The following is a 72,089-nucleotide window of genomic DNA, read 5'->3' as shown; positions in this document are numbered from 1 at the left end:
CGCAAAACACATACGGACGTCTGAATGGAGCCTTACAGGGGGGTGATCAATGACAGGCGGGTGATCACCCATATAGATTCTGTGATCACCCCCTGTCATTGATCACCCCCCTGTCATTGATCACCCCCCTGTAAGGCTCCATTCAGATGTCCGTATGATTTTTATGGATCCACGGATACATGGATCGGATCCACAAAACACATACGGACGTCTGAATGGAGCCTTACAGGGGGTTGACCAATGATAGGCGGGTGATCACCCATATAGATTCCCTGATCACCCCCTGTCATTGATCACCCCCCTGTCAGGCTCCGTTCAGACGTCCGTATGATTTTTACGGATCCACGGATACATGGATCGGATCCGCAAAACACATAAGGATGTCTGAATGGAGCCTTACAGGGGGGTGATCACCCATATAGATTCCCTGATCACCCCCTGTCATTGATCACCCCCCTGTAAGGCTCCATTCAGATGTCCGTATGATTTTTACGGATCCACGGATACATGGATCGGATCCGCAAAACACATACGGACGTCTGAATGGAGCCTTACAGGCGGGTGATCAATGACAAGGAGGTGATCACGCATATAGATTCCCTGATCACCCCCTGTCATTGATCACCCCCCTGTAAGGCTCCATTCAGATGTCCGTATGATTTTTACAGATCCACGGATACATGATCGGATCCGCAAAACACATACGGACGTCTGAATGGAGCCTTACAGGGGGGTGATCAATGACAAGGAGGTGATCACGCATATAGACTCCCTGATCACCCCCCCCTGTCATTGATCACCCCCCTGTAAGGCTCCATTCAGACATTTTTTTGGGCCCAAGTTGGCGGAAATTATTATTTTTTTTTTTTTTTTCTTACTAAGTCTCATATTCCACTAACTTGTGTCAAAAAATAAAATCTCACATGAACTCACCATACCCCTCACGGAATCCAAATGCGTAAAATTTTTTAGACATTTATATTCCAGACTTTTTCTCACGCTTTAGGGCCCCTAAAATGCCAGGGCAGTATAAATACCCCACATGTGACCCCATTTCGGAAAGAAGACACCCCAAGGTATTCCGTGAGGGGCATATTGAGTCCATGAAAGATTGAAATTTTTGAGAAAAAAAAATAATAATCAATTTCCGCTAACTTGTGCCAAAAAAAAAAATAATTCTATGAACTCGCCATGCCCCTCATTGAATACCTTGGGGTGTCTTCTTTCCAAAATGGGGTCACATGTGGGGTATTTATACTGCCCTGGCTTTTTAGGGGCCCGAAAGTGTGAGAACAAGTCTGGGATCCAAATGTCTAAAAATGCCCTCCTAAAAGGAATTTGGGCCGCTTTGCGCATCTACAGGTCCTTCTCAAAAAATTAGCATATTGTGATAAAGTTCATTATTTTCTGTAATGTACTGATAAACATTAGACTTTCATATATTTTAGATTCATTACACACCAACTGAAGTAGTTCAAGCCTTTTATTGTTTTAATATTGATGATTTGGGCATACAGCTCATGAAAACCCAAATTTCCTATCTCAAAAAATTAGCATATTTCATCCGACCAATATTAGAAAAGTGTTTTTAATACAAAAAAAGTCAACCTTCAAATAATTATGTTCAGTTATGCCCTCAATACTTGGTCGGGAATCCTTTTGCAGAAATGACTGCTTCAATGCGGCGTGGCATGGGGCAATCAGCCTGTGACACTGCTGAGGTGTTATGGAGGCCCAGGATGCTTCGATAGCGGCCTTAAGCTCATCCAGAGTGTTGGGTCTTGCGTCTCTCAACTTTCTCTTCCCAATATCCCACAGATTCTCTATGGGGTTCAGCTCAGGAGAGTTGGCAGGCCAATTGAGCACAGTAATACCATGGTCAGTAAACCATTTACCAGTGGTTTTGGCACTGTGAGCAGGTGCCAGGTCGTGCTGAAAAATGAAATCTTCATCTCCATAAAGCTTTTCAGCAGATGGAAGCATGAAGTGCTCCAAAATCTCCTGATAGCTAGCTGCATTGACCCTGCCCTTGATAAAACACAGTGGACCAACACCAGCAGCTGACGTGGCACCCCAGACCATCACTGACTGTGGGTACTTGACACTGGACTTCAGGCATTTTGGCATTTCCCTCTCCCCAGTCTTCCTCCAGACTCTGGCACCTTGATTTCCGAATGACATGCAACAGTCCAGTGCTGCTTCTCTGTAGCCCAGGTCAGGCTCTTCTGCCGCTGTTTCTGGTTCAAAAGTGGCTTGACCTGGGGAATGCGGCACCTGTAGCCCATTTCCTGCACACGCCTGTACACGGTGGCTCTGGATGTTTCTACTCCAGACTCAGTCCACTGCTTCCGCAGGTCCCCCAAGGTCTGGAATCGGTCCTTCTCCACAATCTTCCTCAGGGTCCGGTCACCTCTTCTCGTTGTGCAGCGTTTTCTGCCACACTTTTTCCTTCCCACAGACTTCCCACTGAGGTGCCTTGATACAGCACTCTGGGAACAGCCTATTCGTTCTGAAATTTCTTTCTGTGTCTTACCCTCTTGCTTGAGGGTGTCAATGATGGCCTTCTGGACAGCAGTCAGGTCGGCAGTCTTACCCATGATTACGGTTTTGAGTAATGAACCAGGCTGGGAGTTTTTAAAAGCCTCAGGAATCTTTTGCAGGTGTTTAGAGTTAATTAGTTGATTCAGATGATTAGGTTAATAGCTCGTTTAGAGAACCTTTTCATGATATGCTAATTTTTAGAGATAGGAATTTTGGGTTTTCATGAGCTGTATGCCAAAATCATCAATATTAAAACAATAAAAGGCTTAAACTACTTCAGTTGGTGTGTAATGAATCTAAAATATGTGAAAGTCTAATGTTTATCAGTACATTACAGAAAATAATGAACTTTATCACAATATGCTAATTTTTTTAGAATGACCTGTAGACTGCAAAAAAGTGTCACACATCTGGTATCGCCGTACTCAGGAGAAGTTGGGCAATGTGTTTTGGGGTGTCATTTTACATATACCCATGCTGGGTGAGATAAATATCTTGGTCAAATGCCAACTTTGTATAAAAAAATGGGAAAAGTTGTCTTTTGCCAAGATATTTCTCTCACCCAGCATGGGTATATGTAAAATGACACCCCAAAACACATTCCCCAACTTCTCCTGAGTACGGCGATACCACATGTGTGACACTTTTTTGCCGCCTAGGTGGGCAAAGGGGCACACATTCCAAAGAGCCCCTTTAGGATTTCACAGGTAATTTTTTTACACATTTTGATTTCAAACTACTTACCACACATTAGGGCCCGTAGAATGCCAGGGCAGTATAACTACCCCACAAGTGACCCCATTTTGGAAAGAAGACACCCCAAGGTATTCCGTGAGGGGCATGGCGAGTTCCTAGAATTTTTTATTTTCTGTCACAAGTTAGCGGAAAATTATGATTTTTTTTTTTTTCTTACAAAGTCTCATATTCCACTAACTTGTGACAAAAAAATAAAAAATTCTAGGAACTCCCCATGCCCCTCACGGAATACCTTGGGGTGTCTTCTTTCCAAAATGGGGTCATTTGTGGCGTAGTTATACTACCCTGGCAATTTACGGGCCCAAATGTGTGAGAAGTACTTTGCAATCAAAATGTGTAAAAAATGGCCTGCAAAATCCGAAAGGTGCACTTTGGAATATGTGCCCCTTTGCCCACCTTGGCTGCAAAAAAGTGTCACACATCTGGTATCACTGTACTCAGGAAAAGGTGGGGAATGTGTTTTGGGGTGTCATTTTACATATACCCATGACAGGTGCTCAGAAAGTCAGAGCTGCTTCAAAAAGCGGAAATTCACATTTTTGTACCATAGTTTGTAAACGCTATAACTTTTACCCAAACCATTTTTTTTTTTGCCCAAACATTTTTTTTTATCAAAGACATGTAGAACAATAAATTTAGCGAAAAATTTATATATGGATGTCGTTTTTTTTTGCCAAATTTTACAGCTGAAAGTGAAAAATGTAATTTTTTTGCAAAAAAAATCGTTACATTTCGATTAATAACAAAAAAAGTAAAAATGTCAGCAACAATGAAATACCACCAAATGAAAGCTCTATTAGTGAGAAGAAAAGGAGGTAAAATTCATTTGGGTGGTAAGTTGCATGACCGAGCGATAAACGGTGAAAGTAGTGTAGTGCAGAAGTGTAAAAAGTGGCCTGGTCATTAAGGGGGTTTTAGCTAGCGGGGTTTAAGTGGTTAAAGGGGTTGTCTCACCTCTGTAATCACCATTTAATTACTTCCTTGTAGTCCTGGGATGCTTTCTGTAATATAGATCAATTTTCCAATTTGCCTCTGTCACCTCTTATTCCTCTTTATAGTGCCCCGAATTCCATGCTCGTTTCTAGGGGTTACGGCCACCGCTGCAATGTTATTAGTGGTGCACAGAAACCCTATCGGCCGGCTGACCTGGTAGCCGGGTTTCACGGGAGTGAGCGCACACATATTGTTGAGCATGTGTAGTCACTCCCGGTCCGGCCACCTTGTCTGAGCTTTATTACAAGCTCATAGGAATTACAAGGTGCGCGCACGCACAAGCAAGGGTCAGGGTTACATCCTACCTGCCCTGCTCGCTGTGCATTCAGCTCCGCCCCCAAGCAAGCAGGGAACCGAGGCCTCGAGAGAGCCTGCAAATAAGGAGGTGAGACAACCCCTTTAAGCAGGGGGGACACATCTGGCACTGCAGGATTTGAGTCCCTAGCGGCGTAGTGTGTTACTGATGACCATACTTTGGTCCCAGCTCTATGCAGGTCATTCACTAGGTCCCCCGTGTGGTTCTGGGATTTTTGCTCACTGTTCTTGTGATCATTTTGACCCCAAGGGGTGAGATCTTGCTTGGAGCCCTAGATCGAAGGAGATTATCACTGGTCTTGTATGTCTTTCACAGGTCTGCGACTAAAAAGCTGATTATTTTCATCTACTTTCCATGTATTTTGGTGTGCTGCAAACAAATCAAATATTGAAAAAACTCATAGATGTCATGATTTGCCACAAAATGCAAAATTGTCCTCAAATGTATCAATTATTTTTATTTTTGGTATTTTTTTATATTGTTGGTTTTTAACCAAATTTAAAGTCCAAATTACTATAAATTAATTCACATAAATGCATTTTATCAAGATACAATGAAAAAAAAAAGTCTTAAAAGGGTTGTCTGAGTTATGTTTATGCAAAAAAATAAAAATAAAAAAATATATAGCACTGTAAATCTGATGGTCAGCAATATATACATAAGCTAAGCAAGTTTTAGGGAAAAAAAATATATTTCCTCGTTTCCCTAGTTCTCTTCTTGGCCCTTTGTTGTTATTTGCAGGTAAACAATCTCTGCCCCCCCCCCCCCCCTTGCAAAGGGGGTGAATACAAGTGCTGCTCTGAGTGACATGTCTGACTTCTGGGATACTCAGCAGCATGCTGTATGTGTAAGCCTCAGCACTGAGTCTGTGCTTCTAATGGTAGAAGGGATAATTCTTTCCTGAAGAAACTGACTTTGAAGATGATACAAGACCAAAATTGTTTTCTTAGGAGGAGATGAATGATTTGGTAAGAGACTTGAATCTTCCCAAAGATGCCGCTGAGTTACTTGGATCAAGGCTGAAAAGCAGTAATTTATTGTTGTCTGGAGTGTCATCTTCATGGTTCAGACATCGTGAAAAGGAGTTTGTTCTTTACTTCGCCAAGGAAGACAAGTTGGTTTATTCCATCGATGTCGAAGGTCTGATTGGTCAATTTAAAATCCAATAGGATTCAGAGCAATGGCGTCTTTTTATAGAATCTTCAAAAAGAAGTCTCAAAGCAGTTTTACTCCACAACAGTGGTTTTTACGCTTCCATACCTGTAGGTCATTCCGTACACATGAAGGAAACCTACGAGAACTTGGAATTGGTTCTTCGTAAACTTAATAATGAAGACCATGGTTGGCAAGTGTGTGGGAACTTGAAGCCTTGTGCATGCTGCTCGGGCAACAAGCTGAGTATACCAAATACCCTTGTTTTCTGTGTCTATGGGACAGTCGAGACACTGGACCAAGAAGAGTTTGCAGCCAAGGGTGCTAACAGTCGGTAAAAAAAAAAGTCCTCCGAGAAACTTTGGTACCTTCCCATAAAGTTCTTCTACCACCTCTCCACATAAAATTGGGATTGATGAAGCAATTTGTAAAATCACTTCCAAGAGATGGAGAATGCTTCAAATACTTGGTCACCAAGTTTTCAGGCCTGTCGGAGGCAAAATTGAAGGAAGGTGTGTTCGTCGGACCAGACATTAGAAGGCTTATAGTTGATTAAGAGTTTGCCATGATGAATCCTCAAAAAGAAGGGTGGATTGCATTTAAAGAAGTCGTACAGAAATTTTTAGGCAATAACAAAGATCCTCACTACAAAAAGATCGTCGGACGAATGCTGAAAGCATTTCAAGCTTTAGGTTGCCTAATGAGTTTGAAAGTGCTTTTCCTCCAGTCCCACCTTGACTACTTTCCTGAAAATGTGGGAGCTGTGAGGAAAAAGTATATAACCAAAAAGCTCAGCGGCTCAACCTCTCACCGTATGATATAAGGTGCTCACCTACAGGTCCCACCCTAAGGACCAAAGTGAAACATGGATGTGTATAGACAATGAAGGGGCACACTCAAAAGGGCTCACTTGAATAAGTAATGATAGACAATTTATTAAAAATATCCCCTAAAAATGTACATAAAATATAGTCTGAATACAAATATATAACCTCTATACTTATGCTGGCTATATATCACTCCAATGTGGCACACGTGCGTCAATATGCCACAACCAAATGTAACTCAATGGACGTGCAGCACCTGTATAGGTGTAATGATGATCGTTCTGTCGGGCATATTTATATCTGCACATTAAGGTCTGACAATATTAGAACCAAAATGGAGATTCACATTACCTTTAAGAGGCCAAACTCTCTGTTGGAATAAGCCAGAGGAATTCATGATGGCCACTGGCCTACAATGTATGTTGTTTTTAAAGTTATTGCCAACAGATGTGATATCTTAGAGAATGTGATGGGTCTCACATAAACTGTCTCAACTACTGGGGTCAAGAGAGGTTATTGTTTAAAACACTGGTTTCTCTAAACATGTCTGTCTGAGGAACAATGGGTGTTTCACGGATAAACCATGATCTGATAAGAGACGTCCATAAAACACATCTGGTGTGGAATAGATATCTATTCATATATATATATATATAAATATATATATATATATATATATATATATATATATTTTCCTGTGTGCATTTATTTAGCGTTTGAACTTGTTAATGATTCATATGTTTCATAAGCTGATTTTCTACTAAGAGGATTTTGTTTTAGAGAAGAACTTCTTTATCTTAGATGGCAATTAATCAGTCATTTGGATGGCTAAGATACACAAGCCAGGAGAAAACTTTCTAAAACCCATTCTGCTCTTATCTGCCCCATAAATTCAAGGATTAGAGAAACTTCTAATACCGCCAGTCAGTCTGAGCAAAGTGTCAGAAAGAGTCCCTCCTAATTGATTTAGGGTGGACAAGGTCAAAGTTTAAGAGGTATAATAAAGCCATATATATATGTTAATTCTTAAAATTGCTATATGATACAACAGTGCCATCAAGTGGTAGATGGGCGGAAGTTTTTCAGGAATGCCAATAATATGACATCATCCCCATGATTACCATACGTCACACCCACCTTATCTAATTGGAAATCCCTAATCCAAGAGGGGATGGGCATAGATAAGGATTAGGATATCTGATCTAGTTTTGGGGAAAAGAGGGATCACTTGAGAAACACTTCAGAGAACACTTGGGAATTCATTCATCAGCATTACTTCACGCATCAGGAACGTACCACAGGACGGGATAGATCTGAATCTTGGAAAGCTGGGTCCCTTCTAAAAGCTCTTTATCCCAAAGCCAGGGGTAATGTATAATCTATTTTATTTGCAGTAATTATAATCGCTCCAATTGGCATATAGTTGAGACCCCATTATTAGTGGGTCAATAGTGTTAACAATAATTTTATGGGAAATTTTAATGAACATGCACATCATTAGAATTCCTGTAATATTGCTATCAGAGTGGAATCTCTGATCGGATTTTATTATTCGTAGTTAGGTCAACGGGCGTATTTATAAGGTGTCTCTTACTGCCATATTCTCTGATTGAGCATAAGGGATTTTCCACAGATTCATTTCTATAGTTTTTTTTGCTGTTGCATTATAATATTTTGATTACCAGTATATTAATCGGTAATAATTTGATAAAAGGAAAAAGTAGTATTGTATTGTACTAAAGTCAGCCTGTAAACGGTGGAGCACCATCTTATGGTCAATTTTGATATTATCTTTGTATTCATTTGTATGCCATTTTTACTGATTGTATTTATAATAAATTATATTTTGTATAATTAATTGCACCCTGTTTCATTAGCTGCACAAATTAACTTTAGATCTCATCAATAAAAGAACTGGCGTTTATATGTCCGCCAATTTTTTTTTTTTATATATATTTCATAAAAATATGAAATAATTTTTATGATTTCATATCTTATATGAAATAAATACCCGACAGTTCTCAGTCCAAGTCCAATTGGTATAGGCGGCAACACTCACAAAATGGAGGTTATTTTTGGATTCAGCGCACCAAAAAACATAAAGATTACATGGAATAACCAAAACAGCTGATCTTGAAAAAAAAATGTTTTGCTGACCTGTTTATATTATATTATAATTAATATATGAATTATAATTCCTCCTACAGTTGATTTCTTCACACCAAGCTGCTTGCCTATTGCAGATTCAGTCTTCTTAGCCTGGTGCAGGTCTACAATTTAGTTTCTGGTGTCCTTCAACAGCTCTTTGGTCTTGGCCATAGTGGAGTTTGGAGTGTGAATGTTTGAGGTTGTGGACAGGTGTCTTTTATACTGATAACAAGTTCAAACAGGTGCCATTAATACAGGTAACGAGAGGAGGACAGAGGAGCCTCTTAAGGAAGAAGTTACAGGTCTGTGAGAGACAGAAATCTTGCTTGTTTGTAGGTGACCAAATACTTATTTTACCAAGGAATTTGCCAATTAATTCATTAGAAATCCTACAATGTGATTTCCTGTATTCTTTCCCCCCATTCTATCTCTCATAGTTGAAGTGTACCTATGATGAAAATTACAGGCCTCTCATCTTTTTAAGTGGGAGAACTTGCACAATTGGTGGCTGACTAAATACCTTTTTGCCCCACTGTACCTACTTTTGTTGGTTTAGGTTGTTCCTTTGTTAATAATTAGTTAATATTAACAAAAAAGCGGTTCAAGATAAAATAGACAAAAGATTTCTGAGAACAGAGTGGCTGGCCCCTTTTCACACACCCCTTTCTATAACGTTAGATTATCTCCTCTAGGTTTAGTCCCAAAAAGGGAAGTTAATAGTTTATGCCTTAACATAATTTATCATGCCCAAAAGACAATTCACTGAATGATTTAATCGATAAAAATTCTTCATCGGTACATTATGCTTCTTTTGATTTAGTGCTATCCTTACTTAACAAAGCAGAAAAAAAATGCATTGATGGCGAAAACGGACATTAAATCTGCCTTTAGGCTGTTACCGATTAACCCAGACGGATATAACTCACTGGGTTTTCAATTTGAGGAAAAATTCTACTACGATAAAGCTCTTCCCATGGAATTTTCACTATCCTGCTATTATTTTGAGGCATTTCTCAACATTCTTACAATGGATGGTAGAAAATCATACTAGTGGAGGTTACGTAATCCATTACTTAGATGATTTTCTGTTCATCGGTAACTTACTCAATACATTCAAAAATATTTCAAATTACTTTCAAATTCCAATAGTTGAAGAAAAAAAACTGTACACCCCAAATAAATATAAAATTGTTAGGTATAAACATAGAAAAGAAATGGAATTTACTAAGGTCCAAGAAAACTACTTTAAAACGCTTACAATCCGCTTTGGGATCTTTGAATTTTATATCCAGAGTGATACCAATGGGAAGAATATAAAACACATGTATTCTTCCACGGCAGGAAAGACACATCCTTTTGATCGTATTTGCCTAACTAAACAAATAAAAAATGATATTCAAATATGGCTGCGTTTCTTGCAGGAATTTAACGGTAGATCTATTTGGCAACATGGATTTATTGATTCTGACTCACTTCATGCTGCAGCATCAGTGGGTTATAGAGCGATTTTTAAACCATTTTTAAAAATCAATGGTCAGCTGAGAAATGGCCAGATGATTGGTTAGGTAAACAATTTATAAAAAACATACATTTTTTAGAACTTTTTACAGTACTGGTATCGTTAACAATTTGGAAAAGTAATTCATAAAAAAAAAGAACTTTTTATTGTTCTCTGACAATAAGGGAGTGTTTTTTTTAAAATAAAATGTTTATCAGCAAAATTGAGGTAGTAGTTAAAGGGAACCTGTCACCGGGATTTTGGGTATAGAGCTGAGGACATGGGACAGGACTCATCTCAGGTTAATTTGCATATGTATTAAATCGTTTTTTTTTACACAATAAAAGCACGCAGAGCTATAGGGACTGGGTATTGCGGATGTGCTAGCGGCCATCTAGCAACCCATGTCCTCAGCTCTATACACAAAATCCCGGTGACAGGTTCCCTTTAACGTTTTAAGACAAATTGTCTTAATATGTTTAAAAAATAATATATGGATTTAAGACAAATATTTAGAAGGCAGATCTAATATAATTGCAGATTCTTTGTCTCAGCAGAATTTCTCCCAATTCAGGCAGCTCGTACCAAAAGCAGAGAAAAAAGGAATGCCATGCCCTCCAAATCTATGAAAGTCAATTTAAATTTATCAACGGTTTAGTTAGCAACACACTAGCCCCGTCTACATGGACTGCTTATACAGCAGCATGGAATAAGTGGAGAACATTCTGTTCAGTCTATAATTTTATGGAATGGGACGATACTACATTGCAAGTTATCCTTTTTATTGAGAATCTTTTCAAAACGTGAAAAATGGAGACTATATTCAAACATTTTTATCTGGCATCTCTTATTTCCAAAAAATCCTTAATACCCCCCCCCCCCTTTTATGTCTAAATTTCTGTTAAAACAAATAATCAAAGGATCAAAAAGAATGAATCCCCCAAAACATTAGAACCAGACCTTTATCTTTAGAATTATTACAAAAATTTGTTGAATACTTAACATTCATTTGCTCTTCTTCTTACGAGTCATGCCTATTTAAAGTGGCCTTCCTGCTTTCCTTTTTCAGTGCACTTCGCATCAGTGAATTCACAGCTGCGAATAGAACAACAGAAGCACCATTACTAATTAACGATATGCTTATATATCCAAAAAGAATCAAAATCTTCATAAAAAGATCAAAAACCGATCAACAAGGTAATGGAATATGGTTTAGTCTGAATAAACTTCAATCCCCTACACTTTGTCCTGTTCAGGCATTAAGAGATTGGTCAATTACCATATCTAAATTACCAGGCCCACTTCTTATGCATATAGATAGATGTCCCTTAACTAAGGTCCAATTCCAATTTATTCTTTCAAAATGTAACAAAACACTTCGGTTTACATAAAGAAAAAATTTCAGTCCATTCATTTCGAATTGGAGCTGCTACTCATTCTTACAAACTAGGACTCAGAGAAAACACTATAAAAAAGATTGGTAGACGGAATTCTAACAGATATAATTTGTACATTAGACCTGAATTGTTGTTTTAATAGAAAATAAATTAATTGCTTCAGCCAGCAATCGTTCTATAATAAATTCAAATCAGATAATTTAGGTTTAGGAAGTAATGTTATTGTATTTTGGAAAAGTATAGTTGACCTTCGTTTAAAAAACATTTATTCTGTTTGTTTATTAGCATCAAAAACTTGGCCAGTACCCAATTTGGTAATTTTACATGTTGGTTCCAATGACTTGGGCAGAATTAGTACACATTAATAAATGAATAAAAAATACATTATTCAAAATTCTAATTCTTTACCCACAATCCAAATTGTCCTTTTCTGAAATAATACCCAGATGGGATTGGAATAAAAAAAAAAACTTGTGCTTTATGGAAAAAATTTGAATCCGTCTAAATAAGAAACTGGAAAAATTCATGGCCACCATTAATGAATTGTCTTACAGACATTCAGAGTTAGAGGGATTTGTGTAAGGTTTATACGATAATTCAAAGAAAACATTATCTGATGTTGGTTTGGACATCTTCAACAATGGATTACAAAATTTGATTGAAAAAGGCTGCGGAGTTGGTTAGCCATGTAGCTTTAGTATAGGGCGGTTGGGGGTAATAGTCACTCTCTGAGTGGACTAGGTAGTTATTTAATTAATTGGTACTGTATAAAGTTGGTACTAGAGTATTGTGGTTTACTGTTCTTGAATTTTGGGTAACATTAAGGCACCGTGGCCGATTATAATCCAGATAATAAAATATAATTAATAAGTTACGAGTGGTTGCTTATTTCCGAGTTGATTACAATTAAGGTAATAAAACATGGAGTATATGACACCATGATCAACCATGGATAACCATGACTCTTCTCAGGTAGAGTTGACTCTTTTCAAGGCTTGGGCTGCAATGATTATGATGTTGGATCTCAGCAATCACTTACTTTTAGCTGATGTGTGACACACCGCTGAAATCAGCATTTCTGTCACTACTTTATACTGCCCTCAGTACAGTCAGCATAAAGTTGATGACAGGTTCCCTTTAAGGACCAGTGCAGTACATGTATGGCACTGTGATCATCTCCTGCACCCGCCCGATCCGCGGCAGGGGTCTGGCAGTCACTGAAAGCCGGACCCCTGCTGCATGCACCGGCATCGGTGAAATTACCGATACCGGTGCATTAACCCTTGATGTGCCGCTGTCTGTGCTGACCGCGGCACATGCAATGTCCTCACGGGTATTGGAGCTGCCATCGGGTCCCTGTGCTGCTGTGATGGGGACCTGATGGCACGGAAGGCAGAGCGATGCCTTCCTTAAGCATCTGGGCTAGCTGACGGGGGAGAGCCTGTGAGATCCAGCCCCCTGGATCTCACAGGCAGGAAGCTGTATATGCAATACACACTATATTACACTTACAGCCAATGCATTCCAATACAGAAGTATTGGAAAGCATTGCAAAGGGGATCTGACCCCTAAAAGTTGAAGTCCCAGAGTAGGACAAAAAAATAAAGTGGAAAAAAGTTTTTAAAAAAAATTACATTTTCCCCCCCAAAAAGTAAAGTTTCAAGTTAAAAAAATAAATAAATTAACCTTTTGCCCCAAAAAGTTTTTTTTTTTTTTTTTTTAACAAATAGGGAAAAAAGAAAAGTACACATATTAGGTATCGCCACATTTGCATCGACCGGCTCTATAAAACTAACACATGACCTAACCCCTCAGGTGAATACCGTCAAAAAATAAATAATAAAAAAAGTGCTAATAAAAAATTTTTGGGTTACCCTACATCACTAAAAGTGCAACACCAAGCGATCAAAAAGGCGTATACCCCCAAAATAGTACCAATCTAACCGTCACCTCATCCAGCAAAAAATGAGGCCCTACCTTAGACAATCGCCCAATAAATAAAAAAACTATGGCTCAGAATATGGAGACACTAAAACATAATTTTTTTTGTTTCAAAAATTGCGCTATTGTGTAAAACTTAGGTAAATAAAAAAAAGTATACATATTAGGCATTTCCACGTCCGTAACAACCTGCTCTATAAAAATATGACCTAACCCCTCAGATAACCACCGTAAAAAAAAAAAAAAAAAAATTGGGTCACCTTACATCACAAAAAGTGCAATAGAAAGCGATCAAAAAGTCATATGCACCCCAAAATAGTGCCAAACCGTCATCTCATCCTGAAAAAATCATACCCTACCTAAGACAATCGCCCAAAAACTGAAAAAACTATGGAGACACTAAAACATGATTTTTTTTGTTTAAAAAATGAAATCATTATGTAAAACTTACATAAATAAATAAATAAATAAAAAGTTGACATATTAGGTATTGCCGCGTCTGTAATAACCTTCTCTATAAAAATATTACATGACCTAACCCCGGTGAATACCGTAAAAAAACAAAACTGAAAAACTGTGTAAAAAAGCCATTTTTTGTCACCTTACGCCATAAAACAGTGTAATAGCAAGTGATCAAATGCACCCTAAAATAGTACCAATCAAACCGTCATCTCATCGCGAAAAAAATGAGCCCCTACACAAGACAGTCGCCCAAAAAATAAATAAAACTACAGCTTTCAGAATGTGGAGACACTAAAAAATATTCTTTTTTCAAAAATGCTTTCAAAATCCGGACCTAATCTGCGAGGTTCGTCTGCAAGGGGCCTGAGAAGTGAGCATGCATGAAACCGTTACTGGTCTAAATAACATGAGGCAATTAAAGTCCGGTCCAATATGGCAAATTCTACCTGTACTTTACCACTTGGCTTTAATAGCCTGCATTCACTATATGCATCTCACACACATACATCAGTGCGTGGTGCATGTGGGGCAGTGAGTGATGTATGAGAAGCATGTGGGGCAGTGCGTGAGGTGCAGTGTGTGATATATGAGAAGCGTGTGGGCAGTGTGTGAGGTATATGTGGTGCAGTCCAGTGCATGAAGTGTGTGTGGTGCAGTGTGAGTTGTGTGTGGTGCAGTGTGTGAGTTGTGTGTGGTGCAGTGTGTGAGTTGTGTGTGGTGCAGTGTGTGAGGTGCAGTGTGTGAGTTGTGTGTGGTGCAGTGTGAGTTGTGTGTGGTGCAGTGTGTGAGTTGTGTGTGGTGCAGTGTGTGAGTTGTGTGTGAGGTGTGTGTGGTGTGATGCGTGAGGTGCAGTGGGCGAGGTCTATGTGGTGCAGTGGGCGAGGTCTATGTGGTGCAGTGGGCGAGGTCTATGTGGTGCAGTGGGCGAGGTCTATGTGGTGCAGTGGGCGAGATGCACGCGGGGCAGTGCGTGAGGTGCACGCGGGGCAGTGCGTGATATAGGAGATGCGTGTGGGGCAGTGTGTGAGGTATGAGGTGTATGCGGTGCACTGTGTGAGGTGTATGTGGCGCAGTGTGTGAGGTGTATGTGGTGCTGGACACTGTACCGGCCAAACTAACCAATAACAAAGCTCCTTACTGCAGGCACAGGCAGCATTGATGCACTTCCATGCCGTTCAGAGCGTCCTACGCTAATGAATGGCATGGAAAAGTCTACGGCATATTGGTATACCTTAAACTTTTTTTCAGATAGTAAAACAGCCTGAACAGGCATCTCTGACGCATGTATAGGCATTATTGCAACCTCTGGTCCGAAGTCATCCCAACATTCCCATATCATCAATAGAGTGTAATACTGCCGGCAATTACACGATGAACAAGCAAACGGCAGATTGTGCTAATTACAATTTATGGCATATCCTGTGGACATGTGATAAATGTCCGAGATGGGAATACCCCTCTAAGGACAGGTATGGAGACAGGGCCAAAAATGATGCAAATCCCGGTATGGAAAATGCAAATCCCGGTATGGAACTGAACTGGGCAAAAAAGTATAGAAAATGATCATTACGTACCGGTAATGTTATTTTCCAGAGTCCATGACAGCACCAGGAGAGAGGGATCCAACTCCTAGGACAGGAAACCCACAGGTATAAATCTTCACAGACGCCCCTCCTCCTCCTCAGTGTTTTTTATAGACGAGACAAGAGACATCTTTAGTACATCCAGACCAGCATCATAGTTTCGGTCATTATCCGAGTTTAGTATTTATTCTTTACAGATATATACCATGACCTGGATAAATGAGAACCTTCACAGACATATTTAGTATTATAGTTTTTTATTTTTGCACACCCAGTGATGCAGGATCCAACACCAAAAATAACAGAATGGAAGAGTAAGGTGGAAAGGAAACAGGGGGGAATTAAAGTGGTGCTGTCATGAACTCCGGAAAACAACATTACCGGTACATAATGATAATTTATCCCTTCGTCCTATGACAGCACCAGGAGATATCCCAGAGAGTGAAAAATTAGGGGGGGGCCCACAGCCTGAAGGACTTTGCGTCCAAAGGAAAGATTAGACACTTCTGACAGGTTTAATCTATAGTGTCTATAGAACGTAGAAGCAGAAGATCACGTTGCTGCTCTGCAAATGTCTTGTATAGAAACCTCTGCCTTTTCTGCCCAGGAAGTTGCTACCGCCCTTGTGGAATGGGCCGACCAGCCAGACGGGGCAGGTTCCTGGATAGAAAGATATGCCAAAGAAATAGCCTGCTTGATCCAACGAGCTAAAGTACTTTTACTAGCTGATTTTCCCTTATTATGGCCTGAAAATAAGACAATGAAGAGGACTTCCTCCAACCTTTTGTAGCCTCTAGGTATTGTAGGACACATTCTCTAGCACCCAAAGAATGGAAATCTGCCTCTTCCTCGTTCCTCTTATTCTCATAGAAGTAAGGAAGAATCACTTCCTGACTTCTATGGAATGCCAATACTACTTTGGGTAAAAATGCTAGGTCTGGCCTAAGACGGAAACAATCATCTTGGAAAATCGTATATGGAGGGCTAATGGAAAGAGCCTGAAGTTCACTAATTCTCCTGGCTGATGTAATAGCTACCAAAAAAATACATTTCAAGGTCAGGAACTTAATTGGCAGAAAGTCTACAGGACTAAAGGGAGGTTTAACCAAGGCCCTTAACACCAGATTAAGATCCCAAGGAGGAGCTCTGAAATTCCTGGCAGGGAGAGTCCTAGATATTGATTTACAAAACCTTATAATCCAAGGATGACACGCCAAACTGTAATCGAATAAAACACTGAGTGCGGCCACCTGGACTTTGATAGTATTTAGTGCTAGGCCTTTCTCTACACCTCTGAAGAGGGTAGGATGTGCAAGAAGGGACTCCTAGAAACTTAAAAAAGGTAATCCAAGTTCTAGCATAGATATTAGTAGTTACCGGCTTCTTACTTAACAGCATGGTAACAACCACTGATTCAGAAAAACCTCTATCTAGTAAAAGGCGCCGTTCAAAAGCCACGCCGTCAAATGGAGCCTTTTCACAGGGGGGTGGACAATAGGACCCTGAAAAAGAAGATCTGGGATCCCTGGAAGGACCCAAGGATCCGCTACTGACATCACTCTCAGCCAATAGAACCACGCTCGACGTGGCCAGAAGAGAGCAATCATGACGAATCTGGCTTTGTCTTCCCTGACCTTCTTGAAAACCCTCTGTATCAACTGAAGTGGAGGGAAGGCATATAATAGACCCTGATTCCAAGGCTGAACCAGAGTGTCTATCGCATCTGGTCGATCCCTGGGAGACAGGGAATAGAATCTTTTTACTTTCCTGTTCTCCCTGGTGGCAAAAAGATATTATTTGAGGCATCTTGACAATCTTGCTGAAAACAGAAAGGTTCAGAGACCATTCCCTCTGATCCAGAGATCTACGGCTTAGCAAATCATCCTTCCAATTGTCCACACCTCTGATATGAAGGGCCGAGAGGGACAAAGCTATCCCCTCCACTAGGGGAAAAATCTGAACCGGTTATGGAGGGGATCTGTGGATGGCACGGTTATGGGGGGGGATCTGGGGATGGCGCTGTTATGGGGGGATCTGTGGATGGCGCTGTTATGGGGGGGATCTGTGGATGGCGCTGTTATGGGGGGGATCTGTGGATGGCGCTGTTATGGGGGGGAATCTGTGGATGGCGCGGGTAAGGGGGGATCTGTGGATGGCGCTGTTATGGGGGGATCTGTGGATGGCACTGTTATGGGGGGGATCTGTGGATGGCACTGTTATGGGGGGGATCTGTGGATGGCACTATATAGCATCTTATGCTATATGTGTCATCCACAAATCTCCCCCATAGCAGTGTCATCCACAGATCCCCCTCCCCATCACAGCACCATACACAGATCCCTTCGATAAAAGTGCCATACACAGATCCCCCTCCCCATAACAGCCCTTGCCCCGCCGCTTACCTTACAATGAAGCTCCAGTAACAGGCAGAGCAGGCAGAGGCATAACGTCACTCACGTGACACGCATGCTCCGCCTACTTTATGAAGGAAGCAGGCGGAGCATGTGCGTCACGTGAGTAAGTGACATTACGCCGCCGCCTGCTCTGCCTGTTACTGGAGCTTTATTGTAAGGTAAAAGAAGATGCAGTGATTTAAAGTTCAAGGACCAGCAGGCATAGAGCCTGACCGCCCGCATATCAACAAATCGGCCGATTATTCAATAACTGGATTTGTTGACAACGATTCCCGTTATCGATTATAATAAATAACGTTGATTAATCGTTGCAGCCCTACTTCAGGCCCAAACCCATTCCTACCATAGGTGCAGGGGTAACTGGGTCCTTAGGGTTTTTCTCCAGAACTCTCCATGCTGGAAATATCCCTATAGCCCAGGATCTGGAAGACCCTAGCAAAGATCACAGGGGAGACTGGCTGGATACTGGCTGTTATCGATTATAATCAATAACGTTGATTAATCGTTGCAGCCCTACTTCAGGACCATACCCATTCCTACCATAGGTGCAGGGGTAACTGGGTCCTTAGGGCTTTCTCCAGAACTCTCCATGCTGGAAATATCCCTATAGCCCAGGATCTGAAAGACCCTAGCAAAGATCACAGGGGAGACTGGCTGGATACTGGCTTTGTCTTTTATAAACTGCACACGAACGCCAGGCAGAAGCTATGTGCTGCTCTGGACGCTCTGCCCTCCTTTTCAAATTTGCCACCTCTCCCTTAAGCTCCGACCTTTCCTGCATTTTCACTTCCATGTAGTTTCCTCTGCCCTGTGTTCACTGCCCGCGCTGCACATGTCCGTCGGATGGCCGATCTTGTTCAGGTACAGAGCATGGACGGTTGAAGGGAGGGTAGCGAGGACTTCAGTACCCGGTATTTTAGCGGGGTCACCCGGCGCACACCTTCGCCAGCCAGCCTGTAATGTTAAAAGGGAGAAACTACTCCCCACCGAAAACAACAAACACCTGTAGGTTGTCCTCCTAGGACAAGAAACCACTGAGAAGGAGGGGCGTCTGAAGATTTATACCTGTGGGTTTCCTGTCCTGGGAGGTGGACCCCTCTCTCCTGGTGCTGTCATAGGACGAAGGGATAAAAGTATCAATAATCTGACACCCGATGCAACCCAGTGTTGGACCTTCACCGATCTAACAGATAGGCCATAAATAGCTAAATTCCTAGACAACCCCTTTAAGGCTACTTTCACACTTGCGTTTTTGTTTTCCGGCACAGAGTTCCGTCAAAAGTGCTCTATGCCGGAAAACGACTGATCAGGCATACCCCCATGCATTCTGAATGGAGAGTAATCCGTTCAGGATGCATCTGGATGTCTTCAGTTCAGTCATTTTGACTGATCAGGCAAAAGAGAAAACCGTAGCATGCTACGTTTTTTTCTCCGGCGAAAAATACTGAAGACTTGCCGGAATGATCCGTCGCAAAGGTTTCAGTTATTTGCCTGATCGACGGATACGGTTCTTCTTTCTGCGCCTGCGCAAACGAATAGGAGGAGGTGTGGCCGCCGTCAACTTCCTGTCACTCTTCAAACCTGCCTGCGAGGGAGAAGGGAGGACGCCATTGTAGGTGAGTAGATAGTTTTTGTTTGTTTTTTTCGTCTGCGATTTTTGCAAGAAAATAAATATAAGCAGCTCCTATGTAATTATACATAGGAGCTGTAGTAAATAGATCATGCTAGGAGTAGTAGTCTTGTTGATTACTACTCCTAGCATCCACTATGTACTTCCACCACATACAGTTCCTATGTAGTTTTGCATAGGCAATGCATGTGGTGCAAGTACAAAGTGGATGCTAGGGGTAGTAGTCCTGTTGACTACAACCCCTTGCATCCACTATGTACTTCCACCACATGCAGTGCTTATGTAGTTTTGCATAGGCAATGCATGTGGTGCAAGTGCTAGGGGTAGTAGTCCTGTTGACTACCACCCCTAGCATCCACTATGTACTTACACCACATGCAGTGCCTATGTAGTTTTGCATAGGCAATGCATGTGGTGCAAGTACAAAGTGGATGCTAGGGGTGGTAGTCCTGTTGACTACCACCCCTAGCATCCACTATGTACTTCCACCACATGCAGTGCCTATGTAGTTTTGCATAGGCAATGCATGTGGTGCAAGTACAAAGTGGATGCTAGGGGTAGTAGTCCTGTTGACTACAACCCCTTGCATCCACTATGTACTTCCACCACATGCAGTGCCTATGTAGTTTAGCATGGGCACTGCATGTGGTACAAGTACATAGTTGATGCTAGGGGTAGAAGTCCTACAAATTGTTAAATCATTTTATTTTTTTCTCACGTAGTCCAAAATCTATTATTTGGCACAAGAAAAAAGAAATTGGAAGAAAACTTTCAAGCGCCCGAGTGGTTCAAGAGGAAGCCAAAAGCGGCCGTACCGGTATGCAGCCGCATTAGGTTTTCTTCGTAGAACCCTACAGCTGCGAAGGTAAGCTGTAATGTTTATAATAATTATGAATACTAATCTCCAATCTATGTGTGTGGCCTAGGCAGACTGTCATTTGACACTCTGTCTGGGACATTCACATATAGTTCCCTATTTGTCCATTAATTTATTTTTTTTCCTTTTACAGCACATCTAGCAGTACTAGGGCACACCAAGCTCCTCGTGAAGTCCTTCCAGAGGCCGCAGCTCAAGAGGCGGTCCCCGAAGAGCCGCCCACCGCGGGTCCCTCACGTCCTACTGCAACAGCTGGTCGGGACCTCAATGTTCCTCTACCTGTGCCCTCTGGCGATGCAACAATGGCCACAATGGCACCACTTTTTGAGGCATTGATGCGTCGCCAGAGGACCGGTAGGAGCCGTCAGGCGGACTACGAGGATCTCACAAGGCTCGTTTACGAGTCCTTGATGGGATATACCAATAGAATTTCCGCTTTGGAGGAACAAGTGCGACGTCTGCAGGAGGGGGCGATGCATACGTCGCAATTGTGTCCTGTGCATCACTATTGGTATTCGTTGTTCCCCGTGATGGAACGATTTACGCCCCAACCAGTTGTTTGAGGCCCGAAGACAGGTGGACAGTGTCTTGTGGCAAGTTCAGCACCGCCCCACATCCTATCCCCCATCCATGCCTTATCCCTCATCCATGCCCTATCCCCCATCACAACCTCAACAACACCCTACCCAAACTACCTACCCCACTTTCCTACCTCCTCGGCCCCCATCCCAGCCTCCATATTCCACCGAGCACTTTTCTCACCACCTTTCTCCTTCTCCTCCTAAATATTTTCCCGCTACCAGTTTCAACACTCCTTCTACTCTTGCTCGGTCAACTCCTTCTCCCGCTCCCCCATCCAGATTGAATACTCCCTCTGTTGTGCTTGCCACAACACACACTTTTATGTCCACAGGGGCACAGGAACGAGGGGGACCAACCAGTGTTGAAACCTCCACCATCCAACCTACTACTCCCACCGGTCCTACTTACAAGCATTTGTAGCCTTTTTTTTTTACTTTGTTTTTATTCTAAAAAGTTATTTATATTATTTAAAAAAATGTATTTTTAAAATAAAAATGTTATTGTTTATAAATTTTGTTTTGTATTTATTTAATTTTTTATTAAATAAAAGTGAACATCTCACATCGCTTTTGAAGTGAACTATACTTGGTTTGCTCCACCAGCAATGGGAGATTACTTTAGTGTTTGTAGGAAAGGTCTTTAAAATTGTCAGATCGCCAGTGGAGCGACACAAGTATGTGTCGCTCCTCTGGCGTTGGTCAGATTACTACACAGTAACAGGACTGATATAATCTACCTGCGCCAGCGGAGCGACACAAGTATGTGTCGCTCCTCTGGCGTTGGTCAGATTAATACACAATAACAGGCCTGATAAAATCTACCTGCGCCAGAGCGACACAAGTATGTGGCGCTCCTCTGGCGTTGGTCAAATTAATACATAATAACAGGCCTGATAAAATCTACCTGCGCCAGCGGAGCGACACAAGTATGTGTCGCTCCTCTGGCGATGGTCAGATTACTACACAATAACAGGCCTGATAAAATCTACCTGCGCCAGCGGAGCGACACAAGTATGTGTCGCTCCTCTGGCGTTGGTCAGATTAATACATAATAACAGGCCTGATAAAATTTACCTGCGCCAGAGGAGCGACACAAGTATGTGTCGCTCCTCTGGCGTTGGTCAGATTACTACACCATAACAGGCCTGATAAAATCTAACTGCGCCAGAGGAGCGACACAAGTATGTGTCGCTCCTCTGGCGTTGGTCAGATTACTACACCATAACAGGCCTGATAAAATCTAACTGCGCCAGAGGAGCGACACAAGTGTGTGTCGCTCCTCTGGCGTTGGTCAGATTACTACACAATAACAGGACTGATGAAATCTACCTGCGCCAGCGGAGCTACACAAAGATGTGCTGCTCCTCTAGCGATATAGAAGATTGAAAATGAGTATCAACACAATAATATATCTGCAGTGTAGCAAATCAAGAATGTATTTCTCTTCTATCGTGGTAAAAATAATATATAATTAAAATTTCAAATACTTTGTAAAACAATATTTATTGAAACACAAATCCAATTGAAAACTAATACAAAAATCTGTAAACCACCAAATAAACAGAAATTAACAGTAATTCAAAAATAAATGCAAAATGTTTATACAAATCGGTCCTGCCAGTCCACCCTTCCTGCCTCCGAGCAAAAATAATCTGCAAAACAGTCTCTCATCCGTGATACCGCAACACTTGACCGTGGTCCAAAACTTTAAATGCTTGGCATCTCGCTGTCCTCCTGTATCTGTTCCAAATTCAGTGGTTCCTTTTTAAGGAGGTAGTTGTGTAACACAACAGCACACTTTACAACCTTGTCCACCGATTCCACCTTCATATGAATTGGTTTGGTAAAAATCCGCCATTTTGCAACCAAAATTCTAAATGTACATTCAACCATTCTTCGAGCCCTGGTCAAGCGGTAGTTGTATGTCCGTTTTGTTCAATTTAATCCGCGGCTTGAATAAGGTTTCAGAAGATTTCCACACATTTGGAAGGCCTCATCACCAACCAATACAAACGGCATGGGTGGGGCATCAGTACCTGGCAGTGGTTGAGGCTGCGGGAAATCAAATTCTCTGTTATATAGACTACGGCCCATATAAGAATTTTTAAAAACCATGGAATCATTGGTGCGTCCATAGGCCCCCACGTCGACGGCAACAAAACGATATTCTGCATCAGCGATAGCCATTAGAATTATTGAAAAATATTTCTTATAGTTGTGAAACTCAGATCCGGTTCCTTGGGGCGTGATTATTCTTATATGTTTCCCGTCTACTGCACCTATGCAGTTGGGAAACTGACAAATGTCCCAATATTTTTCAGCAATTTCTGACCAATGCTGTCTAGTTGGATGTGGAATAAATTTGTCATGAAGTTGATCCCACAAAACACGGCATGTCTCCTTCACAATAATGGAAACAGTCGATATGCCAAGGCGAAATTGGAAATGGAGCGAGCTAAAACTTTCTTCACTTGCAAGAAACCTATAAAAAAAAAAACATACATTTTTATTTAAATTTTTTTATAATATACAAGGTATATCAATCAAGACACAATTCTATGGGACGTTTTATTACTATTTATCAAGATTTTTTATGTAGACAATAATAATGTAAAAAATAAAAGGATAAAGGTTTCTTCTCCATGGTGACCGATATTGATCACAGTTCATTTGACTATTATTTGGATTTAAGCATAATTTAAAATAATAATGCTGATCATCACTTGTGGCCTATCCACTTTCTACAATGATCACAGGAAATAAAATTGGTACTATATATAATATTTATCTACTTTACCTTATGGTCAACAACAGGCGTTCTGCTGGGGAAACACAGCGGCGGAAAGTGGTGTCTTGTCTTTGAATGTGAGGTGACACCCGTTGTAAGAGATCATCAAAACTTTCTACCGTCATCCGTAAGTAATTGAAAAATTTGTCAGGATAATTCCTCAATTCGGGAAACAGAGTTTCAAAAACTCCCCTTCTTATTCTTGCAGAGGTTATTGGATGCACCCAATAGCGACGCTTTCTACGCTGTCTGTCTCGAAGACGTCTTCTCCAGCGCGAAACCAGAATTAGAGCCTGAAATCCAAAACTAATATGGTCTGGCATCATCTTTACACTCAGCAGAAGGAACTTCTGAGTGGTAAGTGAACTTCGGTTTTCTTTTATAGCCACTTGTAGTATTTGCTTAACAGATTGCATCTTTTTATCTCTGAAATTTGAATAACGGATCCGTCCTTCCCTTTACAAACGGAAGGAAACGGAACAGACGGATCCGCTATTACGACGGATCAGTTGAAAAGTGTATGTCGGATGCAATGGAATGACGGATCCGGCATGAAAAAATATTGCCGGAACGACGGATCCGTTGCATGAAAAATATCCGGTAATGTTGACTTTGACGGATCCGGCAGGCAATTCCGGCGACGGAACTGCTTGCCGGATCACTCTGCCGCAAGTGTGAAAGCAGCCTAAGGCTTCATGCACCCGACCGTGGTTTGGGTCCGCATCCGAGCTAAATTTTTTACGGGTCGGATGTGGACCCATTCACTTCAATGGGGCCTCAAAATATGCTGAATGCTGGCCACACTGCGGTGCTGTTCACCAAGACGTGGTTTGCCGTGCAGGCTGGCTTCATGCCTTTTGCGGAGTGATTCTGTGTAGGCTGGTTGCTTTTGGCTGCGTGCTGGCTGTGGTATCTAGTGTGAACCTGTATTTCGTTGCTCCTGGTTATGTCTTTCTTTGCCTGTATGTTTATGCCTCTTGCCGGTACCTAAACCAGGTACCTCCTGGTGTGTCTGGACCAGCTGCCACTGACTTGGTTTACGCTCTGGAGTAGCCCCTGGCAACTACCTTTTGGCCCAAGCCTACCCTCGCCATCTGAGGCTCTAGTGAATACCAGGTGTTGCTTAGTCACGCCCCTCCAGATTATTGCCAGTCAGTGGCGCAGTGGGTCCTCTGCTGCTGTTCCGTGTAGTGCGTACCTCTGTATACTTGGTTTGTTTACCTGTATTCCAGTTCCCTGACGTCACGGAGGTCTGCCTTGGACCCCCGGCACGTGACATCCGTATCACGGACAAGGATAGGACTTCTCTATTGAGGACCAGACGTTCTGTTCTGCAAAATGTGGAGCGTACATGTCTAAAGTGGCGCCACGTTACACCAATGCTTATATGATTCACTTTGAAGAGAATTACGTGTATTTCCACCCATTATTCGAGCACCATGTCAAAATTTGGCTCAGATTTATAGATGACATTTTTTTTACCTCTGGGAGGGCCCCAAATTGGGTATATATTAATTTTACAATGATCTGAATAATATATACCCTGAACTAGGATTTATTATACACATAATTAACTCTGAGATCAGTTTTTTGGACACAATGGTACAAAAGGACCCCGACGGCCATCTACAATTTGACCTATACAGCAAACCAACCGATAGAAACAGTTTATTGCATTACACTAGTTGCCACTCCAAAAAAAAAAAAAAAAACACTCCCACGCTCTCAATTCACGAAAGTCCAACGTGTAGTCACAGATCCCACTAAGTTAATGACAAGACTAAGGCCTCTTTCACATGGGCGTCATGGAGTTGAGCCGGATAAGATGCGGGTACGTCGCGGGAAAATGCGTGATTTTTCTGCGCGAGTGCAAAACATTTTAATGTGTTTTACACGCATGTGATAAAAATTGGTATGTTTGGTACCCAAACTTGAACTTCTCCACAGAAGTTCGGGTTTGGGTTAGGTGTTGTGTAGATTGTATTATTTTCCCTTATTGTGTAGTAAAATTGGGCTGGAGGGGTTAAAAAAATATATATATTTAACTCGCCTTAATTCACTTGTTCGTGTAGTCCGGCTTCTCTTCATTCTTCTTCTTTGCTGTGCAGGAGGAAAAGGACCTGTGGTGACGTCACTGCGCTCATCACATGGTCCATCACATGATGCATCACCATGTGCGCAGTGACGTCACCACAGGTCCTTTTCCTCAAAGAAGAAGACAGAACAGAAGCCGGGCTGCACAAACAAGTGGATGAGGTGAGTTAAATTATAAATTATTTTTTTTTACCCCTTCAGCCCTATTTTACTAAGCATTCTGTATTAAGAATGCTATTATTTTCCCTTATAACCATGTTATAAGGGAAAATAATAATGATTGGTTACCCATCCCGATCATCTCCTAGCAACCATGCGTGAAAATCGCACCGCTTCCGCGCTTGCTTGCGATTTTCACACAGCCCCATTCACTTCTATGGGGACTGCGTTGTGTGAAAAATGCACAAAATAGAGCATGCTGCGATTTTCACGCAACGCATAAGTGATGCGTGAAAATCACTGCTCATGTGCACAGCCCCATAGAAATTAATGGGTCCGGATTCAGTGCAGGTGCAATGCGTTCACCTCACTCATTGCACCCACACGGAAATCTCGCCCGTGTGAAAGTGGCCTTAGTGAAATGGACAAAAAATTATTTCAAAGGGGATACCTTCCGCGACTTACTAGATGTAACGCCACTGAGACCCGAGCTACCAAAAATACTAAAACCAATAACCCACAAATTTCTTGCTTCACTACCTACCATCCGATCATGCCCAAAATCCATCAAATGATACGAAAGGGCTGGTCATTTTTTGCAATAAGCCTACCCTCACATACAGGAATTTCAGAGCCCCCCTTGACCTGCTATAAGGGCTGTCACAATATTAGAGACAAACTCGTCCATGCCGAAATTGGACCAATGTCTAACATACCACGACAGCACATTCTACAAAGTCTTTTCATGTCTCCATTGTACCCATCCTTACACAGGCCAGAAATTTCTGCTAAAAGATTATTATACCTGCGATTCCTCATATGTCGCTTACTTGATCAAATGCCCATGCGGTGTAGCCCATGTAGGAGAAACCACTCAACATATCCGGGGCCTAAACAACTACTTTTACCAAACACCAAATCTCACAGCTAAGATTTCAAGTTATTGAACAGGTACCACCTTCCCGGCGAGGAGGAAACCAGATTTTACAACTGCAACCGAGAGAATCGTATTCGATTCATAAACTGGACACTAACACCTAAAGGACTAAACAGGGAATGTGACTTTCTAGTTTTATCATAAAAATAACGTATTTTTTCTCTTTATTTTTTTTCAGACATGTTGATTGGGATCCGGCGACCACGGGTGAGAACCTACCTGCTTGCAGTTTCCCTACTATTATATACTTTTTTACATTACTGCCATTATTTCATTAATGATTTTCATTATATGTACCTTCATAGTTTTTTTTCTTACTACTTCATTATATTTACCTTAATCTTTTTATTAGTTTTCTAATAATGTTTTCACTTTCCTCTTTACTTTGTACAATGCTTTCATTCTCATTATCATATTGTCCACCATTCGCATTTCATTCAATTATCTCATTTATTTCACCATATTTTTTTTACTTACATTTGTTGTATGGTACATAATTGTATTATTTTTTTCTAATTTTCTACTCTTTATACCCTTCTTATTTCACATTCCCACTCTTTCCTACATATCACGGTACTTTCTAATTACCCCTAGATACTGATACATATATTTGATACTACATCTATTATCAGTAGTCCACCTTTCAGGTCTTATTTATTCCCTATATACCATTGATGTACACCCAGTCCGTTCCCCCTGCCTCTTTGCCAGGCTTCCACTGGCCTGTCCCTTCCTACTTGACACGAGCGCACCACGAACACCCAATACCGAGCGCTCGGTATGAAAACGCAGGCGCACGCTCACTCCTCCTCCATAACCTATCATTACGTCATCCGCCACCGCCGTTAGTGCGCGGCCATTTAAATCATCCCCTTGACAAACGAGCAATGTATCCAGGATCGCTTCTACCTTGCTGCCACCAATGAGGTAAATACATATTTGTTTCTCCGTAACCCCTTCCCGACCGGCGCCGCGGGCGGGTGCAGAAGCTGCGCCCGCCCGATCAGCTCCACGGGACCGGTGTTCCGTTAGATTTCCCTACCCGTGACATTTCCATAACCTCGTCACTTCCTGCTGTGACATGGCCGCACCGGACATGACGTGAGGAGGTTTGTTTCGCTCCGCGCAGGCGCACAACGACGGGGTAGGGAGCGTTCACAGCAGTTAGCTGGACACCGGCCGACACTGCGCATGCGTCGGGAGCCTCACCAGCGGATAGGGTAGGAAAAAAGCACTGGCCTATAATTTTTCTCTTCCCTAACAGAGGCTCCTGGCGCGCCACACCTCCAGCACACGCGCTCACGTCATGTCCAGTGCGGCAGGAAGTGACGTGAGTAGGGGCATCTCACGAGGTAGGGAAATATAACGGAACACCTGCCGACAATGCGCATGCGCTGGGAGCCTCACCAGCGGTTAGGGTAGGGAAAAATTATGGGCCAGTGCGCAGGCGTGGTGATCGGGTGGATGTTCTCAGCTGGACACCGGTGTTCTGCCAGATTTCTATAGCTTGCCGAAAGTCTATAGCGGAAGTGACGTGGTGCTCTGTACAAGCACACTTCCACAAACTATCCGAATCATCGCCTTAAAGTGACAGTCACCTCCAGTAAAATACAGTCATCTCCATTAATTTGTACCCTCGCGGGCTCGCTTCGCTCGCCACGCATCGGGCTCGGCCTCGCTGCGCTCGGCATTTAGTAAAACTAACTATGCCGCCATTGATAGTAAAGAAGGAAATGGATGGTAAAGAAAGAGACTATCCATCTCTTTCTTTACCATCCATTTCCTTCTTTACTATCAATGGAGGCATAGAGTTAGCTTTACTAAATGCCGAGCGCAGCGAGGGTACAAATTAATGTAGATGCCGCACCACGTCACTTCCGCTATAGACTTTCGGCAAGCTATAGACTTTCGGCAGAACACCGGTGTTCCGTTAGATTTCCCTACCTTCGTCACTTCCGGCCGCACCGGACATGACGCGAGGAGGTGTGCCGCTCCGCACAGGCAGTGTTGGCCGGTGTTCTGCCAGATTTCTATAGCTTGCCGAAAGTCTATAGCGGAAGTGACGTGGTGCGCTGCGCAAGCGCACAAGCGAACTTCCACAAATCATCCGAATCATCGCCTTAAAGTGACAGTCACCTCCAGTAAAATACAGCATCTCCATTAATTTGTACGCTCGCCACGCATCGGGCTCGGCCTCGCTGCGCTCGGCATTTAGTAACACTAACTCTATGCCGCCATTGATAGTAAAAAAAGGAAATGGATGGTAAAGAAAGAGACTATCTATCTCTTTCTTTACCATCCGTTTCCTTCTTTACTATCAATGGCGGCATAGAGCTAGTTTTACTAAATGCCGAGCGCAGCGAGGCCGAGCCCGATGCGTGGCGAGCCTGCGAGGGTACAAATTAATGGAGATGACTGTCACTTTAAGAAATCTATACCCTAAAGTCTGCGCACGCGTGGTGTGCGAACTACTCCAGTGGAGGCAGCAGGAAGGCTTCGCTGAAGTACGCTTGTGCGCTTGCGCAGCGCGCCACGTGACTTCCGCTATAGACTTTCTGCAAGCTATAGAAATCTGGCAGAACACCGGCTGTATGCGCCGGTGTTCTGCCGAAAGTCTATAGCGGAAGTGACTGTGGTGCGCTGCGCAAGCGCACTTCCACAAATCATCAGAATCATTGTCTTAAAGTGAGTCACCCGCAGTAAAATACAGCATCTACATTAATTTGTACGCTCGCCATGCATCGGTCTCGGCCTCGCTGCGCTAGTCATTTAGTAAAACTAACTCTACAAATTAATGTAGATTAATGAGCGCTGGGGAGGGGGTGGCGGCGGAGCTGTATTTTAATGGCGATGACTGTCACTTTAAGAAAGATATACCCTTAAGTCTGCGCACGCGCGGTGTGCGAACTACTGCAGTGGAGGCTGCAGGAATGCTTCGCTAAAGTACGCTTGTGCGCTTGCACAGCGCACCACGTCACTTCCGCTCTAGACTTTCATCAAGCTATAGAAATCTGGCAGAACACCGGTGTTCTGCCAGATTCCTATACCTTGCCAGAATGCTAAACCAGAAGTGACGCGGACGCACAGGAATCAGCTGGAGGAGGATGTGTGCGGTGCTGCGCAAGCGCACATCCACTGGATTACCAATAAATTGCAGCGTCGCTGGAGTAAGACTTCATGTGCAAAACCGTACTCCACGAGTGCGCACTTTGGGGTAGGTAGATTTTCCAGCGCAAAATGTTCAATCAGATCTCCCTACCCCTGAGTGCGCACGCGCGCACAAATCATCAGGAGCAGTTCACCCTTACCGCAGAGCTGAGTGCGGGATATTGGGGTCACCACACAGCGGAGCTGAGTGCTGGACTCAGCTCTGCGGTAAGGATGAACTGCTCCTGATGATTTGTGCGCACTCAGGGGTAGGGAGATCTGGAAAATCTACCTACCCCTAAGTGTGCACGCGCGGTGTACGGTTTTGCGCATGTGCTTGAAGTCTTTCTCCCGTGGCACTGCAATGATTTTTTGGTAAACTAGTGGATGTGCGCTTGCGCAGCGCCACACACCCTCCTCCAGTTGATTCCTGTGCGGCCGCGTCACTTCCGGTATAGTGTTCTGGCAAGGTATAGGAATCTGGCAGAACACTAGAATCGGTGAAAACACAGATGCCGGTGTTCTGTTATTTTTTTGCTACCCGTGAAATTTTGCTACCCTCGTCATTTCTTGTTGTTATGTAGCCGCACCGGAAAATTTGGAAGGGGGTGTGTCTCGCTGCTCGCACAACGATGGGGTAGGCAAATTTCACACTTAAAGTGAACCTATCGCCGGGATTTTGTGTATATAGGACATGGGTTGCTAGATGGTCGCTGGCACATCCGCAATACCCAGTCCCTATAGCTCTGTGTTTTTTTATTGTGAAAAAAGATGATTTGATACATATGCAAATTAACCTGAGATGAGTCCTGTACGTGAGATGAGTCAGGGACAGGACTCATCTAAGGTTAATTTGCATATGTATCAAATCAGTTTTTTTACACAATAAAAGCACACAGAGCTATGGGGACTGGGTATTGTGGATGTGCTAGTGGCCATCTATAATGCGTTTTGCACGCACGTGAGAAAAATCGGCATGTTTGGTACCCAAACCTGGACTTCTTCAAAAAAAAGTTCGGGTTTGGGTTAGGTGTTGTGTAGATTGTATTATTTTCCCTTATAACATGGTTATAAGAGAAAATAATAGCATTCTTAATACAGAATGCTTAGTACAATAGGGCTGGAGGGGTTAAAAAATAATAATAATTTAATCCACTTGTTCGCGTAGCCCGGCTTCTCTTCTTTCTTCTTCTTTGATGATGTCACTGTGCTCATCACATGGTCCATCACATGGTCCTTTTTACCGTGGTGATGGATCATGTGACGGACCATGTGATGAGCACAGTGACGTCATCAAAGAAGAAGAAAGAAGAGAAGGCGGGCTGCGTGAACAAGTGGATTAAGGCGAGTTAAATTATTATTATTTTTTAACCCCTCTAGCGCAATTGTGCTATGCATTCTGTATTAAGAATGCTATTATTTTCCCTTATAACCATGTTCTAAGGGAAAATAATAATGATCGGGTCTCCATCCCGATCGTCTCCTAGCAACCGTGCGTGAAAATCGCACCGCATCCGCATTCACTTCTATGGGGCCTGCGTTGCGTGGAAAACGCAGAAAGAGGAGCATGCTGCAATTTTCGCACAAAACACACAAGTGAAAATCACTGTTCATGTGCACAGCCCCATAGAAATGAATGGGTCCGGATTCAGTGCGGGTGCAATGCGTTCACCTCACCCGTCATCTCATCCCGCAAAAAATGAGAACATATCTAAGACAATTGTCCAAAAATTGGCATGCACACCGCCAGAATCCGTGTTTTTACTGTTCGTAATTTGTGGAACGCCAAATGTATACAGTTGTGTGTGTATTAAGCCCAAAAAAAATTGCATAGAATAGCAACATAGAATAATCTCAATGATAAATGTTTTATTCAGCTCTGCGTCTACTAATAAGCAGAAAGTAGGAGATTGGTGGAAGGGAGTATGTCCATTAAATCCAACTAAACTGGTTTTGTTTGTAGTCTGTTACTATGGAGACACATAAAAGAAAATATGAGGTAGGTCCAGACGGGATAGAAACATTGCAGATTTGCCGCCATGGATTTGCATTAGGGAAATCTGTAGTGTTGTAGAGTACCTGCCATATGGATGATATTTGATGAGATCTCATCCACACACAAAAATCGACCGTGTAATTTTCCCTGTGCTGTGGATTTTATCTCTGCAGTGTGTCGGCCTATGCGGATAAATCCACAGCCAAATCCACAAGTAACTGCAGTAGATCAGATAGGATTTCCCATGGTGTTTTCCGTCCCGTGTAGACATACTCCTAGGAAAACATTACAGGGGTTCTCTGGACTTTTAATATTGATGACCTATCCTCAGGATAGCAAATAAAGAGCGGTAGCGGCAGCATCTCCGGTGAATCCTTTATTGGGCGGACTTTACAGAAAGTGTGCCATAAAATTAAGCAGCACCGTTTCGGCTGTATCCCAGCCTTTGTCAAGCCCGGCTTGCTGAGGATCTGCGGTCGTGGTTTGGCTGTTGCATTACCGGGGTGGCCATTTACATCCGTGGGTGCTGCTCTACAAACACTTTTGTTTACTATACTCAGGATAGGTCATCAATATCAGGTCCGTGGGGGTCTGACACCTGGCACACGTGGCCTTCCTTTCAACCATTTGATCGGCGGGGCTGCCGGGTGTCAGACCCCCACCGATCTGATATTGATGACCTATCCTCAGGATAGGTTATGAATATTAAAATCCCAGAAAAGCGCTGTAATATCACCTGTGAGTCAGAAATCATGGGCGAACCCTAGCCCTATTTTCCCTTCCCCCACGACAGCACCACAGAGAGAGAGCATCCGACACTAGGGACAGGAAACTGCAGAATAAAAAGGTGGAGCCTCTCCCCAACCTGTCTCTGGAGCGGGAGACCTGCAGTTTTCCTTTCAGGTACCGCTAGCCTAGGAGATCCCAGAAATGTTCTGGAGGGCTATGTGGTAATACCTGCCGGCGTCTATCGCTCCATAATTTTGGGTAAGAGGAAGCAGCCCAGAGGGGTATTGCATTCCACCGCATGCAACACGGATCCATGGAGGGTCTGCCTCATGGGAACATGTATTCCGGTGCATTCTCCAGCATGCGGCTCAGACGAGGAAGAAGGAGCCTAGATCATGCAGCTCCCATGGCTGTGAAAGAAGGTATTCCTTATAATGACACTACTTAAAGGGGTTGTCCAAGTTATATTTATTGAGGATAGGTCATCAATATCAGATCAGCGGGGGTCCGACACCCGGCACCCCCACCGATCAGCTGTTTGAAGAGAAGGCGCGCGCGGTGTCAGTGCTGCCTCCTCTTCACTGTTTACCTTCTAGCCGTTGCATCTGCAGCGGTGAGCAGGTGTAATTAGACCCAAGCCGTCCCATTCATTTCAATAGGAAGGCTTGGGTGTAATAAGATCGACTGTAACATTTGGTCTGAATGGCCTACAGGAGGTATGGCGCACCAGCAAACTCTATAAATACTTGCTGCGGATCTAGAATTCCCAAACTGAAGGCTTCAGTGTGCTCTTTGGACCTCTGGCGGCAGACCCGTGAGCTTCCCCGGGGGATGGAGGCCACTGTAGTTTTCCATCATGGATACCCGATTGAGAGGCAGGAGATTTAATGTCTAAATGTTTGGCTTGTAATCTGTTCTATGGCATCTCCAGTCCACTACAGGATTTTTGTTTTTGTTTTGCCTTTTGTAAACAATATAATTATATTGAGAAAAAAAAATATTTAAAAGGATTCTGCAGGATTTTGATATTTATGGCCTGTTCTCGGGATAGACCAACAATATCAGATCGGCCGGGGTCTGACTCGCAGCACCCTTGGTGATCGGCTGTATGAAGAGGCTGCAATGCTCAGTGAGCACTTAGCCTCTTCCTAGGCTGGCGATATTGCGTTCATTGGTCACATGGCCTAGGCACAGCTCATTCTCATGGGGAAGAACTGCAATACAAACCACAGCCACTATCCAGTGGATGGAGCTGTGGAGAGACCACAGCACTTGGCAGAGCTCTCTGGCCTCTTCATACAGCTGGTCTCATGTTAATGACCTATCTTGAGGATAGACCACCAATATAAAATTCCCAAAGAACCCTTTAAAACCTCTGAAACCACTACTTATTACAATGGAGATGGACATGATTGTCCACTTTTCTGGCAGGAACTGATACTGTCCTGTTCTCAGCAGTAGACTTATGGGTTATATGTATGTGATTTCAGATATTATAAAAGACTCATTTGGGAAAACCCTTTTATAGGAATTCTCTGAGATTATCATATTGATGGCCTACCCTTAGGGCAAGTCATCAATATGAGATCAGCAGGGGTCCAACTCCCGGTATCCCCAATGTTCAGCTGTTTGAGGAGGCCACAGAGCTCCTGTGAGCCTCACGGATGTCTGACTGCTCACCAATCACAGTGCTGTCCATTGAATAGTGGCTGTGCTTGGTATTGAAGCTCAACCCCATTCACTTGGTTGGTGAAACCAATGTCATCTGTGTCCTCAAACTGTGAGGCCAACCTTCATGAGGAGATGTGCATATAGCAGATCATCAGGCGTAGATGCATATACACTCGCCCATATTCAGACATCGCACAGAATTTATAATAAAGAGGTCATCCTTATACCTTCTTATGGTTGTGTTTGCACCAAGAGATGTCTAAAAATGGGTCAGTGTATACTTATCCACGTCTGATGATCTTCTGTACATACAGCTGATTGGTGGGGGTGCTGAGAGTTGAACCCCCACTCATCTGATATCGATAACCTACCATGAGGATAGCCCATCAGAATCCTAGAGAACCCCTTTAATACTTCTCCCTATGTCAAATGAGGACTTGTAGTAGGAGAATTTTCTCCTCTAGCTTGTGCAATAAACCAGCTTGCTTTTGATAAGTTGCTGCAGGCGCTCTGATGTTACCGAGCAGTCCAGCATAGTATCCTGACTTCAGAGACTTGGCTTCCGCAGCTTCTATTCTTGTAATATCACATGAACCTTCTATGTCTGTGACATTATGCGAACACAACCTCCAGGAGTGCTGGGCTGAGCGGTGGAGGAGAGAGCCAGTGAGTCAGTCATGTCACATTTACTTATTTCATGTATCTTCTTTTCAGTGTCTTTTAATTTATTAGCCAGTCTTATGACTGTGTGCTGTAAGAGTGCCTGTCTAGCACTGTACAAGTGTCTGCTGTCTTTTTGACAAGATGTGGACTTTGACTTCTCCTAGGGATTCGTAGGACATTGAAGAACAAGTTGCCATGTTTCTGTGCCCTTATATATATATTCTCCAATACAACTGATTTTCACATTGTGGAGATGTAATCTACTCTGCTGTTTGTTACTGGTTGCTTTTGGTCCAGGATATAGTCCCCCAGCATGATGGAACATGTTCAATACTTCAACATCACTGATCTACATTAGTTTATTTTGGGGGGAAGGAGGTGGACAAAAGTCTGTAGAATCAGACTGGAGAAACAAATTAGAGCCCCCTCTGTTACTTTTGTGGTTTTCTGGCAATACCCAAAAACATTCAGCACCAGAAGTGAATTGCAGGGCTTGAAGCATGAAGAACATTCTGGGTAGATGGTTTTTCAGATCTTCCAGGTGATTCCTTGCAGGATGATACCGACGCTGTGAGGCAGGAGTCCTGTCTGTTCATACAATGCAGGCACTGCCAGGTTCCCTTATAAAATCGCAGATCAATGTTGCTGGAATCATCCAACTAATTTATGGGGTTCTTCCAACTCTCCCCGGATAACAGATGTCGGGGTCGAGGGGGGAGAAGGATTTAATAAGTTGGTTTTCAGAATGTCTGTTTGTTTGATCCTATAGAAGAGGTGTCTAGTATCACCTTATTACTCTTCCTCATTGAAGAAATGTGCGTTCTTGGCAGAGGACGGCCATCTGAAGTGTATGGACACCTAAACCACTATATAAAGCTGCTATATTCTGTAGATCAGGTCAGTGCAGTGTGAATGTCAGGCCTCAGTCAGGAACATTAAATGCCCTTCTCTCTGCTTCCAAGACTTGACTTTGAAGAGCTGGATGAGGTAGTGGAATATGGGTAAAAATAGACCTCCCCAGTACAGTAATTCCCTGTTATAGGTTGGTGCCAGTCATTTACTGATGTATTATTTTCTGTTCATAGAGAACGATGAATTCTTCTCTGGAAGTGACTGGAGACTAAAGTAGTGAAGCAGGGGGTCTTTTTTTTTTTTTACATCTTATGATTCTGTGGGGTCCCTGTAATTGGCCAAATTCATTTAAGGTCCTTTTACTTGTGTCAGGCAATCATAAGGATCAACCAAATGTTCCCCATAATCGTCTGATCGTCAGCGGAGATGAAGGCTGCATTTACATGTTTCCGTAGAAAATTATGGTTTCTGGGCAGAAGATCCCCGTTTACACAGCCCCAATCTGCTGCACAGAGACGATGATTTTAGTTGCCACCTGAAAGACAGGATGACCTGTCCAATTATGGACAACAAGCGTTTCTACAAATACTCATCCTCAATAATTGCTATGTCAAATGACACACCCCCTGGGCTGTGACAGGGAGAGAGCTGCAGCAGAAAGAACGTGCCCTGTGAAAGGACACGCCCCCTGGGCTGTGACAGGGAGAGAGCTGCAGTAGAAAGAACGTGCCCTGTGAAAGGACACGCCCCCTGGGCTGTGACAGGGAGAGAGCTGCAGCAGAAAGAACGTGCCCTGTAACAGAACACGCCCCCTGAGCTGCCAACTTGAAATAAATCTAGCAGAACAATGAATGGAGAGCTCTGGATCCAGGTGAGGTATAGAAGTGAATGGTTCTGCGTGAAAATCGCAAGCAAGTGCGATTTTTCACGCATGGTTGCTAAGATGACAGTCTATTCACTGTATTATTTTCCCTTATAACATGGTTATAAGTGAAAATAATAGCATTCTTTAATTCAGAATGCTTAGTAGAAGGTCAATTGAGGATTAAAAAAAAATAATAAAAATTTACTCTCTTCCACCTCTTCATCGCGTAGTTGCCGATCTCTTCTTACTACTTTAATCATGAGCTGCCGGCTATAGGACCTGTGGTGACATCACATCACATGGTCCATCACCATGATGGACCATGTGATGAGCTCAGTGACGTCACCACAGGTCCTTTGACAGGTCCTGAAGAAAGAACCGGCAGCTACGCAATCAATTAGAGGAGGGGAGTTAATTATAATTTTTTTTTCACCCTCAATTGACCTTGTACTAAGCATTCTGTATTAAAGAACGCTATTATTTTCCCTTATAACCATGTTATAAGGGAAAATAATTACATCTACACAACCTTGAACCCAAACCTGAACTTCAGTCAAGAAGGTCGGGTCTGGGTACCACATTCAGTTATCACGCGCGTGCAAAACGCATTGCACCCGCGCGATAAAAACTGAACAACGGAACGCAATCGCAGTCAAAACTGACTGCAATTGCGTACCTACTCGCGTGGGTTTGCCGCAATGCACCCGGACGCGCTCGTCTGCAAGGGGCCTAAGTGTCATGTTTTCATCAGAAAATCTATTTTATCATTGACAGACTAACTCAGGTATACATGCCTAGCTCTAATAAACTAGCAATAAAAAAAATTTAAAAAAAGATAGTTAACCTTTAATAAAATTACTAACTCGTAAAATATTGGTGGAAACATCAAGTTGGTGTTTAACCCAGCAGATGTCAGAAAAGAGGTATCTGTCAAATCGAGTAAATTATACATTTTTTATTTATTTTTTGTCTCCATTAGGACGGGCAATTCTGGCTCAAAGCGTAAACTGATGGACTTGACATCATGGGTCATCATTCCATTCCTGTTTGGCAGCATTGGGATCTACGCCCTGTTCAGATTCTTGCAGAGGCTACGCAGTAGTGCTTACATCCAAGATGCTGTTGTTGTCATTACTGGCGCTACATCTGGACTCGGCAAAGGTAAGATTTTGGTATCTGAATTATATGGTTAATAGAGACCCCTTTTCCCAGTCACTTGTATAAGTGTGGTCTTGCTGTGATCAGCCATGTAGGCAATGTCTGACAGTATGACTTGTAGACCCTACGCGGCTGCGCCTGTAACAGTATAGTGTGCTGCAAATACTGATACAAAGGCCATGACACAATGTGTTGACACACCAGTGGCTGAATATATGGCCACTCGGGCAGTCCATGCTCTGCCACAGTATTCTAAGGCTGGGTTCATATTATGTTTTTGTCATACGTTTAACATACACATTAACTGATGCCTCAAACAGATGTCATTCAGTCACTATAGAGTTCAATATATAAATATATACACATATATACGTGCAGGACTATATCCTACAAAGTCCAGTAAAAAATGTGTGTGTTAGGCCTCATGCACACGACAGTTCTTTTTCACGGTCCGCAAAAACAGGGTCTGTGATCCGTGACCGTTTTTAACGTCCGTGGGTCTTCCTTGATTTTTGGAGGATCCACGGACATGAAAAAAATGTCGTTTTGGTGTCCGCCTGGCCGTGCGGAGCCAAACAGATCCGTCCTGAATTACAATGCAAGTTAATGAGGATGGATCCGTTTGACGTTGACACAATATGGTGCCATTTCAAACGGATCCGTCCCCATTGACTTTCAATGTAAAGTCTGGAGTTCTTTTATACCATCGGATTGGAGTTTTCTCCAATCCGATAGTATATTTTAACTTGAAGCGTCCCCATCACCATGGGAACGCCTCTATGTTAGACTATACGGTCGGATATGAGCTACATCGTGAAACTCAGATCCGACAGTATATTCTAACACAGAGGCATTCCCATGGTGATGGGGACGCTTCAGGTTAGAATATACTGAAAAACTGTGTACATGACTGCCCCCTGCTGCCTGGCAGGTTCTGCCAGGCAGCAGGGGACAGACCCCCCCCCCAGTTTTTAACTCATTGGTGGCCAGTGCGGCGGCCCCCCTCCCTCCCCTGTAGTTAACTCATTGGTGTCCAGTGGGCCCCCCCTCCCTCCGCTGTAGATAACTCGTTGGTGGCCAGTGGGCCCTCTCCCCTCCCTCCCCCTTCTAATTAAATTCGCCCCCCCTATCATTGGTGGCAGTGGAGAGTACCGATCGGATTCCCAGTGTTATCGCTTGGGCTCCGAAAGGTCTGTGTGGCGCATTGCCTATAGCACAGACCTGTCACTTACCAGTAGGAGGAGCTCCCGGCCGGTCACAGACATCGCTGCTCGCAGGTAAGTATGAAGCTTCTACAAATTGCTAAGCAACCATGGCAACCGGGACTGCAGTAGCGTCCCGGTTGCCATGGTTACTGATCGGAGCCCCAGCGATTACACTGGGACTCCGATCGGTACTCTCCACTGCCACCAATGATAGGGGGGGGGCGATTTTAATTAGGAGGGGGAGGGAGGGGAGAGGGCCCACTGGCCACCAACGAGTTATCTACAGCAGAGGGAGGGGGGGCCCACTGGACACCAATGAGTTAACTACAGGGGAGGGAGGGGGGCCCACTGGACACCAATGAGTTAACTACAGGGGAGGGAGGGGGGCGGCCGCACCGGCCACCAATGAGTTAAAAACAGAGGGGGGGGGGGGGGAGTCTGCCCCCTGCTGCCTGGCAGCACCTGCCAGGCAGCAGGGGGCAGTCATGTACACAGTTTTTCAGTGTATTCTAACCTGAAGCGTCCCCATCACCATGAAAACACCTCTGTGTTAGAATATACTGTCGGATCTGAGTTTTCACGAAGTGAAAACTCACCTCTGAAAAAGCTTTTATGCAGACGGATCTTCGGATCCGTCTGTATGAAAGTAACCTACGGCCACGGGATCACGGACACGGATGCCAATCTTGTGTGCATCCGTGTTCTTTCACGGACCCATTGACTTGAATGGGTCCGTGAACCGTTGTCCGTCAAAAAAATAGGACAGGTCATATTTTTTTTTGACGGACAGGAAACACGGATCACGGTCTCGGCTGCAAAACGGTGCATTTTCCGATTTTTCCACGGACCCATTGAAAGTCAATGGGTCCGCGAAGAAAAACAGAAAACGGCACAACGGCCACGGATGCACACAACGGTCGTGTGCATGAGGCCTTAGTGGATGTTTCTTACGTTAAACGTATGACAGAAACGTGATGTGAACCCAGCCTTACATGTATCTTTCAGCTCACCTGGCTGCAGGTCTCCCGGCTTTGTAAACATTCCCCTACCATGGCAGTGGGATGGGATGGATGCCCATCAGTGGGATGTTTACCTAGCCATGGATGGTCAGCTGGGGGCCTCGTGACAAGCAGCCCAGGTGAGCTGAATGGAACCTGTTAGATCACATGACACAGCATGGACTTGCATTTCCATTCAGTCTGCATTCTTTTAACGGGGTTGTCCCAAGTTAATCTTTTGTTTAGGTTTGACATATTTCCTGTTCATTTTTCAGAATGCACAAAAGTGTTTTATAAAGCTGGTGCTCAGCTTGTTCTCTGTGGGCGCAATGAAGAAGGGCTGAAGGATCTGATAAACGAGCTATGTCGAATACGAAAAGGATCCATTCAGGTCTGTGTGGCTAAGCAAATAACCTGATATTCTGTTGCTTCCAATAGGGCTACAACGATTAGTTTTCCTGCATCAAGGATTTGTTTTTTTATTGCAAATATATATATTCCACCACCATATAAACCAGATGTTCTGTATCAATTGTATAGATTTATGTTAAATAAACAGGAATGTATATTGATTGCGGTAGGTGATTATAATGCGGTTATGGATCCACTCAGGGATAGGACATCTAACAGGGGGGGAGGAGTACAAAATGTAGACATATGTAAGGTAGCCCATGAATTCAATTGGGTAGATGTTTGGAGGGTTCAGCACCCGGATGAAATTAGATATTCTTGCTACTCAAAAACACACCAAACTTGGTCGAGAATAGATATGACCTTTGGAAATAAAAATTTAATGTCCCAAAATAGGATCACGACAAAATATATACCTATGGCTCTGTCAGACCATAATGCAATGGTAGTTGAGCTAGATTTGAACAAGGATAATACTCTGTCGGTGTTTAAGTTCAACTCTCATTGGCTGCCATTGATTTCAGATACAGAGAGTATAACTGAGAAATTAAAAACTTTTTTTATGGAAAATAACGGTTCTGCCGGTAGACTTGTGGTTTGGGACACTTTCAAGGCTTTTTTGAGGGGAGTTTTGTTTAAAAGGGTAAATTACTGGAAAAAAAGAACTAGAGAGAATGGGAAGGTATTGGAGAAAAAACTGCAAGAGGCAGGAATGGCAAGTATGAGAAATCCTACTGCATTAAATAAGAGAGTCTGGGAGGAAGAACAGGAAAAGATGAAGATATATCAATTAGAGAAAAGCAGGAAAGAATTGCTCTTTCAAGGCATCCAACTAGCCTCGGAGGGTGAAAAGGTTGGTAAAATATTAGCAAATATAGTGAGAAATCAAAAAGGGAAATCATGGATAGGTGCAATCAAAGATAAAACGGGTAAACTAATCACCACACCCGAAGGTATTAAAAAAGTGTTTTGGGAGCACTTCTTAGAGCTATATAAGTCCAGGGTACAATACTCAAAACAAGAGCTAGATTTTTACTTGGATGAGATTGCCTTTAGTAGGATATCTAAATCCCAAAAAGAATATTTGGAAAAAGAAATAACGGTGGCAGAAATAAATCTAGCTCTGGGGAAGGTTAAATCCGAGAAAGCACCGGGCGGGGACGGGCTCCCCTTTGAAATATATAAAACCTTTTCCCAGGTTTTGGTACAAGAATTAAAGACAACATTGGATGAAGCTCAAAAATTGGGTGACCTACCGAATTCTATGAAGGAAGCAATTATCACACTAATCCCAAAAAAAGGAAAAGAACCAACAGATCCCGGTTCATACAGGCCAATATCCCTGTTGAACGGATGTTAAAATTCTCGCAAAAGTCCTAGCTGACAGGCTTTCAAGGGTCATTAAAGTAATAATAAATAAAGATCAGACAGGATTTATACCGGGTAGAACAATATACTCCAATATAAGAAGGCTATTCCTCAATATTGAAGCCAACAGATTGGATGCAGGGGAGAAAGCGATACTCTCACTGGATGCCCAAAAGGCATTTGATTGTATTGAATGGGAGTATTTATGGGCAGTATTGAGGAGAATTGGTATAGGGGAAGGATTTATAGGGTGGATTCAGTTAATATATCTAAATCCCAGGGCTAGAGTGATGGTGGATGGGAGCTTGTCCCTGCCTTTTGCCCTATTTCGGGGCACTAGGCAGGGATGCCCTCTCTCCCCACTGCTATTTGCCATTGCAATTGAACCCTTGGCAACCATAATAAGAAATGACAAGGAGATTAAAAGTTTTCAATACGCGGGTGGAGAAGAAAAATTGTTAATGTATGCGGACGATATATTACTTTTTTTGCAAAACACTGGGGACCAGTTTAATAGAGTGATAGAGATAATAGATAAGTTTGGGTTCTTTTCTGGTCTAAAGATAAATTGGGGGAAATCACATATGTTATTATTAGGAGATAGACAACTACAGGGAGATACACGGGTGCATGTTCTCAAAAAACATGAAAATTTTAAATATCTCAGCATACAAATCTCCGGAAACATAGAAGAATATGAAAAACTAAATGTCCTTCCCTTAGTAAAAGAACTAAGAACGAAAATACACATATGGAAAAGACTGCCAATGTCAATCCAAGGTAGGGTAAATCTAATAAAAATGGTCCTTCTCCCAAAGATACTTTATGTGCTTCAAAACGCTCCAGTGAGAATACCGCAGACTACCTTCAAACTATTTGATAGACTAATGGGGGACTTTATTTGGAAGGGTGCAATCCCTCGAATAAAGAAGGAAGTCCTTCAGCTTCCAGTGCAGGAGGGAGGATTAGCGGTCCCCAATTTGTTTCTGTACTATTTAATAACTCAATATGGGAATATAAAGGGTAGTTTAGATAGTCAAGTGGGTAGGCAAGAATTAAATAGATGGGGTTGGAAAGAGGGAGGAAATCACTTAGAGGTGTTGGAGTCCGGTTTTTTGGGCAAAAAAAATTCTGATAATAGGATACTAAATCTAATAGAACACGTATGGGGGGAAATTAAAAAGATATTGGAGATTAAAGGGTTTTTGAAATACACACCGATATGGAAAAATCTTTATTTAAAAGAATTAGAAACAATAAGGGACTATATAGACTGGGGAAAAAAAGGAATGGTATATTTAGACCAGATCTTCGAGGAAGATAAGCTGAAGGACTTTAATACAATGGTGCTGGAATTTGGGATCCCCCATACTGATACTTATAAATATCTTCAACTCAGGAATGCATTGCGGATAGTGGTACAGGAGGACAGGTACAGGAGGGAAAAATCAGACAGGTTGGATAAGTTTACTACAGTAGGGGAAGGAGGAGGAACAACTGCAAGGAGATATAGGCTTTTGATGGAAGGTAAGAGAAAAACGATCACAATGCTTGCTGTAGGAAAATGGGAGAAGGATCTAGACTCCCTTACAGAAGATAATTGGAGAGATGCTCTCAAAAATTATGCGACAATCTCGGATAGGGGCTCACATAAAATCTCACAATTCTTTATAGTGCACAGACTACACCGATCTCCATGGATGTTGAAAAGAATGGGAGTGAAAGCAACAGATAAGTGTCCAAAATGCTGGGAGGAGAGAGCTGACTTAATACATTGCTTTTGGAGATGTCCCAAGCTCCATAGATATTGGACAGAAATAATGGAAACCGTATCTTTGCTTTTGAAGGTTCGGCTGCCCAGGGATCCAATAATTTGTATCCTAGGGGCAACTGAACATTTGAAGCTAAATAAAAAAATACGACTGGTTCTGAATAAAGTATTATTCCAGGCCAGATTACTTATACTAAGGAAATGGATAAAAGTAGATTTACCGACGGTGGGACAGTGGAGAAAAATGATAGATAACTTAATTAAAGAAGAACGAGTGATGAAGAATCACAAAAAAAGGTCATTAAATCTCGACCAGGTATGGAAAAATTGGCTGCTTTAGTGTTGGAGGTGTTTAAATTTTTTTTTTTTCCGCGTCACCACGTGGAGGGTAGGGGGGGAGGAGGGAGGGGAAGGGAAAAGAAAAGGAAAAAGAATTGTAACTACTATGTTTAGTGTTAGAATAATGTGCTTTCTCCATTTTTATGGATTTGTTCCTTATGTGAAATTCAAATAAAAAATTATTTAATAAAAAAAAAAAAAAGGATTTGTTTTGATCAGGTGACCACGGAGCTTGAGGGAAGTGAAGCCTATCACTCACCGCTTCATGGTCTCCCGTCGGCACAGAGCTTCACTGTCCTGGACCTGGCGTGCACACATCGTCGGCATGCGCTGCCTGACACTGTTTGACGTCAGTTCCCAGTGCATGTTGGGAGGAAGAAAATCCTGCGGACTCCATATCGGCCAGCCGCGCACCCTGTCAGGAAAGTGACGTATTACGGGGTGGGGGGGGGTGGGGGGGTTGCGAGGGGCCATGATGGTACTGGGTGGGGGGGGGGGACATGGCGCGCAGGGGCCATGATGGCACTGGGTGGGGGGGGGGACATGGCGCGCAGGGGCCATGATGGCACTGGGTGGGGGGGGGGACATGGCGCGCAGGGGCCATGATGGCACTGGGTGGGGGGGGGACATGGCGCGCAGGGGCCATGATGGCACTGGGTGGGGGGGGACATGGCGCGCAGGGGCCATGATGGCACTGGGTGGGGGGGGACATGGCGCGCAGGGGCCGTGATGGCACTGGGTAGGGGGGGGACATGGCGCGCAGGGGCCATGATGGCACTGGGTAGGGGGGGGGGGACATGGCGCGCAGGGGCCATGATGGCACTGGGTAGGGGGGGGGACATGGCGCGCAGGGGCCATGATGGCACTGGGTAGGGGGGGGACATGGCGCGCAGGGGCCATGATGGCACTGGGTAGGGGGGGGACATGGCGCGCAGGGGCCATGATGGCACTGGGTAGGGGGGGACATGGCGCGCAGGGGCCATGATGGCACTGGGTAGGGGGGGGGGACATGGCGCGCAGGGGCCATGATGGCACTGGGTAGGGGGGGGGGACATGGCGCGCAGGGGCCATGATGGCACTGGGTAGGGGGGGGGACATGGCGCGCAGGGGCCATGATGGCCACTGGGTAGGGGGGGGACATGGCGCGCAGGGGCCATGATGGCACTGGGTTAGGGGGGGACTGCCGCAGGGCCAGATGGCCTGGGGGACATGGCGCGCAGGGGCCATGATGGCACTGGGTAGGGGGGGGACATGGCGCGCAGGGGCCATGATGGCACTGGGTGGGGGGGGGACATGGCGCGCAGGGGCCATGATGGCACTGGGTGGGGGGGGGGGACATGGCGCGCAGGGCCATGATGGCACTGGGTGGGGGGGGGGACATGGCGCGCAGGGGCCATGATGGCACTGGGGGGCCCATTATGGCACGCAGGGGCCGATGGCACTGTGTGGGGGGGGGCATGGCGCGCAGGGGCTGATGAGTTCTTATAAAGGAAAATGTTCTTTTAATTTTTTTATTTTTTTATTAGAGTACTCAATTAATCGTTGGATTAATCGATAGAATACTTGATTACTAAAATAACTGGTAACTGCAGCCCTACTTCCACATTTACTCAACAGTATGCATAGGTGATAACAGAATCCAAAACATTTAAAGAGCACCTCTCAGATCAACCCTATTAAACCAGGCATACTGCCCAGTGGGGTTGAGCGTGCTGATTTATATTTATTTTGTTTCTACCTTGTACCGCTGCTGAGATCATTAGTTTTATATTTATGAAAAGTAGTTAGTTGAAGCATCAAGGAGCTGGCTGTAGTGCTAGGAGCACCACTACAGCTTTTTCCCAGTGCTCAGTACACTTTCTCTCCCATTTGATTGACAGGGCTCATCTTGCCTTGTCTTCTCGCTCCAACTGTGGCTCACAAACTCGATGCCTCTGCTCTAGATCTGCTGCTGGCAAGGACCCTGAAGTGGGTGCATCGGCGGCTTCAGAAACAGAGGATAAATGCTTCCAGGTGGAATGGCGTTATCGGCGCCTGCACAATGTGAATCTGCACTTCTCTGCAAGCAGCAGATCTAGACCGCAGGTGCTGCACTTATGAGCCACAGCACAGGCACCAGAAGACAGTGAAAGACGCGATGTCTTGACTTGTCAATCAAATGGGAGGGGGAGAGTACATATACACATGGCCACAGTCCTGTTTGTTACCACATCATGGAAACTGCTGCAAAAAGTGATAAGGTCCTGTAGTCTGGCAATCAAGATAGCCCAGATACCACAAGTTGTGTAATTCCTATATCCTCTATAAAAACCTTTTCTGAATTTTTAGCTCCATACTGAAAGTTTTAGGAGATTGAGTCCTGAGAGTTTGTCTGTATTAGTCAAAAAAAAGCGCCCAAGGTGGGATTTTGCTAAAATAACAGATGCAATACTTCCACTTTTATTCCAGCAGTGTTTCAGCACCCCCGCTCTGGTCCTCTCCACAAGTTTCTGTTTACTGCAGCAGTGAACTGCTGGTATAACCATATGACCACTGCAGCCAATCACTGGCCTTAGCGGTATACGAGAACGATGAGGCTAGTGATTGGCTGCAGCAGCACATGGCTATATGGTCAAGCCACCACTGCAGGGAAGTAAACGGCAATTGGCAGGGAGGACCAGAGCAGCAATGCTGAAACGGCAGGGGAGTAAACGGGTAATGCTTTTTTACATTGTTTTAGCTTTTTTATTTCAAGTGTAAAAATGCTTATAAGCTGTCTGTGCTATGAGATCTACATGTTATATACAAGTCTTCCCTTACTCCCAGCGGTTTTCTGTGGGAGTGTGTGTTCTAGATGTCTACTAGTCTCACCAAAGCTAGTATTACAGCGGACACCAAGGTGCAGCCCATCTAACAGCTGTAAATGATGTCTCTTTGTCCTACAGTTTCATAAGCCACATATGATAATATTTGACCTCTCAGACGTGGAAGCTGTAGCAAGTGCAGCACAGGAGATTCTTTGCCTTGTTGGGAAGGTGGACATTCTCATTAACAATGCAGGAATCAGTTATCGTGGCACTATTCTCCACACCAAGGTTAGTGTGGACAGAATGATCATGGACACAAACTATTTTGGACCAGTCGCATTGACTAAAGGTGAGTAAACCAATTTGGACCACACATTCTAATTAGTCTTCATGTTTGCAATTGTTTTTCTGGCGTTATGTCCGCGTTCATCAATACGCATACATTTCCATGTTAAGAATTGTCACAGGTTTTAGGACTTTCAGGGCACGTCCACGCGTGACTGAAATGCTGTACCTGCAGCGTTGGACGGTACAAAGAAAAAGAATGCGTTTTTAGCAATTCTCCTCCACCCGCTGTGGAAAAAAAACTGCTGCAGAAATTGACCTGTAGTAAAAACATGTCCATTTATGCAGCGGATTTTCATTGTGGATTTCACCCTTTGCGATGCAGAGTGGTAAAGGCTATGTACACCTTTGGGGCAATTTTTTTTTTAATCATTGCATTGTACTTATTTTGATCTAAAAATCATTTTAAGTGAAAGTATCAGTCACACCATTTAAAACACAGTTAACCCTTTGTGACAGAACAGCTCACTTTCACACTAGCGTTATTCTCTTCCGGTATTAAAATCCGGTAAAGGGTCTCAATACCGGAAAAAACCGCTTCAGTTTTGTCCCAGTGCATTCTGAATGGAAAGTAATCCGTTCAGTATGCATCAGGATGTCTTCCATTCCTTCCTTTGTATGGTATGTGACCGGACAAAATACCGCAGCTGCAGTATTTTTTCCGGCCAAAATTCCAGAACACTACCGCACTTGCCTGATCCTGCATTAAGTTTCATTGAACTGTATTAATGCCTGATCCGGTAGCAAGTGTTCCGGAAATTGCTGCATCGCCGAATCTTGTCTGCGCATGCGCAGTTCCTTCTAGCTTTGAAAAAAAATGTAATACCGGATCCTTTATTACGGATGATACTGGAAAGACGCATCCGGTATTTTAATGAATAAGTCTAACGGATCCGGAAAAAAATATATAGCAGTTTGCCTACCGGAACTGCCTGTCGGATGTGAACAACGCTAGTGTGAAAGTAACCCTAGTGTTTTTTTTTGTTTTTTTTTGCAGTGTTTTTAAGTACTTGCATACAAAGGTATGTGCCATCATGTAGTAGGACTAGCTATGTCTGGAAAGAGAAATGAGTTAATAATGGTGTAGTACCTTATTATTATTTTTTTATACTTTAGAACCCCCATGTAACATGAAATGTACAGTCTGTGTGCTTATATTGTCAACTTATTTCTTGATGTCTACCAAAGTTGTTTTAAGATGTAAATGTTTTTATCTGGTCTGTTTTATGATTTTGGATATTTTATTTTAAGCTCTTCTACCATCAATGATCAAGAATAAGAGAGGACATATTGTTGCAATCAGTAGTGTTCAAGGAAAAATAAGCATCCCTTTCCGATCTGCATGTAAGTATGCAGGAAAAATGTGTATGCTAACCACAGAAAATAGATATGTTCCTTATGAGACAGTATGAAACGGCTGAATCTGGTCAGTGGTATACTTACCATGGCTGTACGCCCCACCACTGCTGCCCCCCTGGTGAGGGGCCCGGTGCTGAAACCACCACATTTTCCAGTGGCCACCACTAGGAGGAGCTCTGTGCAGTCTTGCATCTTTCTTTGAGTTCAATGGTAAGTGTATAATTCTGATGCACAGAGCTACATCCAGTGGTGGCTGCAGGCAGCCAGTTTTATAATTTATGAAGCAGGATATAAAAAACTGTATGGAGGAGATTTATCAACGCATTACACCAGTTGTCTCACTTAAATACATTGAAAAATATGTTGTTCAGAATGAGGGCATTATTTGTAAAGCACCTGGTCCACGTTTTCCAACATAGAATCCAGGTAAAGTGGGTGAGGCAGAGCACTGCTTTTTTTAAATTTTATTATAAATTCCTCCAATTAATAAAAATAAAAAGTAAATGTGGAAGAAACCTGACGGGGCTAGGGGCTCATACTAACCCTGTCACTGGTGTAAGAAGCCTAGCTTCCATGGGTTTCATTATCCACTTGCTAATGGTAAATGGGTTGTGCTGGGGAGCAGGAAAGAAACGGGGTCTATTATGACCCTCCAAAGTTTCTGGAAAATTGGCTAGTGTCCTTTTTTATATGGCAAAATGGCCTTTGTATCCCCCATCAGGCCCCAGGGCCTTGGTGTTACTGCAGCCTATGTACTACTGTATTTCTCATTACATGTTTGTTTTTCTCCAGATTCAGCCTCTAAACATGCTACACAAGCTTTCTTTGATTGCCTGAGAGCTGAGATGGTGCCCCACGACATTGCTGTCACTGTTATAAGTCCGGGATACATTCAAACCAACTTATCACTTAATGCTGTGACTGAAGATGGGTCCAAATATGGAGGTAGACATTTCCTTATGAGCGAGATCAGTTTTCTTAGTAGATTGGCTTCTGGACGGGTTGTGCCAAAATTAAATGTTGTTTCAACCCTTAGGATACCGGAGCTTTTTTCGTTTTTGTGTTTTCATTTTTCTTCCCTATCTTCCTTGAGCCATAACTTTTTTATTTTTTAAGTTCACAGTTTAAGCTGCATGAGGGCTTATTGTTGTGGGACAAGTCGTACTTTCTAATGCCACCATTTAATATGGCATACAATGCAGTGAATAGCAGGAAAAAAATTCCAAATGGGATGGACTTGGGGAAAAAAAATCTTCAACTGTTTTACGGGTTTTGTTCCCACGGCATTCCGTTTGCAATGTATAGATTTTTATGTTTAACTAGTGCAGGGATGGCCAACCTGCGGCCCCTCCAGCTGTTGTAAAACTACAACTCCCACCATGCCCTGCTGTAGGCAGTGTGGGCATGCTGGGAGTTGTAGTTTTGCAACATCTGGAGAGCCTCAGGTTGGCCATTCCTGAAATAGTGTAAACATTTTAATTTGGATAACCCTCTCTTTTTTTTTTTTTTTTTTTTTTTTTTTTTTTTTTTTAACATCACTATATTCTGGCCCCCCATAACTTTTTTAGTAGTTATATCTTCTGACTTGTGTGGGGCTCATTTTTTGCAGAACAATCTGTAGTTTTTATTGATACCATTTTGGAGTGTGTGACTTTTTTTATTATATTTTTCTGGGGGGTAAGAAGCGATAAAAAAAAATGGCAAATTGCCTATTTTGACCTTTTTTTCGTTATGCCATTCGCTGTATTTGAAAAATATTTTTATATTTTAATAGTACAGGCTTTTTCGGTCATGGTGATACCCATGATGTTTTATATTTTGTTATTTTATGTATTCATTTTTAATTCTACGGAAAGGGCAGGGTGATTTAAATAAATAAAAAAATATATATATATTTATTAGTACAGACCAAAAGTTTGGACACACCTTCTCATTCAAAGAGTTTTCTTTATTTCCATGACTATGAAAATTGTAGATTCACACTGAAGGCATCAAAACTATGAATTAACACATGTGGAATTATATACATAACAAAAAAGTGTGAAACAACTGAAAATATGTCATATTCTAGGTTCTTCAAAGTAGCCACCTTTTGCTATGATTACTGCTTTGCACACTCTTGGCATTCTCTTGATGAGCTTCAAGAGGTAGTCACCTGAAATGGTCTTCCAACAGTCTTGAAGGAGTTACCAGAGATGCTTAGCACTTGTTGGCCCTTTTGCCTTCACTCTGTGGTCTAGCTCACCCCAAACCATCTCGATTGGGTTCAGGTCCGGTGACTGTGGAGGCCAGGTCATCTGGCGCAGCACCCTATCACTCTCCTTCATGGTCAAATAGCCCTTACACAGCCTGGAGGTGTGTTTGGGGTCATTGTCCTGTTGAAAAATAAATGGTGGTCCAACTAAACGCAAACCGGATGAAATAGCATGCCGCTGCAAGATGCTGTGGTAGCCATGCTGGTTCAGTATGCCTTCAATTTTGAATAAATCCCCAACAGTGTCACCAGCAAAGCACCCCCACACCATCACACCACCTCCTCCATGCTTCACGGTGGGAACCAGGCATGTAGAGTCCATCCGTTTACCTTTTCTGCATCGCACAAAGACACGGTGGTTGGAACCAAAGATCTCAAATTTGGACTCATCAGACCAAAGCACAGATTTCCACTGGTCTAATGTCCATTCCTTGTGTTCTTTAGCCCAAACAAGTCTCTTCTGCTTGTTGCCTGTCCTTAGCAGTGGTTTCCTAGCAGATATTCTACCATGAAGGCCTGATTCACACAGTCTCCTCTTAACAGTTGTTCTAGAGATGTGTCTTCTGCTAGAACTCTGTGTGGCATTGACCTGGTCTCTAATCTGAGCTGCTGTTAACCTGCGATTTCTGAGGCTGGTGACTCGGATGAACTTATCCTCCGCAGCAGAGGTGACTCTTGGTCTTCCTTTCCTGGGGCGGTCCGCATGTGAGCCAGTTTCTTTGTAGCGCTTGATGGTTTTTGTGACTGCACTTGGGGACACTTTCAAAGTTTCCCCAATTTTTCGGACTGACTGACCTTCATTTCTTAAAGTAATGATGGCCACTTGTTTTTCTTTACGTAGCTGCTTTTTTTTCTTGCCATAATACAAATTCTAACAGTCTATTCAGTAGGACTATCAGCTGTGTATCCACCTGACTTCTCCACAACGCAACTGATGGGCCCAACCCCATTTATAAGGCAAGAAATCCCACTTATTAAACCTGACAGGGCACACCTGTGAAGTGAAAACCATTTCAGGTGACTACCTCTTGAAGCTCATCAAGAGAATGCCAAGAGGGTGTAAAGCAGTAATCAAAGCAAAAGGTGGCTACTTTGAAGAACCTAGAATATGACATATTTTTAGTTGTTTCACACTTTTTTGTTATGTATAAACTACTGCGCAATTCGGCATCTTTTTTTAGTCACCTTGTGTCCCCCAAAAATAGGATCGGATTGTTTTATTATGGGCTGGGCAGTCCATAAAATGCGTAATGCACTCAGCTTTTTTTGTATTTTGCATGGTATCGAGTATCGCAATACTTTTTTTTTATGGTATCGAAACAACCCTACTTCCACCTACAGAGCTGGATGCTTAGTTCTGTCATTTAACTGTTAACGGCTGTATCTACTGTTAGAGGGAGAGCTGCAGCAGAAAGGACACACCCCTGAGCTGTGACAGGGAGAGAGTTGTAGCAGAAAGGACACACCTCTGCTGTGAGAGGGAGAGAGTTGCAGCAGAAAGTACACACATCCTGAGCTATGACAGGGCGAGATTGCTGGAGAAGAAAGGACAAACCCCTGGCCTGCCAGCTTGAAATAAGTCTAGCTGAGCAATTGGATCAATCAATAGGAAGAGATCTGGATCCATGTGAGGTACATGGCTGGTTCTAGCTTTGTTGGAAAGAGATTGTCATTTTCTATATGATGTCTGAATTTAGAGGTTCTGTAAGATTTTGATATAGGATAGGTCATCAAAATCAGATCAGCGGGGAGTGTGACTCCTGGCACCCCTGACAATCAGCTACATTAAGAAGCCGCGGCACACCGTGAGTGTGTAGGTCTCTCCCTAGGCCATGTGATGTCACGTTCATTGGTTACATGGCTTAGGCACAACTCTGTCCCTTTAAAGTAAGTGGGGCTGCCCACAAAACCAAGCATAGCTGCTATATGATGGACGGCACTGAGCTTGTTAAAATGTGAGGAGGCCATGGTGCTCAGCAGAGGTCCAGTGAGCGCCGCAGCTTCTACAAACAGCTGATCAGTGTGATGCTGGAAATTAGCCCCCCGCCGATCTTATATTGATGACCTATCCTGATGATAGGCCATCAGTATGAGAATACCAAAGAACGCCTTTAATTTTTGACATGGTCATGGCATAACCCCTTTTATGTGCCATTTAAAGGGTACCTGCACCTTTGCACAAAGGTGCAGCAGCGCTTCAGAGTGCTCTTCTCGCCTTTTCCAGCGTGCAGAGTACAGATCCCAATTAAAGGTTATGGATTTGTACCCCCACCTTCTGGGAAAGCCAAGCAGAGCCAATGAACCCTGAAAGTGCTGAGCGCTGCTCCACGTTTGTGGTTTCATCAAAGGTTTAGGTTCTCCTTGGAGAGGTGTCCCATTGAAAGACACTTACACTGTGGGCTGAGATACAGTTGTAGGCCTACAGCTTATGAAAATGTATGGGCACCTTAAAGGGGTTTTCTGGTAAGGCCATCAATGAGATCAGGGTTGTCTGACTCCCAGTACCCCCGCCAATCAGCTGCACGAGAGCTGCGGTCTCTTCAAACAGCTGGTTTGCCAGGTTTCTGGGTGTCGGACCCCCACCAATCTGATATTAATGACCTATTCTGAGGATAGGTAATCCATATGAGAAACTGGACAAACTCTAAGTCTTAAAATATTCGACATTTTTAGACAGCGTTCGTTCTTAATCTTCCTGTCTGCTTTCATTTTGGGCATTTTAAATAAATTTGCCCGACCAATGCAGCTATGATAAAATAAAGTTTAACATGAGTGTTTTGTAACTAGTGTGGAAGTGGATCTTTCTTTCTTTCTTTTTTTTTTTTTTAATAGCGTTTATTTGACATTTTTGCATTTAGTACAACACTCCCAAGGGGAGAACAAAGAAGAAAAAATTCCTCATGACACACGCACTCACATTAGCAAGTTCATTGTCAACATATATCTTGACCATAAAAGACATAAATGCGACTATAATACAAGGTATCACTGTTATCACTAAGTTGCTTCTAGAACTCACTCAACCCGCATACACACTCACATACACACGTTGGGTGATGCAGTCGCCATCGCCGATGACTTCAAGTCGTACCCTCAGCCTGGACCCAAAGGCCCCAGATTTTATCAAATCGATCAGGCATTCCCCTTGCCTCGTATGTCAATTTATACATCTGAAGGTCTTTATTTATGAGGAGTACCCATTGGCTCACTGTAGGACACTTGGGCGGTTTCCAGTTCAAAAGTATATTCTTCCTCCCATTCTTTCTTTCTTTAATATATAATTTTATTTATTATTTTTCTGTAGTAATGGACAAGACAACGGCTGAAGGAAGAACCCCTGAGGAGGTAGCACAAATCGTCTTTAGAGCTGTTGGAGAAAAGAGAAAAGATGTCCTTGTAGCCGGTCTGGTGCCAACTATAGCTGTATACCTGAGGGCTCTTGCTCCAAAAATATTTTTTTCTGTCATGGCAGCAAGAGCTAAAAAGGAAAGAAAGTTTAAGGATGCATAATATGGCAGTTTATTGTGTTCTCCAGAAGACCAAATGTCTATGCCACTAATGATAAATTAAGTGTGGCTACACAAGTAACTATCCCTGGTGACTTGGTTAAAGGGCATCTGTCAGCAGTTTTTTCCTTGTGAAACTGGCTGACCTGTAACATGCATTTAAAGGCATCCGTGTTGGTCCCATGTTCATATGTGCCGCATTGCTGGGGAAAATGCTGGGGCCTCCTCACATATATGCAAATAAGCAACAGGAGCAATAGCATTGTCAAGGCTCCACTTTCTCTGCAACTGCTGCAGGTGTGATAACATTTTTTTTTCTTCCTGTACCTGTCAAACTGGAGGGTGCAGAGAGAGCTGAGCCTCTAGATGTAGTAGCAACTTCCCTGTTTCTCCTAGAGGCTCATTTGCATATATTAAAGCAACATTTTTCTGTGCTATGTGGGCAGTCTTCATCTGCTAAGTGCACATGCAACAAGTCAGCCAGTTTCAGATGTATAATTCTTCTGATTTATGCCCTTAAGCATTAATGTTTTTGGCCATCTTTTTGTGTACTTTTTTATTTTTTTTTGCAAATTCCACACCTGGCCAGACCTGCAAAAGGGAAGCATACTTGCCTGCTGCCCTCTGCTGGGTACCGGCTCCTTGGCCACGGCTGCCTTGCTTGGGTCTCCCACTGTCAACATCACGTCACTTGTCCAATTGACGTAACACAAGGAGAGCAGGTCACCACTGAGGCCAGTAATTGGCTTCAGCGGCGTCAAACTGGATGTTAACAGTGAGGAACCTGAGTGAGGCAGGGAAGCAAAGGAGCTTGGACTTAGCAGCGGGGAGCCGCGAAGTATGCTTTTCTTTTGCAGGTCTGGTCAGGAAGGAGGGTTTAAAAAAAAGAAATGGCCAATTAATGAATGTTTTTAGTAAATGGGCCGCACTGGATGGACAAATGTCTTTTTTTCGGCCTTATGTACTATGATGTTACTTCTATTTGAAGTCTGTACACCCTGTTATCTTTTGCATCAACATAAAGTGATATTCTGATGTTCGTTTTTTTTTTATTCAGTCGTTATTCGCGAACTCAAGTACAGTGACTCATTGTCACTGAAAAAGACAGCGCCTCATGGTCCTAATGGGTTTCTGTCACCCCAATTTTCGCCATTAAACAGGCTGACATTATGCATGTGAAAATGTCACCTGAATTTATCTCTGCATTTCTTTTATTTAAGTATGGCCCCATTTTCGTGCAATTTTAACTTTTATTATATGCAAATTAGCCTCTAGGAGCAGGGGGGATGTTGCACCTGCTCCTAGAGGCTACGTTCGCCCACCTCATTTCCACGCCCTTCTGTCTTGATTGGCAGAGCCAGCGTTGGTCCTCCTGCTGGCCCCATCTGCCGTATAAATCTCGCGCCTGCGCCATCCCGTTAAGTATTCGGCACAGGTGCAGTGAGGAAGCCGGCGAGCTAACTGCGCCGTATACTGAACGGGACAGCGCAGGCACGAGATTCGCACGGCAGACAGGGCCGGCAGTAGGAGACAAACCCTGCCTGCCCCTGTCAATCTAGTGTAGTAGGGCGTGGCCAGAGGTGGGAGAACGGGGCCTCTAGGAGCAGGTTCAACGCCCCCCTACCCTCTGCTCCTAGAGGCAAATTTGCATATAATAAAAGTTAAAATTACACGAAAATGGGGGCCTACTTAAAAAAAAGAAATGTAGAGTTAGTCAGGTGACATTTTCACATGCATAATGTCAGCCTGTCGGTATTTATTTGCAACCTGACATCCAATAAAAATCTGAAGATCTGATCTAATAATCAGTTGTTGTGATGCCATAAATTCTAGCTCAACTCTCAGTATCCTAAGTGGCCGCGGAGCCCCATACAGAATTTCTCTAAAGATGCAACTTACCGTTTTTTTATGGTTTTACCAACAAAAGAAAATATTTTTGGGATTTTTTTTTTCCTCATAAAATAATGGTTAATTAAAAAACTAGTCAAGAGTGCAGAGTACGATGCAGTCAGTATGCATATGATTTCAACGCAGGCTCAGTTTTGTTACCTCTGTAGTGGGACTGCTGGTAAAAATATACGGTTAGAGCAGAACTCCCATAAAAAAATGTATTTTCTGGCCTGTTTGGATGTGTCATTTCACTGACATTCTGACTCTCCAACTGATGCAGTGTCTTGTGTGGACAGGAAGTCAGTTTCTCTATTCAATCCTATCAGATCCTCTATGTCAGTCTCATAGGAACGAATAGAGAAAGCACTGGTAAGAGATTACAACTTACATTATACATTATTCCTATTGTGGTGCATCTGTTCAGGTACGTGCCCTAGAACTGGTATAATTTACTCAATTTCCTGGAGTAAAAAAATGTGCTTGTGCCACTCTTTGCCCACCCAAAAAAAGTGTTGAGTGGGACTTGAATCCCTGAAAGTTGTAGAATTTTGAGCAGCTAGGATGTGCGCCTTTTTGACATAAGTATTCTGGTGTACAAGGGATGGTAAATATCCCCCTATCGGAGGCGTAGCATGGGTAGCCAGCGCCCGGGGCAAGCCAAGTATTGCACCGCACAACCCATGGACATGCCCCTTTTTATAGATAATGTAGTACATGTCACCCGCAGTCCTATGTAACACCACAGATAACAGTGATGGCTCTGAGAACAGATAATGTAGTAGATGGGTGGGAGGCTGGGGTCGGGCTGTAGCAGTGTGCCAAATTCTCAATCCAAACCCCCCCCTTCAACCCTACCCTTAAAGAGGACCTGTCACTACTCCTGACGTTCTTGTTTTAATAGCTTAATGCATTCCCCTTGTAATAACACTTCTGGAGGATCTCTTCTTATGGCTCTATGTTGTGCCCTTCCTTTATTATTCCTACTAGAAGTTATGAATGAATTGCTATTAGGCTTCAGTAAGGGTACAGCGAGGTGGTAACAAGTTGGGAGTGTGTACATGCACAGACTCACTCTATCCAAAAAGTGCGGCCATTTTCAGTCTGTGCAGGTACACCCCCCAACTTGTTACCTCCCTTCTGTACCCTTACTGAAGGCTAATAGCAATTCATTCATAACTTCTAGTAGAAATAATAAAGGAATGGCACAACATAGAGACATAACACTTCTGGAGGATCTCTTCTTATTACATGGGGAATGCATGAAGCTATTAAAACGGGCATGTCAGGAGTGGTGAAAGGGCCTCTTAAGGACACAGGGCATACAGGTACGCCCTGTGTGTTTCCAATCACCAGCGAGCGGTGATCGGAAGACAGGGCCTGCTGAAATCATCAGCGATCTCAGCAAACCGCAGGTTTCCGGGGTCTCAGTGACCCGATAACCCGGAATAGGATGGTGATCAGTGGTGTGATACTATACCACCAATCACCATCCTTAGATCCTGAGAGGTGGCGGTGACATCACCTCTCAGTATTGCATCCTATTGGCTGGACAGGCAGGGGTTAACTTCCCCCAGCTCTGCTCTCCTCCACACTGCTTCCGTGAAGCCAGGAGAGAGGAGCCCGTCCGTCCACCTCTGAGCCCAGCACCCACACGTGAGCCACCGTAGTGCCATCTGGCACTCAAAAGTTCGTAGGGAAAGGTTAGATTAGGCAGCGGGACTGAGTGACAGTTTTAAGGGGGGGGGGAAGCGACCCTAGACCCTCCTGGGGTGCAGCAGCTTGTCCCCCTTCCCACCCAAACACACGCACTTTTTGGGGCTTTAATTATTATTATTTTTTTATGTTAGGTTTAGGGTGGGTTAGGGTAGGGTATAAGTGAACGTGAACACCCGTCCCCGTTAGTATGAGCAGCCCTGGGGCTCGTACTAGTTTTCCGGCCCAACAGATAAGTCCACCTGAGCCCCCTAACGGTGAACTTGTCTGGTGTACCCCATAGGATTTTGAGCTCATGATTCTTGACTTTGTTGGCCAACCAGGATTCCAGATTCCCATAGTGGGCTTCACTAAATATGACTTTTTTTTTTTTTTTTTTTTTTTTTTTTTCTTTTTCTTTTTCAGTGACCACTTTGTGAATCTGATGGTGGAGCAAACGAACTTGTTGCCTAACAGTTTGTTTGCTGAACACCCGGGCTCCTTTTTTTTTTTTTTTTAGGTCAGTGCAGCCGAGATGAGGACGTTTTGGGGCCTCGTGCTGCACATGGGTCTAGTAAAAAAAAAAAAGTGTCAGGCAGTACTGGAGTGGGGACGTCCTCTACCAGACCCCACTCTACTGTATGGCCATGACACGTTCCCATTTTGAGGCCATTTGGAAATGCCTGCCTTATGCAGATAATGCAGCGTGTGTGTGTGTCCCCCTCCTTCCCGAGGTGATCCTGCCTATGACCGCCTGTACAAAATCAGGCCGGTCATCACTTCAGGGGCAACTTTTTGGAGGCCTATGTACCTGGAAGGGAGGTTTATCTGTAAAGAATAAATCAAGGCAACTGGACTTGCTGTAGATTTCTTTAAAACGTTTCACTCGTTCTTCCAAGGGAAAGAAGGTTGCTGTTGATTGCCTTCAAGGGGAGACTCATTTTCTGCCAGTATGTTTCCTCTAAGTGGGCGAGGTATGGCGTGAAGCTGTACAAACTTTGTGAGAGTACCTCAGGGTACACTTACAAGTTTCATGTGTACGAGGGGCGAGATTCCCCTCCCCAGAATGTCCCCCCACTCTGGGTGTTAGCGGGAAACTTGTGTGGGACTTTATGCACCCACTGCTAGATAAGGGTTACCACCTGTACGTTGATAACTTTTATACTAGTATCGACCTTGTTCCAGTCCCTCACCGCCAGATCCACGTTCGCTTGTGGGACCGTGCGGAAAAATCAACGCAGGCTCCCTACCCACACCCTCCAGGTACCTATCCCAGGGGTGAGACGCGTGCCTTTACCAGTGGAAACCTGTTGCTGGTCAGATATAAGGACAAGAGGGATGTCCTTGTACTGTCCACAATTCATGGTAACGGCATCACCCCGTCCCTGTGCGAGGTACCACGGCAACGGTCCCCAAGCCCGATTTGTATCGTGGACTACAATCGGTATATGGGAGGAGTTGATCTCTCTGATCAAGTCCTCAAGCCATATAATGCCATGCGCAAAACCCGGGCATGGTACAAAAAACTTGCGGTCTACTTGGTAAAGGTTGCCTTGTACAACGCTTTTGTGCTGCCCGGGAGCGCTGGCAACACAGGGAAATTCCTGCAGTTCTATAAGGCAGTCCTTAAGGCCCTGGTCTTTTCTGACCGGGAAAGAGCAGGCCGGAGTACTTCAGGAACTCGAGGCGCCCAGATCGTCCCTGGCCAACACTTTCCAGGTGTGGTCCCCCATACTGGAAAGAAGGGACGGTCCCTAAAAAAGTGCAGAGTGTGTCACAGAAGGGGGATATGGAAGGACACCACCACTCAGTGTGACACGTGCCCTGATCATCCGGGCCTCTGCATTGACTGTTGCTTCAGGGAGTACCACACTTCCATGGAGTACTAAATTTATAATCCCCCTTCCCCAATTTGAATTCTATTTATAAAAAAAGTATACATATTGGGTATCGCCGCATCCGTAAAAAACTGAACTATAAAAATACCACCTGACCTAACCCCTCAGATGAACAGTCAAAAAAAAAAAAAAAAAGCAATTTTTTTTTGTCACCTTACATCACAAAAAGTGTAATAGCAAGCGATCAAAAAGTCATATGCACCCCAAAATAAAGCTAATAAAACCATCCTCTCATCCCACAAAAAATGAGCCCTACTTAAGACAATCGGCTAAAAACAAAAAATACACTGACTCTCAGACTATGGAGATACTAAAATTATTTTTTATTTTTTTGTTTAACCGCCTCCGGACCGCCTAACGCAGATGTGCGGTCCGGAGGCGGCAGCCCTGCGCAGAGTGACGCATATACGCGTCATCTCGCGAGGGCCGAGATTTCCTGTGAACGCGCGCACACAGGCGCGCGCGCTCACAGGAAAAGAAAGTAAGCGAGTGGATCTCCAGCCTGCCAGCGGCGATCTCTCGCTGGCAGGCTGGAGATGTGATTTTTTTTTAACCCCTAACAGGTATATTAGACGCTGTTTTGATAACAGCGTCTAATATACCTGCTACCTGGTCCTCTGGTGGTCCCTTTTGTTAGGATCGACCACCAGAGAACACAGGTAGCTCAGTAAAGTCGCACCAAACACCACACTACACTACACCCCCCCCCGTCACTTATTAACCCCTTATGAACCCCTGATCACCCATGATCACCCCATATAAACTCCTTGATCACCCCCCTGTCATTGATCACCCCCCTGTCAGGCTCCGTTCAGACATCCGTATGATTTTTACGGATCCACGGATACATGGATCGGATCCGCAAAACACATACGGACGTCTGAATGGAGCCTTACAGGGGGGTGATGAATGACAGGCGGGTGATCACCCATATACACTGTCTGATCACCCCCTGTCATTGATCACCCCCTGTAAGGCTCCATTCAGACGTCCGCATGTGTTTTGCGGATCCGATCCATGGATCCGTAAAAATCATTCGGACGTCTGAATGGAGCCTTACAGGGGGGTGATCACCCATATACACTCCCTGATCACCCCCTGTCATTGATCACCCCCCTGTAAGGCTCCATTCAGACGTCCGCATGTGTTTTGTGGATCCGATCCATGTATCCATGGATCCGTAAAAATCATACGGACGTCTGAATGGAGCCTTACAGGGGGGGTGATCAATGTCAGGGGGGTGATCACCCATATACACTCCCTGATCACCCCCTGTCATTGATCACCCCCCTGTAAGGCTCCATTCAGACGTCCGCATGTGTTTTGCGGATCCGATCCATGTATCCATGGATCCGTAAAAATCATACGGACGTCTGAATGGAGCCTTACCAGGGGGGTGATCAATGACAGGGGGTGATCACTCATATACACTCCCTGATCACCCCCTGTCATTGATAACCCCCCTGTAAGGCTCCATTCAGACGTCCGCATGTGTTTTGCGGATCCTATCCATGGATCCGTAAAAATCATACGGACGTCTGAATGGAGCCTTACCAGGGGGGTGATCAATGACGGGGGTGATCACCCATATACACTCCCTGATCACCCCCCTGTCATTGATCACCCCCCTGTCATTGATCACCCCCCCTGTAAGGCTCCATTCAGACATTTTTTTTGGCCCAAGTTAGCGGAAATATATATATTTTTTTGTTTGTTTTTTCTTACTAAGTCTCATATTCCACTAACTTGTGTCAAAAAATAAAATCTCACATGAACTCACCATACCCCTCACGGAATCCAAATGCGTAAACATTTTTAGACATTTATATTCCAGACTTCTTCTCACGCTTTAGGGCCCCTAAAAAGCCAGGGCAGTATAAATACCCCACATGTGACCCCATTTTGGAAAGAAGACACCCCAAGGTATTCCGTGAGGGGCATGGCGAGTCCATGAAAGATTGAAATTTTTGTCCTAAGTTAGCGGAAAGTGAGACTTTGTGAGAAAAAAAACAAAAAAAAAATCAATTTCCGCTAACTTATGCAATAAAAAATTCTATGAACTCGCCAGGCCCCTCATTGAATACCTTGGGGTGTCTTCTTTCCAAAGTGGGGTCACATGTGGGGTATTTATACTGCCCTGGCTTTTTAGGGGCCCGAAAGTGTGAGAAGTAGTCTGGGATCCAAATGTCTAAAAATGCCCTCCTAAAAGGAATTTGGGCACCTTTGCGCATCTAGGTTGCAAAAAAGTGTCACAGATCTGGTATCGCCGTACTCAGGAGAAGTTGAGGAATGTGTTTTGGGGTGTCATTTTACATATACCCATGCTGGGTGAGAGAAATATCTTGGCAAAAGACAACTTTTCCCATTTTTTTATACAAAGTTGGCATTTGACCAAGATATTTTTCTCACCCAGCATGGGTATATGTAAAATGACACCCCAAAACACATTCCCCAACTTCTCCTGAGTACGGCGATATCAGATGTGTGACACTTTTTTGCAGCCAAGGTGGGCAAAGGGGCACATATTCCAAAGTTCACCTTTCGGATTTCGCAGGCCATTTTTTACACATTTTGATTGCAAAGTTCTTCTCACACATTTGGGCCCCTAAATTGCCAGGGCAGTATAACTACGCCACAAGTGACCCCATTTTGGAAAGAAGACACCCCAAGGTATTCCGTGAGGGGCATGGCGAGTTCCTAGAATTTTTTATTTTTTGTCGCAAGTGGAATATGAGACTTTGTAAGGAAAAAAGAAAAATCATCATTTTCCGCTAACTTGTGACAAAAAATAAAAAATTCTAAGAACTCACTATGCCCATCAGCGAATACCTTAGGGTGTCTACTTTCCGAAATGGGGTCATTTGTGGGGGTTTTCTACTGTCTGGGCATTGTAGAACCTCAGGAAACATGACAGGTGCTCAGAAAGTCAGAGCTGCTTCAAAAAGCGGAAATTCACATTTTTTTTACCATAGTTTGTAAACGCTATAACTTTTACCCAAACCATTTTTTTTTTGCCCAAACATTTTTTTTTTATCAAAGACATGTAGAACAATAAATTTTGCGAAAAATTTATATATGGATGTCGTTTTTTTTTGCAAAATTTTACAGCTGAAAGTGAAAAATGTCATTTTTTTGCAAAAAAATCGTTAAATTTCGATTAATAACAAAAAAAGTAAAAATGTCAGCAGCAATAAAATACCACCAAATAAAAGCTCTATTAGTGAGAAGAAAAGGAGGTAAAATTCATTTGGGTGGTAAGTTGCATGACCGAGCGATAAACGGTTAAAGTAGTGTAGTGCAGAAGTGTAAAAAGTGGCCTGGTCATGAAGGGGGTTTTAGCTAGCGGGGTTGAAGTGGTATTCAAAACTGATTTTACAAACTTTGTTAACCCCTTAGGTGTTCCACAAGAGTTATTGGCAAATGGAGATGGAATTTCAGAATTTCAATTTTTTTTTTTTACTTTGCCTCACAAAAATGTAATATAGAGCAACCAAAAATCATATGTATCCTAAAAATGGTCCCCAAAAAACTGCCACCATATCCTGTAGTTTCCAAAATGGGGTCACTTTTTTGGCGTTTCTACTCTAGGAGTGCATCAGGGGGCGTCAAATGGGACATGGTGTAAATAAACCAGTCCAGCAAAATCTGCCTTCCATAAACCATATGGTGTTCCTTTCTGTCTGCACTCTGCTGTCTGCCCGTACAGTAGTTTATGACCACATATGGGGTGTTTCTATAAACTACAGAATCAGGGAAATAAATATTGAGTTTTGTTTGGCTGTTAACTCTTGCTTTGTTACTGGAAAAATGGATTAAAATGGAAAACTTACCAAAAAATTGAAATTTCATCTCCATTTGCCAGTAACTCTTGTGGAACAACTAAAGGATTAACAAAGTTTGTAAAATCAGTTTTGAATACCTTGAGGGGTGTAGTTTATAAAATGGGGTCATTTTTGGGTGGTTTCTATTATGTAAGCCTCACAAAGTGACCTGAACTGGTTCTTAAAAAGTGGGTTTTTGAAATTTTTTGAAAAACTTCAAGATTTGCTTCTAAACTTCTTTTAAGCCTTGTAACATCCCCAAAAAATAAAATGGCATTCTCAAAATGATCCAAACATGAAGTAGACATATGGGAATGTAAATTAATAACTATTTTTGGAGGTGTTACTATCTATTATAGAAGTAGAGAAATTGAAACTTGGAAATTTGCAAATGTTTCAAAATTTTTGGTAAATTTGGTATTTCTTTTTATAAATAAATGTATTTTTTTTTTTTTACTCCATTTTACCAGTATCATGAAGTACAATATGTGATGAAAAAACTATCTCAGAATGGCCTGGATAAGTAAAATTGTTTTACAGTTATTCACACAAAGTGACACTGGTCAGATTTGCAAAAAATGGCCCGGTCCTTAAGGGGTTAAAGAGGGTGGACATTATTTACATTGCTACAAAATATACAGGAAAATACACCACCATACCTCTTGAATCCAGTCTGCTCTGGTGTAGACTCTTTCCCTATCTTATCCATTCAGAGCTAAAACCACCATAATGCCTTCTTTTAGCCATGTCTTGTCTCTGCAGAGTTTATCACACAAACATCTTGGATTCTTAATTTTACGATCATCCTCCTCTCCAGGAGCCCCAATGTTATCATCCTGCTGCTGTTCTCCCTAGTGGTGCCCACAAACACTACACTGCAGAAATAGTGCCATACAAAAAGTACCCCCATAATAATATGCTCCAAAAGTGCCATCAATGCTAAGTGTTCCATATAGTACTCCCAATAGCAACCCTGTTAGAAGTAATGCCCCCCAAATTGTGCTCAATAATAATGCCCCCATAGGGCCCCTATTACAAATAAGGCACGCTATAGTGCCCCCATCAGTAACAAGGCCCCCTTAGGGATCATATCCCCCAGTAGTAATAAGGTTGATCTAAAAGGCACCCCTATACAGCATACAGTAGTAATAAAGTCTCCCATAGTTGTCTCCAGTAGTTATAAAGCCTCCTATAGTGGCCGAAGTATAATGTTCTCTGTAGTAGCCCTAGTATGTATAGAGACCCGCTGCAGTGCCCAATGTAGTTATAATGCCCCCTGTAGTACCCATAAGTATAATGCCCTTTGTATTGATAGTATATATAGTGCCCCCTCTGTATTATTAGTTTATATAATGGCTCCCATTTAGTGTGCAAGCACTGCCACGGCTGATGGATTGCAGGGTGGTTGTAACCATGGAAACGAGCAGTGTATAACGTGATGGAAAAATGTATCCATAATAAATGCTATTTGCCGAAGTGACAAAACCCCTTTAACCACCTCAGCTCCCCTAGCTTAAACTCCCTTAATGACCAGACCACTTTTTACAATTCTGCACTACACTACTTTCCCGGTTTATTGCTCGGTCATACAACTTACCACCCAAATTAATTTTACCTCCTTTTCTTCTCACTAATAGAGCTTTCATTTGGTGGTATTTCATTGCTGCTGATGTTTTTACTTTTTTTGTTATCAATCGAAATTTACAGATTTTTTATTTATTTATTTTTTTGCAAAAAATGACATTTTTCACTTTCATTTGTAAAATTTTTCAAATAAAACTACATTTCTATATAAATTTTTCTCTAAATTTATTGTTCTACATGTCTTTGATAAAAACATGCAATAAGTGTATATTTATTGCTTTGCACAAAAGTTATAGCGTTTAACAAACTATGGTACAAAAATGTGAATTTCCGCATTTTGAAGCAGCTCTGACTTTCTGAGCACCTGTCATGTTTCCTGAGGTTCTGCAATGCCCAGACAGTAGAAACACCCCACAAATGACCCCATTTCGGAAAGTAGACACCCTAAGGTATTTGATGATGGGCATAGTGAGTTCATAGAAGTTTTTATTTTTTGTCACAAGTTAGCGGAAAATTATGATTTTTTTTATATATTTTTTTTTCTTTTCTTACAAAGTCTCATATTCCACTAACTTGTGACAAAAAATAAAAACTTTGATGAACTCACTATGCCCATCACGAAATACCTTGGGGTGTCTTCTTTTCAAAATGGGGTCACTTGTGGGGTATTTATACTGCCCTGGCACTTTAGGGGCCCTAATGCTTGAGAAGTAGTTTGAAATCCAAATGTTAAAAAAATGCCTGTGAAATCCTAAAGGTACTCTTTAGAATTTGGGCCCCTTTGCCCACCTAGGCTGCAAAAAAGTGTCACACATGTGGTATCGCCGAACTCAGGAGAAGTTGGGCAATGTGTTTTGGGGTGTCTTTTTACATATACTCATGCTGGGTGAGAGAAATATCTCTGTCAAATGACAAAAATGGGAAAAGTTGTCTTTTAGAGAGATATTTCTCTCACCCAGCATGGGTATATGTAAAAAGACACCCCAAAACACATTGCCCAACTTCTCCGGAGTACGGCGATACCACATGTGTGACACTTTTTTGCAGCCTAGGTGGGCAAAGGGGCCCAAATTCTAAAGAGCACCTTTAGGATTTCACAGGGCATTTTTTACACATTTGGATTTCAAACTACTTCTCATGCATTGGGGCCCCTAAAATGCCAGGGCAGTATAAATACCCCACAAGTGACCCCATTTTGGAAAGAAGACACCCCAAGGTATTCCGTGAGGGGCATGGCGAGTTCCTAGAATTATATATAAATTTTTTTGTCCCAAGTTAGCGGAAAATGATTTTATTTTTGTTATTTTTTTTCTTACAAAGTCTCATATTCCACTAACTTGTAACAAAAAAAAATGTTTTACATGAACTCGCCATGCCCCTCACAAAATACCTTGGGGTGTCTTCTTTCCAAAAGGTGCGCAAAGGGGCCCAAATTCTTTTAAGAGGGCATTTTTAGACATTTGGATTCCAGACTTCTTCCCACTCTTTACGGCCGCTAAAATGCCAGGGCAGTATAAAATACCCCACATGTGACCCCATTTTGGAAAGAAGACACCCTAAGGTATTCCATGAGGGGCATGGCGAGTTCATAGAAGATTTTATTTTATTTTTTTGCATAAGTGTTTTGTTTTTTCTCACAAAGTCTCCCTTTCCGCTAACTTGGGACAAAAAGTTCAATCTTTCATGGACTCAATATGCCCCTCAGCGAATACCTTGGGGGTGTCTTCTTTCCAAAATGGGGTCATTTGTGGGGTGTTTGTACTGCCCTGGCATTTGAGGGTCTCCAAAATCATTACATGTATGGCCAGCATTAGGAGTTTCTGCTATTCTCCTTATATTGAGCATATGGGTAATGAGATATTTTTTTTCCGTTCAGCCTCTGGGCTGAAAGAAAAAATGAACGGCACAGATTTCTTCATTCGCATCGATCAATGTGGATGAAAAAATCTCTGCCAAAAAAAAAAAAGGGGAAAGGCGTCTGCCAGGACATAGGAGCTCCGCCCAACATCCATACCCACTTAGCTCGTATGCCCTGGCAAACCAGATTTCTCCATTCACATCAATCGATGTGGATGAATAAATCATTGTCGGGATTTTTATATTTCTTTTTTTATATACAAAGTGTTTGCCAAAGCATATGAACACCGCCCCTCAGCTCATAAGCCTCGGCAAACGTATCTCTTTTACTGCAGAGGAGAAATCTCGTCTTGCAGCGCCACATACACCAACTTTTGTGTAATCTGACAGCAGCGCAATGCTTCTGTCAGGATGCACATCAGTGCTGCAGCTGGTTCATCGGTTGGTCCACCTAGAAGGTAAAAAAAAAAAAAACACTCTGCAACGCAATAAATTTATTAACATTAACTTTATAGAACATTTGCTTTATAGAACATTAACTTTTATAAAATGTATTGAACTTTTGGAACAGAACATTCACTTTTTTGCTTACCAGTGATTTTTTTTTTTTACCTTTTATAGGACAAACCTCTCCTTCACCATGGGACAATGTGCAAAGCGCAAATCGCCCAAAGATGTGGCGAAGTACATAGGTGAAAGGAGAGGTCTGCTGCAGCTGTGAGTGAAAGGGCCCTAAGAGCCCTGTGTGCCTGTCCTGTGTCACGCAATCCCTATGCTAATAGTGTACCTGTGTGTGATACTTCCGGATACACTCGCCTAAGTATAGGGCAGGGTTGTCAGGGCAGTCAGGATAGAAATAGCGTGTGTCACGCCTTATTCCACTCCTGCTACAGACACATCTTTTTCGGGGTGGCGCTTGGGTTGAGGTACCAGCAACTACATTGGGGAAATGTCGCTTGTGTAGACGGCTCGCTACACTGGTGGATGGGGCCAACGGAACCTCCTGGATACAGGAGGTTCTCGATGATCTCTTCCTGATTTTTGAGGAAGGATCCTGTTCTCCCAGCCTAAGGCCTCATGCACACAGCCGTGTTCCACGGCCGAGAGCGGACCATGGAAACCCGGCCGGGATTCCTCCTGACAGCATGAATGCACGGCGTCATTGGTTGCTATGACGCCGTGCGCTTCATGCAGCCGCTCCTGTACAGTAATACACTACTGCGCTCATGCTGTCAGGAGGAATCCCGGCCGGGTTTCCACAGTCTGCTCTCGGCCGCGGAACACGGCCGTGTGCATGAGGCCTTACTGTAGAGAACAAAACTATTGTACATAGCAAATTGACTTAAGTATACAGGCACCTTCTTATACCAGCATCTGGTGCGGCGGGACACTAAATAAGGAGCCAACATCTGGTCATTGAAGTCCACCCCTCCCATGAGCAAATTATAGTTGTGGACAGAGAGGGGCTTTTCAATGACACTGGTTGCTCGTTCTATTTGGATTGTCGTGTCTGCGTGAATGGAGGAGAGCATGTAAACGTCACGCTTGTCTCTCCATTTCACCGCGAGCAGTTCTTCGTTACACAAGGCAGCCCTCTCAACCCTTGCAAGACGGGTGGTAATGAGCCGTTGGGGGAAGCCCCGGCGACTAGGTCGCGCGGTGCCACAGCAGCCAATCTGTTCTAGAAACAAATGCCTGAAGAGGGGCACACTTGTGTAGAAATTGTGCACATAAAGATGGTATCCCTTGCCAAATAAGGGTGACACCAAGTCCCAGACTGTCTTCCCACTGCTCCCCAGGTAGTTAGGGCAACCGACCGGCTCCAGGGTCTGATCTTTACCCTCATAGACTTGAAATTTGTGCGTATAGCCTGTGGCCCTTTCACAGAGCTTATACAATTTGACCCCATACTGGGCGCGCTTGCTTGGGATGTACTGTTTGAAGCCAAGGCGCCCGGTAAAATGTATAAGGGACTCGTCTATGCAGATGTTTTGCTCAGGGGTATACAAATTTGGCGTTAAGGTGGTCTATGAGGGGCCGAATTTTGTGGAGCCGATCAAAAGCTGGGTGGCCTCTGGAACGAGAGGTGCTGTTGTCACTAAAGTGCAGGAAACGCAGGATGGTCTCAAATCGTGTCCTGGACATGGCAGCAGAGAACATGGGCATGTGATGAATTGGGTTTCGTGGACCAATATGACCGCAATTCAGGCCCATGTTGAGGAGAAGGCCCAGAAAAGTTTTAAATTCGGAAACTTGGACTGGTTTCCACCGGAAAGACTGGACATAAAAGCTTCCCGGGTTGGCGGCTATAAATTGAGTGGCATACTGATTTGTTTCTGCCACGACTAAGTCCCAAGAGCTCTGCAGTCAAGAGCAGCTCAAAAAAAAAAAAAACACAGTGCCAATCCGATCTGAGCTGTCTCAACCTGAACTCCAGACTGGGCGGTGAAAGGGGGAATTACTGGTGCGGCTGAAGTTGGGGGCTGCCAATCAGGGTTTGCCAGCACCTCAGGGACTCTAGGGGCTCTACGGGCCTGTGTGTGCAGTGGCTGCGACGGGGGAACTAATGCACGTGCCACCGTACCAGCTTCAACTGCCCTTCTGGTGCTTGCCACTTGACCATGTTCTACGGCAGTGCTGGTACTAGGTCCAAGATGGGCTGCGCTGCTGGTGTATGCCTCACCACGTAATCCGACAGCGCCAGCCCCACTCTGCTGCCCTTGAAGCGGATCCTGCACAACCTATGGTCTAGCAACACTGGGCCGGGTACGCCTGGTGGTATCAGGGACCTCAACCTCATCGTCCGAACTTTGGGTCAGACTGCCACTGCTTTCTACAGGTTCGTATTCTGACCTGCTGGATTCATCAGACGAGGGTTCCCATTCCTCATCCGACTGGGTCAGAAGCCTTTAGGCCTCTTCAGAAGAATACCCCTTAGTTGCCATTTGGTCAACTAAATTTAGGGGGTATTCCCTGAGACTACCCAAGAAAAAAAGCAAGCCTGTCTTACAAATGGGAGGCTAGCAAAGTACCGGAAGCCGCTGCGATTGATAAAAAAAATATCAAAACTGATTTTATTTTTTTTATCGCCGCAGCGCTTGTAAAGTGATTGTGCAGTGATAAAAAAATAAAATTAATTTGTCACTGCGGCGGGGTCGGCGTGGGTGAACGCACGTGTGGGCAACCAATCTGGCCTGATCGGGCAAACACTGCGTTTTGGGTGGAGGGCGAACTAAGGTGACACTAATACTATGATAGATCTGAGTGTGATCAGTTCTGATCACTTACAGATACTATAAAAGTACCAATGCTGATTAGCGATACGCTAATCAGTGACTGCGGTGCGGTGGGCTGGGCACTAACCGACGCTAACTACCTAACAAAGGGGCCTAAACTAACCTAAAACCTAACCATCAATACTAGTGAAAAAAAAGTGACAGTTTACACTGTTCACTTTTTTCCCTTTCACTAGTGATTGACAGGGGTGATCAAGGGGTTAATTGGGGTGATGGGGGGGGTGATCTGGGGCTAAGTGTAGTGTTTGGTGTACTCACAGTGATGTGTGCTCCTCTGCTGGGACCAACCGACGAAAAGGACCAGCAGAGGAGCACAGAAGCCATTTAACACATTATATTTATAAATATAATTTGTTAACTGGCTTGTGATTCGATTTTTTTGAAAATCACCAGCCTGCCAGCGATGATCATTGGCTGGCAGGCTGGTGACAAACTCCTCCTTTAACCTGCCGGCCCACAATGCGCATGCGCAGACCGGCTGTGCGCGTTCTCGCGAGATGACGCGCCGAAGCGTGAAGGAGGAATGAATCGACCGCCTCCGGAACGCAATCCTGCATTAGACGGTTAAAGGAATCGCGTCACCAAAAATTGTATCTGCCAGTTAAAACCAGATAGTAGCGCACATCCTTTTTTTTTTTTCTGATTGTTAATTTTTTTTATCCCATTTTCTGAACATTATTTTGGGGGAGGCCATTGTGCCTGAGCTGTTCTTAATAGCATTTAGAAAGTATTAAAAATTGCTTTACAGCATCCACATGGTCCATAGACACAATGGTCAGGAGGGGACCTCATTGACCTCTATGGAAGAGTTTTCTAGGCATGTTCTGTGCAGAAGTCATTGTACAAGAAAGGAATAGATAAGCTCTGACAATCGCCTATTGTAAATGGTGGTTTCTGTCTTAGCTATACACATAGATGATATCATTACAGGCAGGATTAGAATGAGTTAACTGCAGTAAAGTAATCTGTACAAACCAAGAAGTGGCGCTAATAATTAGACATAGTGGCCAATGCAAAAAAACTGTAGAATTTTTGGTCTTAGTTTAAATATAAAAAGTGACATGGAAAATTTAAAAATAACAAACAAAAATTATTTAAAAATGTTAACATAAAAAGTGATTTAAACAGCAGGTCATTTGACACATTCAATTCAAATCTGCACATAATCCTACCACTATACAAAGAAGGACAAAGACACAATGCTTTATGCAGCAAAACAATATTAGGGAAGGAGGGCATTGGATATTGCACTGATTTTGGGCTGCAGGAAAATAAAATTTTGGGTAAGCAAACTTTAATCTTGGTCATCCTTCTGACAGCACACAAAGGAATTTGAAAACTAATATTAAGAGAAAGAAATACTGGAACCAGTTTTTTCAATACCTTTCAAATACTCTTTTGCCAAAGGCCAAACCTTTCACGGCACTGATGGTCCAGCCTGTTAAGCTTGATAAGTGTTAGGCTACTTTCACACTCACGTTTGGTGCGAATCCGTCATGGATCTGCACAAACGCATCCGTTCAGATAATACAAC

General features: G+C 43.4%; 2 protein-coding genes across 4 annotated transcripts; one reads left to right on the top strand and one right to left on the bottom strand.

The window, feature by feature from the left end:
* Nucleotides 1-23,051: 23,051 nt before the first annotated feature.
* LOC122945426 (protein ALP1-like) lies at nucleotides 23,052-24,398 on the bottom strand. Its single transcript, XM_044304496.1, has 2 exons — nucleotides 23,914-24,398; nucleotides 23,052-23,598 (listed from the first exon to the last, which is right to left on the bottom strand). Exons 1-2 carry the CDS (start codon nucleotides 24,318-24,320, stop codon nucleotides 23,052-23,054), a joined length of 954 nt encoding a protein of 317 aa, XP_044160431.1. The 5' UTR covers nucleotides 24,321-24,398.
* A 3,473-nt stretch (nucleotides 24,399-27,871) lies between these two features.
* On the top strand, nucleotides 27,872-55,552 carry DHRS7B (dehydrogenase/reductase 7B). 3 transcript variants are annotated; one of them, XM_044304245.1, is made up of 7 exons: nucleotides 27,872-28,021; nucleotides 37,997-38,178; nucleotides 40,654-40,769; nucleotides 47,192-47,402; nucleotides 48,650-48,742; nucleotides 49,550-49,702; nucleotides 54,316-55,552. In XM_044304245.1, exons 1-7 carry the CDS (start codon nucleotides 28,017-28,019, stop codon nucleotides 54,519-54,521), a joined length of 966 nt encoding a protein of 321 aa, XP_044160180.1. In that variant the 5' UTR covers nucleotides 27,872-28,016; the 3' UTR covers nucleotides 54,522-55,552. The 3 variants fall into 3 exon arrangements, with proteins under 3 accessions (XP_044160180.1, XP_044160181.1, XP_044160182.1); XM_044304246.1 differs by lacking the exon at nucleotides 27,872-28,021 and adding an exon at nucleotides 30,826-30,878; XM_044304247.1 differs by lacking the exon at nucleotides 27,872-28,021 and adding an exon at nucleotides 35,183-35,303.
* Nucleotides 55,553-72,089: the final 16,537 nt, after the last annotated feature.

This window comes from Bufo gargarizans, chromosome 8 (assembly GCF_014858855.1).
Source record: "Bufo gargarizans isolate SCDJY-AF-19 chromosome 8, ASM1485885v1, whole genome shotgun sequence".
NCBI classification, from domain to species: Eukaryota; Metazoa; Chordata; class Amphibia; order Anura; family Bufonidae; genus Bufo; species Bufo gargarizans.
The sequence above is the reverse complement of the archived record's forward strand: the minus strand, read 5'-3'. Positions and strand labels throughout refer to the sequence as shown.

What these genes read in the sequence shown, in the direction of transcription:
- LOC122945426 (XM_044304496.1), bottom strand. Translation starts at nt 24,320, where the DNA reads ATGCAATCTGTTAAGCAAATACTACAAGTGGCTATAAAAGAAAACCGA. An exon ending in CGCCTGTTGTTGACCATAAG is followed by an intron (nt 23,599 to 23,913) that starts GTAAAGTAGATA and finishes TTTTTTTTATAG; the next exon opens with GTTTCTTGCAAGTGAAGAAA.
- DHRS7B (XM_044304245.1), top strand. An exon ending in TACATCTGGACTCGGCAAAG is followed by an intron (nt 38,179 to 40,653) that starts GTAAGATTTTGG and finishes TTCATTTTTCAG; the next exon opens with AATGCACAAAAGTGTTTTAT. An exon ending in AGATGGGTCCAAATATGGAG is followed by an intron (nt 49,703 to 54,315) that starts GTAGACATTTCC and finishes ATTTTTCTGTAG; the next exon opens with TAATGGACAAGACAACGGCT.